Source organism: Phalacrocorax carbo, chromosome 12 (assembly GCF_963921805.1).
Source record: "Phalacrocorax carbo chromosome 12, bPhaCar2.1, whole genome shotgun sequence".
NCBI lineage: Eukaryota > Metazoa > Chordata > Aves > Suliformes > Phalacrocoracidae > Phalacrocorax > Phalacrocorax carbo.
The window spans coordinates 18,305,592-18,366,539 of NC_087524.1; the positions used below are offsets into that span (position 1 = coordinate 18,305,592).

Consider the following 60,948-nt stretch of genomic DNA (forward strand, 5'->3'; position numbering starts at 1 on the left):
TAGCTTTGGTTTTGTCTAGATTAGTTCAACTTCAAGTTTTGAATGTGCCAGTCGTGCATGGTAATTCAGTGTGTAAAGACAACTTGTGTGTCCTTCTTTGAAGGAATTTGGATGTCCTGTGCAAATATCCAGTAGGTTGCTGGCTAAGATATTTTGGGCTGGCACACTTGGTCTCTTCTTGTTGAAGTCACTTCAAATTTACTATATTAACATTAGGGGTGAAAGGACATTATAAATGAAAATGTCTTAGGTGGCCAGTTAGTGCATTTCTCAGGTTGCAGATGTTTACTACTTGCACAAACTCAGAAATCTGAGTAAACTTTAGATCAAAACACTTATTGGGGAAATTAAATTCCCATGGTGTTTCAATTGCTTTAGTTCCACATTTGAGTGAATTATTTAATATTTAATGATAGTTAGAAGTAGGTATTCAGGGTCATTTTGGACAGAATTTAGCAATATATGTAGGATTCATGGAGGCAGTACACACAGTCTTCATGCCAAGTATTGAAATGCAAGTGTGAATGTCATACTGGTCAGGCATCCTATTTGACAAGTCTCAGTGCTGTAGCCCTGTGTTCATGGCCTTAGTGTGCCAGCTGTGTAGGAACTGGGGCACCCCAGTCTAAAGCACTTATTACTAAAACTGAAAGCAAGTGAAAAATAACAAACCAGTTCTTGACAAATATGCAGTGCTTTTTGAAGATCAAGTATAGCACTTATGGCAAAGCTGGGAACTGATTTTTAGGTTTCAGGGGACCTGGTGGAATGTCTTCAATGGCACCAGTTTTCTTCTGAGAACCAAAGCGTAGCCGTTGCAACAAATTTTCATGTGAGCTATTTCTAGCCTTTTACAATTAGAGAATGCTTGTTAAATCCCACTGAGGACAAGTTAAAGATTCTTGAGAAATAACAAGGGCTTTTTTAGGTCTTCATAAAACTTAGTTAATTATCATATTCTGCTTTCAGGTACCAAAGCAGTCAGATCCTCTCTGTCAAATGGATAATGCAAATCGTCAAGCTGAAAGCCCAGGTGGAAAGAAGCAAGTCTCTTACAGGACAGAAATTGTTGGTGGTGTTCCTATCATTACACCTACCCAGGTAACACCCTTAGAACAAGTGAGCTATTATTTGATAGCTGAAGCTTTGTTTGACAGGTGTGAGTAAGTTGATATATCAAGATATAGCTGTCAGCTTCTTGCCGTGCTCAGAGGACTTATACTTTGATGTGCACCTTTTATTGACACTGACTGGGTGTCTTGATGATTTCATTCCCTTTATACAAGTTTATAGATAATTATACGAGAGACTAAAGAATTACTTGAGTATTGATTTTTGCTCACAGATATCAGTTAGTATGCTGAAAACATCTTTTTGTGTGTGTGAAATGAATTGTCGGTGTTAACAGTGCCGAAGTTCTGTCTTTTTAACTGCTAGAAGCGTGCAAAAAAAAGGGGTGATTAAGTCAGCTGTTTGTATATATGCTATGTTATTAGAGGTAGTAAGAAGGACAGCAGATTAAACTCTTGCAGAAGGGCCTTACGAAGTGGCATGTGTGGACAAACAAGATAACAAGTGAAAGTGAAAATCAATCTGTTGTAAAGGATTCTGGGAAAAAAAATCCAAGCTTTTATAGAAAATACTAGATTGTGAAATAACAATTTCCACTTGAGTGAGAGGTAAGAGTTAGTCACACCATGAAAACATCATCTCGGTGTTCAGTAACAGTGGTGGAAAAACCCGACATATATTAGAAGTTACTAGAAAAAGAATTACGAGCAAAACAGAAAACATCCTTGTTGCTGTAAAAATCCTGTCTTTGACCAGACCTTGATTACTGTGCCCAGTTTTGTTCTCATCTTAAAAATTAGAACTGGAAAAGTTCAGAGAGATTTTTCAAGGATGATTGGTCCATGTGGAATGATCTCCATATGAGGAACAATTGAGTAAGCTAGTACTCTTCCGTGTGAAAAAGAATAACTAAAGGAGGATGTAAGAGCTCTACAAAATCAGGATTGGCAGGAGTGGATGGTGTGAACTGTCTTTTCCACTATGGGAGCTATGGGCTTTTAAACAAAGCTAATGGTGTAACCAGATGAAACAAAGGGAAGGGGTTCTTCTTTCAGTAAGTAGCAAAGCATAAGGTATTCCTTGCCAAAAGGTGGATGCAAGAAACCTTCCAGAGTCTGAGAGAATGAATGGACAAGTTTGTGGAAGCAGAATCTATGCAGCGTTAAAGATATAGACCTGTATCTGCTTCTGGAAGTTCCTTGAGCTGAAAATAGTTACAGATTGGAATTAATATCATGTAAATGACATGCATAGACATGAACTGCATTTAAAAAGCTGGTGAATTCTGATGTGTCTTACGGTCCTAGAAATAGCTTTTTCTTTGCTGTGGCCACTTCTAGTGTTTTGCCCTCAAAGCCATATTATGAGTTTGCATTAAATACATGCATATATCTTGGGTTTAGGTCTGTAACATTCTTCGCTGAGTGTCTGTCAATATTGTTGGGGAATACTCATCACTTTAGTTTCTAAATGGAGCTTGCAAGTACTCAGCCAGGGCCCTTGGAGAGTCTCAGTCATTGTCTCTAGAAATCAGTTGAAATAGCTTATCCTTTCAAACAAATTGGAAATGGGATTTGTGAGTGTGGAATGATACAACTATTTCCTACTATAATGAGTATAGTTCTTTGACCTTTAGAAAAGATGGAGAGTATTCTGAACTTCCCTGCTTCTTTCTAGAAAGAAGAAACCAATGAGTGTGGTGAAGGGGGTGATAGGAATTATTTGAAACGGTCACAGAGTCACCTTCCTTATTTTACTGCTAAGCATCCCCCAGATAATGCTGTTATCAAAGCTGGCTACTGTGTAAAACAAGGAGCAGTGGTAAGTATTTGAGATGTGTTTCATTAATCAAGAACAAAGGTCCTAAGGTGGTAGTTGTACTTACCACATAGATGATTTAAAAAAAACCAAACACAAGAAAACACCCCCAAAACCCCTAAACATAATCACCAGTAACTTTAGCATTAATATTACGGATGGCTAAAGATAAAACTTATCCTCCAGTAACATGTAACTTACGTCTGTATTACTACTTTCCATTTCTTTCTTCAGTGTTATGTTGTTGATGTTTTGGAGAGAAGTTGTGTGCGCAGAGACTCACATTATGGTTAGCACATGCAACTAGGAATTCTTCTACAGTTTGGTAGAGGCCCTTATTTTGCTTACTAGGAGCATCTAAAGGCAGAAGTTCAATATTTGCGTGCTTTTTAAATCACTAAAATGTTTAGAAAAAGCTAATTTTTCAGTCCAGAGGAAGAATTGTACAACTTAGACTGATTAACACAAGTGAAATGATTCACGTGATGCCTGGCTAAAAGAGGGAATAGATAGTTCAGATTAAGCAAGATAAGCACGCTTCGTGAGTTCTCAGAGTCGTTTTATTTTGGATTATGAAGCTGCTTTTTGTGACATTCCATTTCTAACTAAAAATAAACTAGAAACCTTTAATGCACTGTCTTTTAACATTTCTTATGTGGTATTTGTGCTGCTGAGTTGCTACAATTTCAGTGGAGACTGAAAAATTCTCATAGAAGAAAACAGTAGCTTCCAGAATTTTTTACTTTTGCAGTTAAAAAAAAAAATAATTGGGCAGGGTCCTGCAGAATTATTTTGGGGGCACTATATACATACACACAACACACATCAATAAATATGTGTAACATATAGAAAGTATAATTATTCGTCTATAATATTTATAAACATGAATTATACAATATTGTAATTATAAATATAAACTAGAATTATAAATACATTAATAACAACATGCAAGTATGTTTGTGTTTTATATTTTTATAAAATTATAGATAAATATTTATTTTCCTTTAACAGATGAAGAACTGGAAGAGAAGATACTTTCAGTTAGATGAAAACACAATAGGGTATTTCAAGTCTGAACTGGTAAGTTTCCAAATGTGTGTTATTTTCCAGTTATATTTGCAGGAAAATACAAAAATATGCTTGTATTTAAAAAATCCGCTGCACTGCTCCTGCAACTCTTAGCTCTGTACTGTAATAACTTTTCATGATTGGGAAGAATAAAAAATTAATAGGGTGGCTGTTAACATGTGCTACAGTCTTCTGTTTGAGAACCTGTCTGTAGGGCACTGAAGAACGATAATAGAATATATTCTACAAACACCCTGATTTTTGTATTAGTATCTTATGTCACTTTGTAGTCACATAAAATTAATTGTGTTCCTGAAACAGCTGATCTTTATGGAGAGAGACAAAACTGTAATCCTGCAATTCTTAATTTAAAGTTTGAATTCTGGGGTGTTTTATCATACAAATTATGGGATCTTTTCCCACACACGTGTTTTGCCAGGGTAGCCAAGACAGGCAAAGAACTCTGCTGTTCAGAATCAACACTTCTAGAGTATGTTTTGGTTTCATGATCTTCTCCACTCATCATTCTTAAACCTTTTGACCAGTTTTGACCAAATGTTAAGTGCCTTCAGGCTTTGCTTAAAAATGAAGTGCCTGGTACTGGAGACAGTCTGCTTTCCTCAAAAAGGAATCCCACACTTAGGTACAGATTTTTCTCATGTTTATTAAGGAATGAAGTCTGAGTTGTATTGTGTTATAAGGGAAAATTGAGTTTACAGGCCGACTGTAAGATGTAAAATGTCAAGAACCCAAATTTCAGGCTGTTTCTGAATAGAACTTTTGCTTTACTTTTAAGGAGCAGGAGTTTAATAGCAGGAGTTTGATCTTGCATCATTTTTGTTAAAGTGTCAGCATAACACAGTTCTGACTCATTGGCTATAATAAACCCTCTATTAAAAAAATCTGAGCGCAGATTGCGCACGAGCAAATTCTAACTCAGTGAGGAATTGTACTGTGTGAGAGTATACTTGAAAGATGGTAAAATGCACACTTCTAGTGTTTCATCGTGCTCCTTTCCAGTTTAACTATTTTGAAAAATATGAAGTACTGTAGTGCCCTCTATTCTTCAGGCTCATGTTCCCTTGCTGCAGCTGCAGGAAGGTACTGGACTGACCAGCTGGCAGACAACTGGGAAGTAGCTCCTACTTCTTCACAATTTTTAGTGAAATTAGGTTTTTTCCATTTTAAGAGGGTCATCCCTCTTATTTTCAGGGAAATAAGTACTGAGTAGAGAATATAGTGTCCTTTTATTGGACTATAGTGGTTAATCAAAGAATTGCATAGTTAGAAACCTAGTCATGATAATCTTGTTTCATGTAGTTTTTTTAAGCAGTTAGGGTCTGCCTTGTCTGAAATGTACATGTTGGAGAGACACTTAATCTAAACTGAAAAGGGCAAAACTTTCAGAGTGCAGCCCACCAAAAAGAAAACAGCTACAACCATATGTCCATCAGACTTTTTTTTGTCTCCTACAAACCCAAAAAGTGTAAAGTGCTCCATTCTGAAGACTTCAAGTGGTGAATGATTTCTTTCAGCAATGTGTGGGATCTCCATTTCCTTAATAATCTCCTGTTCCTAATGAGAGTAATACAAAGATAGGAAAAGAAGTCCAATAGCGATTGTCATGCCTTTGTGGTTAAGAAGGCTATGGCATGGAAGTTGTATTCAGCTATTGTAGCACCAGACTTCTAATTCTGGAAAACTGCTTTCTATTGGACTTCAGTTCCCAATAGCTACAGTCAAGTATGGCTCTTCCTTGAAGTTAGTTTGTCTTGGCAGCTAGCCTGCTCACCAGTACTTCAAATGACTCTTACTGGATATCTTTGTGTTGTTGCATCTGTAGAAATATACCTGAGTTCTCTGCGCTCCAATGTTAAAAAAAAAAAAAATTTTTTTTAAATTGAAAAATGTATAGATTCTAGGGATTTTTTTTTTGTGGTTTGCTGTTGTGTTGTCATCCCTGCCTCCCCCCAGTGACCTCCCCTTTCCAGTTTGAGGAAGAGCCCACGTCAATCTTCAGATGGAACATAGTAGAATACAGGCAATATCAGACTTGGAAAATTACTATTTCTGAGCTGAGGTTCTCCCCGCAACAGGTGTCTGTTCCAGGGATGATCCTGCAGTTCACATTTGATGTATTACTTTGAAAGCTCTGTTGTAATAGATAAGTGAACCTAGGGAGAGCGGGGGGGAAGAGGGGTAAAATAACTGAAAACATTGAGTTTTAAACTCTACATTTTATTTGCTATAGAGACAAGTAATCTAATGAAAACTGACATTTGAGCGTTGTTATATTTGGGTGACATTTCCTGTTTGCCATGACAACATAAATCTCTTCAGTTTCTATTACATATACTGTAGAGAAAGTAGCCATTCCAGAGCTGACAGCTTTTGTTTTGTCTGTAAGCTGAAGCCAGCTGAAGTAGTCCTTTGCAGCATTATTTAAAGAAAATGCACTAGGAGGTAAAAGAAGTTGTTGTTTGTTTGTGTTCTACTGCAACAACCACAGGAAAATAATGTGTGACATTACGTTGTTATGGCAAAAGTAAAAGTATTTCTGTTTGAATGTTCTCACTTTTTTCCTGTTCTGTGAAACTTAGAACTATAACACTTAGTTTTGTTATGGTAACAGAATTTTCATATGCTTTAAGAATACTTGTGCTTTTACAGGTTCTAGTATGATTGACTGCTTTGGATTATTTTTAACTGTATTGAGTATAGGATACAATTAATCTTATTTAAAGCCAAGTCATGCAGTACCATTAACAAAGCATCTTGTATTGTAGCATTTCATAGCAAATTAATATAATCATGGTTTTACTGAAATAAGCTGCTTGAGGCCAGATTCAGTCTTCTGATCTAGTTAGGGGAAGGGAATGGGGTGGTTCTCTCCATTACGGTATGGTAAATGAATGGTTTGGGGGTTTTTTGCTTCCTGATTTTTGATGCCTCTTCATTGTAAGTGCCATGGTTGGTTTAACACTTACAAAAGCAAATTAAAGTTTGGTTGACATCACCTTTAGTATAAGTGATTGCCTTAAGTCTCATTTACATAAGTCTGCTGCTGTCAGCTGTCCTGACCTCTGGCTTTTTGAATATGTTCTAGTTGTTAGATATATTCTACTTGAATATTTTTGCTTTTTTTTTTTTCAGGAAAAGGAGCCTCTCAGGGTTATACCACTTAAGGAGGTCCATAAAGTTCAGGAATGCAAACAAAGGTGAGAAGAGAAGCACTGATGTGGTTACATGGGATGTAGTTCATTGCTTCGTCATGGCTAGACTGCTCACTGGAAACAATGGAGAACTTCATTAATAAACTTCGGTTATGTATGTGTGATACTACTTACAGGACAGCAAGTAGTTTGGTGCATAGAAGTGGTTTTGAGTGTTCGGCATTAGTGTGCATTTCAAACTAGTAGCATTCAGTAGAATGTAAGTGCATTGGAAAAGGGTGCAACAAAGGAGTATCATGCAGTCATGTGTTAGAGATGCATGGGTGCAGTCTGAAGCAGCAATTTTAGGAGTCTCTATTCTGCTTATATAATCTCTATACCTTTAGAGGGCATCACCTCCTGCTAAATGTCTGGATTTAGATGAGAACACACTTCCTCCTGCTGTTTCCCTCCCACCAGATGGCAATCTACAAAAGAACTAATTGCCTTGGTAGTAGTTGGGGTTTTTTTAGCAGGCTACTACTTAGGAGGAATACTTTGCAAAGATATAATAAAATATAAATGTGAAATTTTACACAAATTTGACCAGAAGGATAAATATTTTTAAACTTAATATGATTTGGTTTACAATGTGCCAATTAAATACGTACATAGTAGTGCGCATGCCAGTGGTAAACTAAAGAGTCTTAAGGTAAGTAAGAGATGCTGATTTTCCTTTTCTACTTGGTATTTACCAGAAAAAAGTAGACTGTTAAAGAAATGCAAAGGTCTTAAGACAACAAATGCTCTGGTTCTCTGCACATCCTACAGTCTTTTTTAAATGTACATGCTGTTGAAGTATTTTTGTGTTTCACTTCCAGTGATATAATGATGAGAGACAATCTCTTTGAAATTGTAACAACTTCTCGAACCTTTTATGTACAGGTAATTTCTTCTTTAAACTTTGGGCAAAATGAGGAGACTGCCATAGTCAAAGCAAAGAAGCATTGCTGGTCTGAAGTTGTATTTATCTATGCCATGATTTTCAGAAGGAGTGTGATCTTTGTTATGTTTCAGAGATGTATATAAGAAATATTCCTCAACAGCAACTGTTATGTTGGTGGTGTATGAAAGCAATAAACAATAAATCCTTGTGATTTTTTTGCATTTGGGTCTTAAAAATATGTAGGATTACCTCAATACTTTAAATCTTTTCTTTTGAAGTACTGAATTTTTATGTATTGAGTTCTTAGATTCAAGTTAGCTGCCACATTAAAATAGTTACTGAAGTATAGCAACACTTTGATTTCAGTACCTATTTGGTGATATGTATCCATATGCACTTTACTTGCTGCATCCTCACCATGTTATCTTTTAAATGTTTGGATATAATGCAAATCAAAGGCTTGTTTTTCCTGTCTCTGTGAGAATGTGATGCTTCTAGTACTGGAAATAATTTTTAGTTTCTCTTGTAAGATTAGAAAAGCCTGTATAGTCTAATACCAGCAGTGGTGCCAGATGCTGAGTTATGAGCTAGCCTATAGCTGAACAGAATTAAGTGACATGTTGCAGATGTTTATTAAACTAGTACATCCACCCAGCAAGAAAGGTGCAACCTAGTTAGGAGATAGCTTTAGCTTTTTATCTCTCTTTATCCCAGATATGTACACCCTTGGTATTTGTTGTTAATCTATTGCATCTTTGTTGGATTGTTCTACATAAATGTACAGCCGACCCCCACTAGACTGATTTTTATTTTACTGTAACTCTTCAGTAAACACCTCCATAGAAGTAAAGTGCAACAGTGACTGAAAAATACAGAAGTTATGTCATTGGCCACAGTCTGCTAAGAGGGGTCAGCAGATCTCCTGTAAGAATTTGTCGGTGCTTTAATTTTTTGTTTGTTGGAAGTAAAAATTTGAGACTAGAGGATGCAAATAGTATAAAAATACTTATTTCTTGCATATTATATAACTACATGCATATAATAGTAAATTCAGGGTAAGATTTTAAGAAATGTCTGGGTTAAGAACTGGAAAGTTCTTAAGTTTGCGAAGAACTATGGCTTTAAATAACAAACTGCTAAAGTCGGGTAAGGCTGTCATTTTAATGTAGGTGGTCAGGACACTGGGAAAGTTGAGACGTGATTATGTTAAATATAATGTGTATTGTTTGATCCAGGCGGACAGTCCAGAAGACATGCACAGTTGGATAAAAGCAATTTCTGGGGCCATTGTAGCACAGCGGGGACCTGGAAGATCAGCAGCTTCCGTATGTTGTTCTGAACCTCAGAGAAAATGTGATTAGTTGATGTTCACTTGTGCACCTGAACTTGTAGTTTTTCCCATTTCGCCTGTCCTCTATCCTGTCCTGTAGTAACGTGGCATCTTTGCATGAACTTTCATAGACCGGCATAAAATATTTTGCATTTTTAATTGAGCACTTATCTTAGTCTTACATGTGTGTAACTTTATGTGCATTGTATTGTCTTGAACACATAGATACTGCAAGTGCTAACCTAGAAAAGCTCTTCTGAGTTCAGTATGATCTCTGTCACTGTGCTGCTAGTAGTTTGGAAGTAAAATTTAAACACTTTAATTCCTGCGAGGTGTTTCTGCTAATTGCTGAATTTTTGCAATCAAATTACGATATCCTAATTTGTTTTTAACAACTCTCACAAGTAAATTGTCATTCTCTATTTTTGATAGCTTATGGTATATGCAGATACGGATTCAAATTTAAAGTAACTTTTCCAAGAGATCTCTGCTCGCATGAATTAGTTTTTGCTGTTGGAAAGGTAGTGTGACACCATCTAGCATTACTGAACTGAGGCACTGTGACAAATCTTAATATTTGTGAAGCCATGTGGATGCCAAGATTTTGTACATACTTGCATTTAAAAGGTATTAAATGTTCAGTATGAGGTACGTAACTTGCAAATAGTGAAGGCTACTGTAGTGTCGCAGTGTCACCAAGTATGTCCAGATTTAACAAATGGAATACTTCACAGTTCAGGTGTTGCAAGCTATGGTTTTCACCTTCTGACTACAGGATGTTTTGTAATAAGCTGAATATATCATTGCCCCTGTAATCTGAAATCTAGTTTAAATCTGGCTTTTGACTACACATTTGCATTGTGTTTCTGTTAACTCAATCTGAGCTCTCTATTTTTTGCAGCTGGGAGCTGCTTCATGCTTTTAAGTAGAACTTCCTACTACAAATGTTGTTTCTTTTTGGGGGAATGAAAATATGCAGATAACTTTTTTCTTTGTGTATGCTTTTTGTTTTTTTGTGGGGCTAACTGAGCAATCTAGCTATTACTGTCTGCATCACTTCTTTCTTTTTCCCTCTTTTCTCTTCTTTCCCCAAGTATAGGTTACTCTAATCTTAGCTTTGCACTGTGTTCCAGATGCGGCAGGCCAGAAGGCTGTCGAATCCTTGTATACAGAGGTATACATCAAGAACTGGTGAATGCAGCACGTATGTGGGCTCTCATGTAAACCCTGCCCTCTTAACAGAGGGCTAGCACTAGAGACTAATTTGCACTATACAAAACTAAAAATAATGCTACCTCTTGTCATTACCGTTACTGAAAACTAACTCAAACTACATCATTCACTTACAGGTTTGCACTGTTTTTTCTTACATTTAAAATAATTGGAAACTAAAAATGGCAAAAACATGTATTTATACTTCAAAGCGTACTATGTATCTAAACGTAAGTTATGTGATGTTTTAATAGGAAAGTATTAAAACTAATTTGCATGAGAGTTCATATTTCCACTGTACTTTACACTTTTTGAAACTGCAAAGGCAAAATTAAATTTAAGCTACCCACGAACTAATACAGATGCGTGCACACAAAAAATGCACATCATAACTCTAGTAATTGGAAGGATTATGTAGCCTGATTTGCATGGCTTCTAAGTCTCTGCATGGAATTAATATTTCAATGTAGAAGCATTATGTACAATCAGTATACTGTCAAAGCAGTACACCTTAGGAGTGATTCAGCAGCATAGCCTCTTAACTGTGAAATTACAGTCAGTGTGGGTAGTAAAATCTGAGTATCTTTCAGTTTAATTTAGCAAAAAGTTTGTTGTAGAGATCTTGTCCTAATATCCCTTACGTTTGTCCTAGTTGTTGAACTAAAATTACTAATAAAAATAGTAGGTAAACCGCTGAATCATATGTTCTCCTAAAGCAAATATTTTTCTTACAGTGGAGTATCAAGTCCGTTATGAAATAGGCAGTGTAAATAATGTGAAATACTTCACTGAAATTGAACACAAAACTGAACTCCAAAAAGTTGCACAGCTCCTTCACCCAATAATATTAGCGAATACGTAAAAAGTAATACAGTAGTACTTGGTGGAATCTGATATGACATGAATTCATAAATTTAATCATAACATTCTAAAAGAAACTTGGAAAACCGCGATGAAAAAAGTATTTCATTTAGGATGTATATTTGCATCTTGGACACACATCTGTGATGTTTTTTTGCTAACAAATGTGCTCGAAAAGTGACTTGATTCATGTACATGTGCATTCGCAGGTTTCCTTAGTTCATGTACTAACACTGGTGATGGCAGAAGTGGCAGCAGCTGCAGCTCCTAATGCACGCAGAGTGAAGTATTCGCTGCATCATCGCACACTATTTTGGTCATACCATTTGACACTGTATCCAGTGCTGTTTTAGATATCTCTAGGCATTTGAGCTGTCCTTACAGAACTGATAGATAGGATGCAGAACCTGAGGAGTGTTTTGGTCTGAAGATACAGCTGTAAGTCAGGCAGGATATCCCAGGGCATCTGAAATGGCACTCTGTGCCTATGGTTTAGACACCTAAATCATTCCTAGGTAGTCTGGGAACATGCGTCTATCAGTAAGTAAATGGTGGAAGACTGTTTTCACAGTATCAATTTAATAAAGTTATGTAAAGGTCAATGGAATGGCAGTTTACAATAATAAACACAAAATAACTTGACAGTTAGAAGGAATAGCCTAAAGATCGTTTCTTTCCTAGGTCTGTTAACCTTGGAAACAGTCTTGATAGCATGAAATAGTTACTGGTTTTGCTTGGTCCCTGGAACAAAATGGGGAGATTGGTACCCCAAGAAGTGGGAACAGTAAAATGTGCATTACTTCAGGATTTAGGATATGAGTGCCTGATCCGTATGAATACATTTGAACACATCTTTCGTTTGGAAAGATGTCACTTTCAATGGCCTTTAAAGCGTGAATCTTCAAAAGGTTACTTAGCATCTTAGGAAAATAAGAAGCTTCAATTTGCTGGACTATACTATAAAGTCTAAAGAGCTGCTGAGCTTGATTTGAGAAATTTAATTTCCTCAAATGAAGAAACTGATGTTGCTGTCACATACTGCTGTAAGGTCACACTTAATACACTGCCTTGAGAAAAGCAACTGCCTCCTGCTGCTGTGGCTGATGCTTTGCTTTGTGTATTTTCTGTCTTGATTATTTTTTTTTTTTCTGAGAGCGAAATCTGAACTGCATCTTTCCAACATGATGTCAGTGACTTCATCTGACACGTGATCTTCTTTTCCAGGAGCATACCGAGTCTTCTTCCGAACCCAACCATGCTCTCCGTTCTGCCATCCCAGCCCCAGCCACCTCACATTCCGCAGCCGCTCACGGCAGCACTGTGGTCCCAAACCCTCATGCCAAATACCCTGCCTTGGAGAAGCGAGGATTTCACGAATCTTTTACCAAGGCCAAGCCAGGGAGCTACAAGATCCAGGTTGTCGCTCCAAGAGAATCAACTTCCAAAGTGACTGAACGGAGCCTCTCGGAACTCCAAAGTAAAAATGACACTCAGGAACAGGATCCTGGCCTTGTGGATCTGGATGATGCAAGCCTTCCAGTTAGTGATGTGTAGTGATGGAAGTGTTTGGAGAATGATCCATTTGTTCGGTCCTCTAATTTCCTTGCTTGGACTTTTAACCAAAGAAAATTACAGGAAATGAGAACAAAAATCTGGAACACTGATTTTTATATATATGTGTGTGTTTCTGTGCACACATGTGTATATATACTGTGTTTGTACATTGCCTTTTAGCTGAGGGTCAGAAACGGACCTTAGGCACTTTCTCAAAGCCTGATAGTAAATCACTTGCTAGGGAGGGGCCAAACTGCACAATTCAGAAGAAAAACAAAAAGACAAAACCAAAAAGGTACTTCTGCAAGTAAGCAAAGTACTAGCAACCTTTTCATTCCTAATCTGGCAAATTCAGTAAATTTACAACTAATGCTATGTTGTGGAGAACTTACTGCCAACAAATGTGATTATTTAATTTTATTTTGAACTACAGTAAGATTTTAGGCATAGATGAGAATTGTTTCTCTCCATGACTTTCAGATACCAGGAAATGCACAAAATGTCTCTTCTGTTCCTTAGGATCAACAGTGTTAACTGATTCGTTACCAGAACAAGAGTTCTGAACGCCCTTGAAATTCTAATCATGGTGCTGTAAAATTCCCACTCAAATACTATTTTGACTAGTCAGCCTATTTGTGACGTGCTCCTAAAGGTGGGTCATAACTTTTTGCACATCTGGATATTAACGGACTGCATGTAATGGTGTTTTGGAGGGGGAAGAAGAGAAATTGGACTTTTGAATTTGAACACTTCAGATCTGTTGACCTACGTAAGGTTTATTTTGTGTTACATTGGGCTTTGCAGCAATCATTTTTCTTAAATGTCTAAACATATCACTCAATTACTGTTTTTTGAGAATGGTTTTCTTATCAGTGTTTTGCGAACAGTTCTCATTTCTATATCAATCAGTGGAAGACCTCCTTGTTCAGTTTTGTCGTTATTGGTACTGAACTGTACATAGTCATGCAATAGTGGCCTTTAACTTTTGGTGCACTAATAATCTTAAGTGCCTGTGGTTTTTTCATGTTGTTGAAACACTTTTGGGTTAGTTATGTACACAAACCATTCTTAATGGTTTTGAACATTGGCTTGGGGTTGCTCTGAATAGCATAGTTTGAAGCAGCTATTTAAAATAGAAAACTTGTGCTAGGGGTACCAGACTTCTGGTATTGTACCTACTAGCTGTGCAATATATGTTTTGAAAAAAATGGGTGTGTGTAGTTTGTGTACACTGTGTTATGTGGCTTCAGTGATGCCAATGAAAAGAACCTTTACATTTCAAATATTGGATTACGTTATGTACTTTTCATTGGTTTTGAAAAACGCTTGCTTTAATCAAAACCCCACAAAATCTCATGCTGCTGTGTATTGTGATTCAAGCTGTCCAGCTTTGATACCTTTTTTGTCTACTGTAACCTAAGATACATATCAAACAAGTCAATTTTCTCTCCAGCTTCCAAACTGACTTCCTATTTGAGAGATATGGACGGCTTTACCACAATAATTTGTTGATCCAAGGATAGAATAATTGGTCTCATACAAGAATGAAATATAGTCTAATTTCAGAACCTGAAAGTATATCAGCACCTTCTTTTTTCTTATAATCCATAAGCTAACTAAACACTGTCTTAAGACAGTGGTGTTTGTAAATGACTGGTTTTGTTTGAGTGTTTAGATTATATGTGAAAACTAGCACAGAATTGGAAGTTACTGTAAATGTCTGAACTAGTATTGTAGGTTTTAACTCCTATAAAGATTAAACAGTAGCTCTTTAAAAGCTTATTTTTTCACAAGTACATTTTGTGTGGAAGACACTTTGCATTGAAATATTTTTACTGTTGTCTAATATCTTTTCACTTCTGGTACAGCTTTCACACTGCATGTTCATTTTATTACATTTTATTATTGGCAATTTTACATGTTGGGTGGAGGTAAAGCAGCTCCAGTATGAGACTTACAAAAAGGGGGGGGTGGGGGGAGAGAAAGAACTACTGTTGTAGTTCGCTAGCATAGGGAAGTATTTGTGGTTGGTCATTGTCATGGTCTCCTATTTATCAGTGCTTTTATAAATCTATGAAAATCGTTAAATTATTTTCAAAAATGCTGTAAATATGTCACATTTAAACTGTCAGTAAACAGTTTGAGTAACTTGAAATAACACCTGACTGAGTTTCCTTTGTGTGTTAAATATTTTATCATAATAATATTCCCTTTTTAGCATATAAGAGGTCAGATTATCTCTTATCCAGCTTAATTCTTCAAATCTGATGAGGTTGTGTTCCCTAAGAAAGAAATCGAGCAGAATGAGCTGGTTTCTCTTTTACTGTTCTTGGTTTCTTATGTGGAATTTTTAGACGTTCTTCAGGGGAAGTCGATCAGGCTTCTTTTTAATCAATGGAAGGCAAGAGATTATGCATAGTAAAGTTAACCACTTGGAAACACTCAGGCACTGTATGAAAGGGGAAAAAAAACACAACAAAATGTAACACTTTTTTTTCCTCGCATTATACTGTTGCATATCAAAGTTTCTCTCTCAAGTGCTTTCCTGAATTGACAGCACCTCTATGACATCTGGAAGCACCTCACTCTGTACAGCAGACAGGATGGTCACACTTAAGTGCCTACATTTCTCAAGTCCATTTTTCCCTCTTGTAAAGCAGCACGGTTAATCTGTCTGTCTCACCAGCATGCAAGCTTCAGATAAAGAATGGTAACTGAATAAAGTATTTTATATAGGCTGTACAGTTTCCCAAATTCCAGTTTGACTGTGACATCTGACTGTGAATAATTCCAGGTATGTACACATCTGCAGTGACACTACTATCAAAATGTGCATGCGGTTGCCCCCAACATTTTACTCTAACATATGACTTCTAGAGGAGTCACTGCACTGAGTGTCTTGAAGCTTCCATTTTAACCAGTTGCACCACAGGCCAGGGTTGGTATGAAATGTCAATATAATTGTACCTTTGGTTAGCCCATCTCCATTTAACTGGACATTTTCGGCTTTATCGTAACATCACCAAGTTCCAAAAGCAGCTTGATTGCAGCAGTATGGAGTTGATGTTGCAGTACGGTTGTTGGTATACCAAGTTAGATACTAAACAGATGTGCCCAGTCTAATATGTGGCTCCATGGCTGGTGTCACCACCTCAATTTTTTTTTTTTGATAATGGGATGGCATATGTGGCACCATGCTTGCTGGTATCTGATGGGATTCACCTTTTTCTAAGGGGGAAGAGGGTCTTTGCTTGTGAGCTAATGGGACTCATTGACACAGCTTTAAACTAGGCTCAAAGGGGGAGTGGGGTAATATCATGCTTGCTCGTGACAAGCTGTGGGATGATGTTAGAGGGATGGGGTGGTAGCAAGGGCTCTCAGCCTGTTGCTCTGAGATGTGCTGGGTACTCTGCAGGATGTTTGGAGTCTTTCGGAGATGAGCCAGGATCTCCTGAAGTGATAGGAGCCAACAGGGAAACACCAGTGAAATACCTTGGAGGAGTTAAGGGTGTTTCCCTAAGAAGGTGACACAGCCCAGCTGAAGTGCCTCTACACAAATGCACACAGTGTGGGCAGCAAACAGGAGGAGCTGGAAGCCACTGTGCTGCTAGAAAGTTACGACCTAGTTGCCGTTACTGAGACTTGGTGGGACAAATCCCATGACTGGAGTGCGGCTATCGATGGCTACAGGCTGTTCAGAAAGGACAGGTGAGGAAGGAGGGGCAGAGGCCTTGCTCTCTACATCCAGAAATGAGTAGAGTGTGAAGAGTGCTCTCTGAAGAATAGCCATAGCTGTGAGCAGATTGAAAGCTTATGGGTAACAATCAGATACTGAGGCAACAAAGGGAACCTTGTGGTTGGTGTCTTCTACAGGCCACCCGATCAAGGGGAACCTATTGACGGAGCCTTCTTATTTGAGCTACAGGAGGCATTGTGCTTGCAGGCTCTCGGCCTGCTGGGGCACTTCAACCACCTTGACATCTGCTGGGAAAGTAGCACGGCAAGCTGTAGGCAATCCAGGAGACTCCTGGAGTGCATTGAGGATAACTTCTCAAGCCAGGTAATAGGTAGCCCTACCAGAGGGCATGTGATATTGGACCTGATGGTTACCAATGCAAATGAGCTAATTGGTGATGTCAAGATTGGAGGCAGCCTGGGCTGCAGGGTTCATGCACTGATGGAGTTCACAGTCCTGAGGGATAGGGGTCAGGCAAAGAGTAAAGTCAGGACCCTGAATTTTAGGAAAGCAAAATTCTGGCTATTCAAGGAAGTAATCGACTGGATCCCCTGGGAAACTGCACAGAAGGGATGAGGGAGCAGAACAGAGCTGGAAGGTCTTTAAGACCTTGGAAGAACTTTCCATAGAGCACAAGAGCTCTTGATCCCCAGGTGTAAGAAGTCAGGAAAGGAAGACAGGAAACGGACATGGCTGAGTTGAAACCTGTTGGACAAACTAAAGGGCAAGAAGGAACTCCACAGGCAGTGGAAGCAGGGACAGGTATCCTGGGAAGAGGATAGGGACAGTTGCCCAGTTGTGTAGGGATGGGGTCAGGAGGGCCAAGGTGTGGCTGGAGCTGAACGTGGCAAGAGATGCAAGGAGTAATAAGAAGGGCTTCTACAGGTATGTGAGACAGAAAGGGAAGGCTGAAGAAAGCTGAGAGCAGCCTCATGGAGAAGGGCTTGGGGGCACTGGTGGACAAAAAGCTGGATATGAGCCAGCAATGTGCACTTGCAACCCAGAAGGCCAACTGTATCCTGGGCTGCATCCCCAGCAGCATTGGCAGCACAGTGAGGGAGGGGATTATGCCCCCCTGCTCCGCTCTGGTGAGACCCCCCTGCAGCGCTGTGTCCAGCTCTGGAGCCCTCAGCACAGGATGGACATGGAGCTGTTGGAGCGAGTCCAGAGGAGGGAACAACAATGCTCCAAGGGCTGATGTCCCTCTGCTGTGAGGCCGGGCTGGGAGAGCTGGGGTTGTTCAGCCTGTGAACAACCTGTTCAGGCTGTGAGGAGACCCTATTGCTAAAGGGGGCTTATAAGAAAGATAAGAACTGTTTAGCAGGGCATGTTGTGATAGGACAGGGGCTAATGGTTTTAAACTAAATAAAGGTTATTTTAAACTAGATACAAGGAAGAAATTTTTTACAATGAGGTGGTGAAACACTGGCCCAGGTTTGCCCAGAGAGGTGGCAGATGCCCCATCCCTGGAAACATTCAAGGTCAGGTTGGACGGGGCTCTGAGCAACCTGATCTAGTTGAAGGTATCCCTGCTTGTGGCAGGGGGGCTGGACTAGATGACCCCTAAAGGTTCCTTCCAACCCAAACCATTCTGTGATTCTAATCCACGTGCAGCAATACAGTTTATTTTCCCTAGTAACAAATGTCAGAATAAAATGCATTTAACTGTCTGCAACTCAAACTCATTAAAGGAGCTGAAAGAACCATTTCTAGTTCATCTATCTTATCGCATGCATCTCTGCTGTTTAGCTTTCAACTTTTTTTACCCTCTAATTTTTTTCACAAAAATATTAAGTTATTTTTCACAGCCTGGTGAGACCTGAACTGTGGTCACTGAAATTACTTGGATGCTCTCCCTTACTACATGCTGCCTTGCATATTTTCATTGGCGTGTACTTGCTGTTGCCCCGTTAGTGAAAAGGGAGTTGAATTATTCTTTATGTTTAGAGAGTTAAAGCCACCATATTACAATAAGAAATTTACAGAAGCTTAACTGCTAAACCTTCAATTCATGTGCCCAAAGGTAACCAAAGGGTAACGGTCCAGAGTATAGTTTAATAAACTGGCATAGACCTTCACCTCATGAACTAACAGGATGTCGGCACCACCTAGAGGTCATGCTCTGGCTTTAAAAATGAGCTGAGTCAGGCATTTACTTTTTAAGTATATTTCTGGATCTTATAAATTAATTTTGAAACTCCAGTTTTTGTCACTGGACTACTCCAAAGTTTTTTAAAATTCTTGCTACTTGTAAGCTTTGAATAGCAATGGCAGTGAGTTGGTGACAGAACAAAATAGCCTGTTCTCCCTGCTGTTCTTGTTTATCATACCAGTTTACTCCTGAGGAAGCTAGGATGTTATAGGAAAAAAGTGAATAATGAAAGTGTGAGGCTTCTCATGATGTTACTGACTATGGAAAGCAATTACAGGCAATCAGAATAGAGTAAAAAAAAAAAGATGAAAAAGAAGAAATTGAAGTACTGACTCTGGGGAATCTGCTTTTTCATTCTAAAAAGTAACAAAACTCAAACCACAACACTATTGAAATATATTGGTGATAAAGAACTGATGTCTTCTTCTGATAAACCAGTACAAGAGAAACCCATTGCGAATAGCCCGATATTCAGTCTGGTAAGAGTACCCATTTTTGAATGACAAGCAAGTATATGTTAGATGATTGTATAATATATGCATGCTCAAAACATTAATTATTGCTTGACAGACTTGCATATGTCTAGAATCATAAAATGTCCTGAGCTGGAAGTGACCCACAAGGATCATTGAGTCCAACACCTGTCCCTGCACAGGACAATCCCAAATTCACACCATATCTCTGAGGGCCTTGGCCAAGTGCTGCTTGAATATTGCCAGGATGGTGCCGTGACGCCTCCCTGGGGAGCCTGTTCCAGGGCTCCACCACCCTCTGGGGGAAGAACCTTTCCCTTAATACCCAGCCTAACTCTCCCCTGGCACATCTCCCTGCCGTTCCCTCGGGGCCTGGCGTTGGTCACCAGAGAGCAGAGATCAGTGCCTGCCCCTCCTCCTGCCCTTGTGAGGAGGCTGCAGAGCGCCATGAGGGCTGCCCTCGGCCTCCTCTGCTCCAGGCTGGACAAACCCAGTGGCTTTAGCCGCTCTTTGTACAGTTTCTCCTCTAAACCCTTCACCAACTTTATGGGCGCCTCTGGACGCTCTCCAGTAGCTTTATACCCTTCATGTCCTGCGGTGCCCAACGCTGCCCACAGCACTCGAGGTGAGGCGTCACCAGCGAGGAGCAGAGCAGGACAATCCCCTCCCTCGCCCAGCTGCGATGCAGGGCTTGATGCACCCCAGGGCACACTGTTGGCTCATGTTCAACTTGCTGTTGACCAGAACCTCCAGGTCCCTCTCTGGGGAGCTGCCCTCCAGCCTCTCATCCCCCAGCCTATCTTTACAGCCAGGACTGCCATGCTCCTGCTGTCTGGCAGTGTAAGGCAATAACTTTCTGTACTAGGAAGCCTTGAGCTGAGCTTGATGACTTTCAGTTACTGCAGCTTAAAAACTCTGGAACATACCTAGGAAACTGGTTTTCCAGAACGATGCAGCTGGTCAGAAGGACCTTTAAAAAGTCTTGTCTGAGTACAACCTCTCCAACTACTGGACTGGAAAGGAAGCATCTCTGCTGCTTTTGGTGGACAAAGTAATGTGAGCCAAAGATATGAGTTTGGAAGTAGACCAGAGAAATGGGGGCTGCAGTTTGAAGAGGGGGACCTAACCAGTTTGAAACCTTATTCTTTACTGAGCTGCCATTTTAATAATTTAACTTTTTGTTATTGAGGTTTTGGAATTGCAAATGTAGGTTCAGAAGTTGAAATTCTATACAGAAATGAGTTAAAAGCACATATGGCATCACAAAGTATCTCCCATCATAAAAATAGCTGTATTAGTAGAAAATGTTGACATTCAAAGGCTAATTTTTTTAGGCTCGATAGGAGGTCTAAACTATAATGGATGGAGAAATTAGTGAGCACACCAACAAGGTGGGTTCTGAAGGTGTGGGGCAGAAATTCCTGTTCTCATAAAGATTTTATATTAATTTGAGGTGGGAGAGAGGGAAGAAATGAAGGAAGGGTAAATTTGGACACGGTATTTTTAGTCTAAAAGTTAAACCGAAATTAAAAAAATGAAGCCCTCTGTGCTATGTTTTATCAGTTTTATTTAATGTCTTAATATCTATCTGTATGTTAGAGCACAACCTATTTATTATAGGTTTTTGCTAGTAAGCTGCTAAAGTACTTCTGACATCTTCCACTGAAGTAATGAAGGCCGCTCTCTGGAAAAGGTAAGTGTGAGCCCGACCCTGTGACTGAATCATGTCCCACACGTCTGCCTTGTTTTTTCGAGTCAGATTTTCTGTGCAACCTCTCTGAGAAAAAGAAACTGGTACTCATTTGTAAAGGCACTATGTAATGGTGTAGTAGTGGTTGAACATTGCTCTTCAAAGTGGTACCTTTGACACTGTAATTAGGGATTTGCATTTAAAACCACCAGCACTGTCATTTTGCATATCAATACGCCTAGTGAACACATCTTTTAAGAATTTAAACCACTCTGATGCACAACATTCCTATTGTCTCCATTCTCCTAATGATAACTGAGCACATCAGGGCACCTGAGCAATGTCTGTTCTCAATAGATGGGTGTTAACTGCTTGTTTTCATAGCAGCGTGTTGTTTTCTCTAAGTTAAGTTAATTATGAAGGTTCGAGGCTTGTTTTAGAGTCCCTGCCTGTAGTGTAGTGCCTGGGTTTTTGCGGGGTGGGGGTAGGGGTGTTACATCCTGGCCAAAAGTATGCAGGACAGTGTACCTTTTTTTTCCCACCATAGAAAATCTGGGAGAAAGCCATTAACAAATGAAGCAAAATGATAATGCAGTCATAATAAACCTAGAAAAGCTTTCTGCAAAGTCCAAGCCGTTTAAGTTTGCTCAGAATATAGGCATTCTGGCCACCTCAAACTTCCCCCAGCCTCTTTTCTGGCCAGGATCCTTCTAGTTCCAGACTTTAATGTTAAGCCCTTTTTCTCCTGCCAAGTGTACTCTTTTTTTTCATCCTTTACTTGCTTCTTGCTTCCCACCCTTTCCATGTGTGCCCAGATCCTTACTCCAAAGCACCTGGGTCCTCCTTGGCCCCACGTGCAGTAGCAATGCAAGAAGAATCCTGTGGCCAGTGCTGCTGGCTTCTCTTGCTCCCTCCTTTCTCCAGTAAGCCACTGGAGGTACCACAGGGCTTCTTGCTGCTTTCCGAAACTGAGATTTCAAAGGCAGCAAATGATAAGTCTTTGGTAACGTGGCAACATCTTCATGGGCATCCAGGAAAACTTACTTTCCTAATAGGCAATATAAAGCATACCATCATACTGCAGGAAAGGCCGACCTCTTCTGTCCTGGCCCCTGCTGTGAGCAGGGCTGAGGCTGGATGTTGGGCAAATTCTGGATCCCTGACAGCAATATCAAAACTTTCATTCCTTTAGAAGAATTTGCAGTATGTGATCTCTGGATGGAGCCTCCTGTCATCGAGTTCCATTTGAAAAGTAGGAGATGAAATGTTTTACCAGTGAAGTCTCTCAAGTGCAAGTATTTTTCAGACCAGGTTTTCAGCTTCTGTGAGTATTGGTCAGTATCTTCTGGCTTGAATTGCTGTTTTGTGTGAAAATGTTCTGATGGAGGAGAAATAATAATTTCTGGGTTTATAGCACCTTTTGGTGTAAAGCACTTCTGCACAGATTAGATAGGTATTTAACAAATACTTTTTTTCAGTAAACTAAGTTATTAAATCCCCCAAAGACTTATCTCAGCTATTCGGGAAAGCAAGATGGGTTTTTTTTCAGGTTTTTTGTGTGCACCCACGTGAAATCTATAAAATTAATGTTACAAAAAATTTATATTTTAATATTCCGAGCAAGGTTCACATCCTTACTTGGTTTAAGAACCAAAAAAACACAACACCAGAAGGTCCTCAATACTAGTCCATATATTTGGAAGTAAATGGCGAATTAATGGTTTCACATATGACCTTGGGATTATTTCCTTTGCAGTGTGTAACCCTTAACTGTCTAACAACAAATGTACGTCCCTTCTCTGTGCTATTTATTTAAGAAAACACCTTGGCTAGTGTACTACAGGTCTTCAGTAATCTGTAACAGCCTGCAGCTGACAGTGCTGGCTGAACTGTGCAAAAGAAGAATGATACCTCACGGAAAATATAAATATACTCAACCGGTGTTTCAAACTTCTGTGTGAGAGCACTATAAGCTTGCAGTAGTTCTTGAAGTAGTTAAATATTTAGCTTAAGTTTGCAAACTTTATAAGATGAACAGTTAAGTAAACACTTTATATTTTCATTGATTGATTACTCCTTTCCTGAGGTAAGGATGCGCTCACTTTACTTAGGTTTGAACTAAGGTATTGACTTACTGAATTACTACCGTACCAAGCGGGTTTCTATCAAACAGTGCTGTTGTTTATGTATTTTGAGCCTCTCCTAATGCCTCGCCTTTGCTCCTTAGAATGACCAGTATCAAAGGATACTAAGCTAAACCAGAGACAAACGTCCCTGGAGAGAGGACGACTGAACAAGGAGTTTTCCCACTGCCTGCGGAGGTAAGGCTCCAATGGCTTCTCACAGTAATCTATCTGACAAAGGCAAAGTGATAGAAAAGCAGATAGCCCTTCTGGGCGGGGTAGGACTAAACCCTGTGGTAATTCACTGGTCTTTGAATATTTTGTTCTAGGAATTTATAAGATCTTGTCTGAACCTCTATTTCTTTTTTTTTAAACTGAAAACTGTTCGTCTTTCCTTGAAGACTTGTCATTACTTAAAAGTAAAAGGAAAAACAAAACAAAACCCAGAACAAACCCTAAAGCTTATTAAAAGTAGCAAATAAGTAATGAATAAACAAATAATCATTTGGAAACACTTTACCATGGTATCTATCCATAATATATATGAGTGTGTGTGTATATATACATACATTTAAAAATATTTAAACTTATAAAGATTTTCAAACTTTTTCTTAGACTTTTTAACAATGTAATGATTTTAACACTATGGAAGTTTTGCTGTGAATTGTTCTAGATTACTACTTTACTGCTTTGGTCACTTCTGAAATCAAGTAATTCTCCAGAAATCTCTTGCCTTGCACAGCGTTGAAGTTACTAGAAAACAGCCAGTGTAAGGGGTTCATACTGGAGCTTTTATTGGGAGTGTTGGATTCTACATGGTTTTCCACCTTCAGGTATGAACCACACAGCTTTGCACATCTGTGGTTTTGTGGTCACAGTTTATAATGTTCCCTGGAATAATTAGATTTGAATTCTGACACTTGGGATTGCTGCTTCCACCTGCTTAGCTGGCTGATTGTTAAAGATTATTCCACTTTTTGTAGGAGAAAAGACTCCGTGTTCTTCTGCCTTGTCTCAGTTGCTGGCGTTCCCCATTTCTTAGTCACAGCTCATCCAACAGCACTTCGTCTTGCTTAATGGTTTGAATAGTTTGCTTGGGTATTGGGTGCCTGATAAAGATACACTTAAGTAATTACATATCGGTAGTCTGTCCAAAAGTTTAATCGCCTCGTAATTAAAAAAATTGGCTGTGCTCAATTTCCAGCTATTAGTTCTTGTTATACCTTTCTCTACCTGCTTTGGAAACGATGCCTTTTCCCTTGGAAGGTGCTTGTGTGTAATCAAACTGCCTTTCAAACCACCTTGTGAGCGCTAAAAGAGCATGTGTCGAGAAAGGGCCTGTGTCCGGGGTTGTACAGGTGCCAGATGGGCTCAGCTGGCTGGTAGGGTGATGGAAGGCTGGGGTGGGGTGGGGTTGAGGAGGTTTTGTTTTGTTTTTTTTTTTTTTTTAATTTCGGTGGATTAACCTTCTGCTAATTGCTGGTGTCCACCTTGCCCTGAGGCTCTGAGAACTCCCGGTGAAGCGGGGCGGGGGGAGAGGAGGCGACCCGGGAGCAGCCTCCATCCCCCCTCCCCCATCCCTTCCTTCCTGCCTCCCTCCGCCCCCGGAGGCTCCGGGTACCGGCGGCGCGCCTCGGCGCCGGCATCGCCTCCCAGCTCCTTCCAGAGCGGGGATTTCTCAGGACGCCGCCTGCGGGAGTCCCTGGCATTCCGGGCGGGGACGCCTTGCATTTGCATGCATCGCTTCACTCTCTTTCTCCCAGGGGGCCGGCTGGCGGCCCTGCCCTCCGCGGCTGCTCTGCCACCCATCTTCTTATCAGATAGCAATGTTATCAATCGGATAACATTAGTTCGGATCGCCTTTCCCGTAATTCCTCAAGTGGGGAAGAGTATTCAGCTCCGCCCGTCTTCTGAATCCGTCTGGCGGGGATGGTTTGGGGGCGGGGGCTGCAGCGCGGCCTAGCCTTTCAACGCCAAGTTTAACAGATCCGTGCGGTAACGAACTGCGCGGGTTTGCCCCAAAAAGACAAGGCCGGGGGGGGGGGGGGGGGGAAAGGGGGGTGTCACGGCGCCGGGGGAGGCGGAGGGGGAGGCCGTCCCCGCCCCGCCCCCCTCCGCCGCCGCTTAAAGCCGGCCGCCCGCCCCGCCGCGCTCAGCGCCCCACGCCTCGCCTCGCCTCGCCTCGCCGCGATGCCGCTGTGGGGCTGGAGCCTGCTGCTGGCGGGGCTGCTGCTGCTGCTCCCCGCCGCCGCCCCCGCCGCCCCGCCGCCGCCCGCGTGCCCGGAGCGCTGCGATCGGTCGCGCTGCCCGCCGCTGCCCGCCACCTCCTGCCCCGGCGGGGCCGTGCTGGACGCCTGCGGCTGCTGCCGCGTCTGCGGGGCGGAGGAGGGCGAGCCTTGCGGCGGAGGAGGGGGAGGAGGCGGCGGCCCGCCCTGCGGTGAGGGGCTCCAGTGCGTGGTGCCGCCCGGCAGCGGCGTGCCCGCCTCGGCCACCGTGCGCAAGCGGGCGGCCGCCGGGCGCTGCCAGTGCTCCAGCAACGAGCCCGTGTGCGGCAGCGACGCCGTCACTTATGCCAGCCCCTGCCAGCTGCGGGCCGCCAGCCGCCGCGCCGAGCGGCTCCGCCAGCCGCCCCTCATCGCCATCCAGCGCGGAGCCTGCGGGCAGGGTAAGGGGCGGCACCCCGGGGCGGGGGGGGGGGGCGCCCTCGCGGGTGCTGCGGGGCCAGGACAGTGCGGGGACCAGGGCTCGGCCCCATCGCCCTCTGCCCCCGCCGGGCAGGGGACCCGCATCCCTGGGGGTCTTGGGCGAGGGGGGCTCCGGAGCCAGCGGCTGCGCAGCGGGAGGGCGGCCCGGCCCGGTGGGGGCTGCCGTCGGGAGGAGGGGGCCAAAGAAAAGGGCTGGCCTTGGCTCCGGTCCGGTAGTCGAGGTCAGTCAGAAACTCGAGCAAGAATGCAGCGTTTGCCTCCGTCCGCCGAGTGTCGGGGGACAAAAAACCAAAACCCACCCTATATCCAACATTAAAGCTTAACATCTTCCTTCCTCCAGAGAAGCTACCTTCTGGGGGCTCCCTGGAAGCTCAAAGGGCTCAAAACTGGGAAACTGGTTGCAAAACTCCGGAGGCCGGCGCGGGTGAGGACCCGGCTTCGACAAAGTTTAGGGGAACCCTTGGGCGCCCCTCGGGCGCCGGCCGCGGGGAAATGCCCGGGGAAATAAAGGCGAGAATGTAGAAGTTGTTAAAAATCTGATGGCGGCGAATAAATGCGGCGTGTCGGTGTGGGCAGAGCAGGTAGCTGGCTGCCTTCGCCCCTTCCGCCAGATGTGCCCTGATTTATTAATCATAGATTTGCTAGAGAAGGGGATGGTCGTAAGTGAGCAGCGTGTGAAGCTGACCTTAGGGTTTGGTGGTTTTTGGAGGATGGGAGTGGCGTCGAGACGTAACAATATTAGTATTTTTACTTCGGCTTTATTATAATTTAGTTGTTATTTTAGTTGAATCGGATCTAACTCGAGCATGGGGAGCTGCAGGAGGGATGCTCATTATTTGTAAGCTGTATAAAGAGGCGTTGCTGCGTTCTGACGCTGTGGCTCCGCAGGTGGAATTGCTGGACTGAAGAGCCAGGTGAAATGTTCAGTCTTGCAGGAACATTGAGCACAGGATGTGACACGGCGTGACAAAACCACGCTGGGGATAAACGCGGGGTGATCTTTACGAGCTGCAACCCCTAATCCAGGCTGCTTGAACCTTGTAGGCTAAGGCTGCCTCTTCCTTCTAAGCCATTCAGCAGGATTGGGGGGTAATAGGTAAAAATGAGTATGCATTAAGCCTCTATTTCTGAAGAGTTGCCTTTTCATAAGTCAGCACCGTTCCACTGAGGATTGATTCTTTTAGTATAGGTTGTACCATTTCTGCATTTCTTCCTCTAAAAACAAATTTCTTTCTGTATTTCTCCAGTAGAAGGATATTCTGATGTACAGTGGCTCTGTGTTCGGCTTGAGCAAAACACTGGTCCTGCATTACAGATCAAACTTACAACTTTACTATCGATACAATCAATTTTTTGTACCACTGGTTTCCCCCCGGTTTCAAAGCTGCGTTGTGCTTGGTGGAACATTGCTGGCGTTTACTGACATTGGAGACAATTCAGGCTTTCACGCTATGGTTTCCTGATCTCCAGTATAATATCATGCCTTGTGATTTTTGTTCTCAATTCATGAAACCATCATTGTTTTCTCAGTCTCTTCTGCTGAACGTTTGTGGAATTCGGGCCGTGTATGAGCGGGAGAGCAATACGTGCCTCCGGTAGGTTGTGCAGAAAATGCACAGGCTGCATATAGGCCTTGTATAGGAAAACTCTGCTGCAGTAGGTATCTCATGTGTGTGTCCAGACAATCATTTTGCCCTGTTGCACCTTTGGTTGGAGCGAGGCTTATTTTCTGTATCACTAGGGACAAAAGGAAGGTGCTAGAGAAGCTGACCAGTAGCATGCAGTTTATCCCTAGACCAGAGCGAACATTGCTGCAAACAAAGCTTTTTTGATATGTAAAAAACTAAAATAAAAATAAATGGAGAGGAGGCAGTAAAGCCCTGTTCCCTGGGGGCAGATTGGCCCACTGTTTTGAAAAGCCGTTGCCTAATACGTGGCTCCTTAGAGTTGTTAACTTTATTTCATTTTCAGGAGAGCTTTTGCTCCCTAGAGATGGAGTTATCTTTGGGAAAATATTTTTATGCTTTCATAGTAACATACCTGTATAAATAATTAGGTGAATACAGTGCAATGGCCCAGGGAAATGAGAGAAAGGGGGTGTAGAGAAAGTGTTTGGAAAACACTTTTACATTGTTTCTAAGTTTCACATCACTTTAGTAGCTGGTCAGGTACAACATTGTGTATGTTGCATAAAATAAAGTAAAACTTTGTCTTTTTCAGTTTTCATCTACTGCAGTCCACTCCTGGTGCTGCTTTTGTCTGTCAGTGATTCTCAGTGCTGCTGATCCAATACCGGACGTGTTTAGGAGAGGATGCGGCAGAGGCAGGGGAAGCTTGTGCTGGGTCTGTGTGTGAAAGGGGGATTTTTCCTATGCAAAATGGGGATCGTGAGTCTTAAAAAACTCAAGAAAAATTTCACAAGCCTCTGAGCTTACTGTAGCCTTGGCCTTAAACACTGCTGAGACGATGGGTGGTGGCAGGGTGCAGCAAAGTGGCACCGAGATGCTGAGCACTGCTGTGGTGTTGTGCTCTGGGGTGCAGGATCAGCCCGCAGCTCGGGCCAGGCACACAGAAAGGACAGAACAGGCTCTATTGGGAGAAACACCAGGAGCGGAGAGGAGAGAGGGGAAAGCCCGGCTGTGGCTTTTAGCCAGGAGATGCATCGGTTGAACTAGTACAGTGAGTGCACGGCCTGGGTGCAGGGCTGAAGCGTGCCCTGCCGGGGCTCGCCTCGGTTAAAGGCAGGTGAGGCTGGTGATGAGCAGGGTGACGCACCGTGCAGTGGCCAGTTGACCCCTTTCATTAGTGCTGTGTCCCTGCCTGGGGCATGCGCCCTTTCCAGCTCTCCGCTCCGGCGGTATGGCCGGAGGCAGGGTGACTGGCGGTACCTGTCCTGCCGGAGGTGGGCAGCCTCCCCAGGGCACCCTGCGCACCTCTTCCCTCCACCTTCAGCGGATGATGTAGCCCTGCTTTTCGTATCGGAACTGCTGGCAGGCCAGTGCCTGCAGCACCAGCAAGCCGTTTCTGCACCAGCCTGGGCAGGGCTGCTGAGCTGCAGCATCCATGAAAGAGATCTTCGCTTTCTGTGAAGGACAGGAGGGGTGTTGGTAGAGGGTGTTCAGGCCTGCAAAGCATGTGCTGGTGCAGCGCAGTGTGGGTTGGTACCAATGAAAATACAAATGCGCAGAAAGGAGGTGAATGTCCTTTGAGCCTAAACCATGACTCTGTAAAGACCATCCCACGCCCGGGAGCGAGGTCAGTGCAACAAGACCTCAATATTCGGTGTGATGAGGTTCAATGTGCTGGGAGGATGTTTTCTTTTTCTTAAGCAAATATGGTTTTGGTGCTCTTAAATCCCTCCTGCTGACCAAGGAAAGAAGGCATGGGATGTTCAACACACAACTTAAACCAGTCTTCCTTCCCCTCCTCACTTCTCCTGGCAAATGCTGCCAGACGTTTTAGGACAGTGCCCTTCTCTCCATGTTGTGCTCATCACACTGTAAAATACAAACTAACCTGGATTTGTCCTTTCACCTTTAACCAGAATGAGAACGTTCCTTGTGGTTGCTCTCAGTTCCTAACTTTCCTCTGCCCCTTTTTGAACCGGATTTTTTTGTTTTCATGTTTCATATTACTGAGTCTGATGTGGTACCCCAGTAACCTCGGTGGTCCCCAGCATGCTAGCATCTGTCACAGGCAGATCATGCTTCTCTGTCACAGGCGTGCTCGCACAATGATGTCACATCTGGAGCTTGATGTGAGCTCTTCTGGTTTAGACTAACCAGTTTGTTATTATTGCTTGCTTTAGAAAGGTGTGTTACTAACAGATGCAGGTTTCACTATTTGTCATCATCACATTATCATTTCATAGTTCCAGAGATGGAGGGAGGAGAAGAAAAATCCATCACTCAAACTCAATTTCTCACAAAGTGGCTGACCTTGTATTTTGAAATGCACAGGGGGAAATTGCATCCAAGAGACTCTGTGTAATTCCCTGGCAGAAGAAAAGGACCTCTGTGGTCAATAAACTGTTAGTCATTAATTGAGTCCTTTAAAAAAGGCATAAGAATGTGATCTGTGCAGCAGAGGATGGGAAAGAGCAGTAGATGGACCTGCCTGAATTCCTTCGCCTGTAGTACGGAGAGGGCTAACGGGCTGGCAGTGCTGAGCCTTGCAGGAATGAATAATCAGGGCAGGAAGAGAAACTCAGCTAGGAAATCTGGGAAGGTCAGGAACTAAGCCTGATATTTATTGAGAGGAAAGTTGATGTTGTTATGAACTAGGCTTTCAGCTGTTTCCCGAAAGATAACAACAGGCACGCGATGGTTAGTGTGGTGAAGAAATGTTGGGAGACCTTTGCAGGTTACTTGGCACGTGTTGAGTCTATTAAAAATGAGCTGGGAGGAGCAGGTGTTACAGAACTGGATGCACAAATGAGCGCCCCAGTGCCATTAATATTTTTTAGCTGCCTTCATTTCCCTCAGTTGCTGTGTTTGGGTGGTCTGAAAGTCATTATCCTTCTGACTTTCCTCAGTCTCTTTTGCAGCAGCAGGAGAAGGGGAGGGAGGGAAGAGGCAGCTGAAGGCAATGGAAACAAATAGCAACATATTTACAGAAGAGAACAAATTCCCAAGTGTGGGATTAAACAGCTTTGGAAAACCAAAGCCAAGTATTCAGCTCTGAGAGGAGGGAACACTAAGAAGTGGTTTGTCTGAAGAAGCTCACCTTTTCCCCTCTCCACATCTAGATTTCTTCCCGGGGAGCCGGCAGTAATTCTGTAGTCTCTAGACTTCAAACAGGTCGGTAAATACAGATTTGGAACAAGGAACGATTCAATCCTTTCATCTTCTGGGCTTTGAAATTTAAAGGTACCTGTTGACTGGACAGGACTACTTAAAGCCATGAGTAAGCAGCAGGAATCTTATTAAGTAGAGTTTAGCTGTGATGGGGACAGCGTATCCTGAGCAGTTAAAGGAAAGACTCTGCTGTCCAAGAAATAGGAGAAGCTGGAAAATATTTTTCAAATGTGAATTTACGTGTGCTTGGAGTGAAAGAAAGCAACATTAGAAATAGAAACTGGGGTACTGTGGAACTTTACTTTTGTTGTAAATAAAGTCATTCCTCACTCCCATAAACTGCTGGGGCCTCTAGGATCCCTGGCTGGACTTGGCAGTAAGTCCCACAGTGTTTGTAACCAGGCCCAAGCAAATATCTAGTATTATTTTGGAGGCTGTGTTCAGGATGTAGAAAAAAAGGCAGCCTTTATTTTGCCTTCTGGGTACAGGTCATTGTGATTCCCAGATTGGTTCACCTGCCTCAAAGAGAAGAATATAACTAACAAATAAGTTTCAGCTCCCCTATATTGAAGAGCTATAAAATAAGGCATTGATCTTATACTAACTGATGATGTTGACCTCGTATCTGTAGGTAACAGGAGAGAGACTTACAATGTCTTAAACCTCTATGACAGGACACAGTTGACTAGTTATTTTATTTTAAAGTTTAGGGAATTGAGAAGATCTTGGCTACCATATTTTAGTGACTGGAGATGAGTCAGGCAGCCAGATAGAGTAGCTCTTAAATTTCTGTGTTAATATCAGATACCCTGGTGCACTGATAAGACGAAGCACAAAGCTGGAAGCCAGATGGGTTGTGCAATTCGTTGTGAGCCCTCTGCCAGGAGCTTGTTTCTGGAGACAAAAATGTGTGCATGCATATGCACACACACTGCAAAAGAAACACATACATGTGTGTAAGGTGTGAGCAGAGCCATTAGCCTCTGCTTTTATTGCACATGAACTCCATGGGCTGTACCAGGGCAGGAGCTGGTCCTGTTGGTGCGAGCTGCAGCGTGTTGATGCACCAGTGCTGGGGCTGTGCCGAGTGTCATGGTGTAGCCATGCTATAGGCACCCCGTTAAAATTTTCTGTGTTACAAGTTAACGAAACTTCGTTCTTGTGTCTGTCATTTTTTCCCATCAAATTCTACGAGGGTTTCTCAGTCTTTCCATCTCCCTGCCTCTTGTAAAGCTGCCTTTTTGGTGACATGGGAGAGGTTGGATATGCAGTGGATTGTTCCTATATCCAGTTTTACAGGCTTGCTACCAGAAATATTGATGAGATGGAGCTCACCAAATTAAAAAAACACTTCATGTTTCTGATGGCAATTGGATTTGCATGTATTTTTCCTGACAAACAACTGACAGATAAAATAATGCATATTAAATCTAGTAACCATATGTAGAAGCTATCCAATGGTCTAAAATTTGAAATAGTTCATGTAGCAGAGCATTAGAAGACGCTCACAAGGTTTTTCCAGAGGCCAATGTCATTACGCCACTTTATAGATCGTGAATCTAGGGCAGGGGAAGATAAAGAGCTTTGCTCAAGGTCAGCCAGTATTCCAGTAGCAGAGCTGAGAGCAAACTGAGGTTTTATGAGTCCCCGCTCATTTTTCTGCCCCTTGCCAGCATTGCCGCTCCATTTTCCATTACTTTTCTTTTCCATTACTCTATTTCTTAAACTTGCAGACTGCAGTTTTGGCTTTGTTCTGCAAACGGCATCGATGATCTGTCAATCTGCATCTGCAGAAAGTAATTTTGGAGAAGGAAAGAAGTGGGTGGACTGAGCACTAATAAGGAAAAGAAACCCAAATGGCTCTCTCCCCTCCCACCATCCCACCTCCAAAATAAACACAACCCCCCAGGAATCTCATATGTCAACATTTGTGGTGGTAAAGGGTTGATTCATTCCTTTTTTTCCAGGACAGCATATACAGTTTGGCATGTCTGCCTATTCTGTATCAGAGATCTGTATGTAGCCCTCTATCTATAAAGGTAAAGCTTGGCTAACCCTTGTTTTCTTTTGTATTCAGACAGTAAAAGTGGGCAAGCAGAGACCACTTATAAATAAAATACAGAAAATATTCACATGATCCATAAAATAAAGCAGAATAGGTGGGTGGATAAGAAAGCCATTCTGTAAATATTTACTGTTGATGGGGAGCAGTGAATATAATTAGCACTCTAAATATTGTAAAAATATGCATATTCAAGAGAGTGAAATAGAAACCTGCTCTTCCTTTAACCTTTAAGGAGAAACTATACGTGCAGTGGAACGGGGTGCTGTGTGACGGTGGCTCTCACACCAGTGGCAGTGCCACCTCCTTTCTGTAGTTCTCAAAACAGGATGGCAGAAGGACCCTCTGCATTACTCCAGGTTTGTTCCCCAAACGCTCATTGATTTCTGATGTCTACATTAAAACAAATCTGGACGGTCTTAGAGTGGTTCTTAAGACAGGTGTAGAAAATACTGCCAGAGGCTGTAGATATTGTGGCTTTTGTGATATGGTTATGCTGGGTTTATGTATTACACAATTACGAAGTCCCCTGGGGGTGTGAGTTGTGTGTGTGTATGTTTTATTACTGTTTTGAAGTTTTTCTATATATTTGGTCCTTCTCTGTATCACCTCGGTGACACTGTAAGTCTTGCCAAGCGAAGTGGTGAAATCAATGCCTTTTCCACCTGCAGAGAAGCAGCATCTCGGGAGGCTTTTTTCAGGCTTCCATCTAAGAGGCTTTTTTTAGGTTTCTCCTTAGAGGAAAAAAAATGTTTAAAAAGCATGAAAACAAGAACTTGTTTTTATTCCCTGGTGTCTTCGTACTAGGGTTCCTGGAAGTTGAAACCAAGTTACTCTTAAGCAGGGATTTGTTCTAAAGATGCAGTGCAAAAGTTTCTCATGTACTTAAAATGAGACCTTAATGCCTTTATAATGTTAAGAGGAATTTTCAGGATCAGACAACTGTTGGTTACACATAGGATATAGGAACTAACGTGTCTTTGTTACCGTACGGGCATCTGGGGGATGTTTTGTTGGTTCTCTGCCTGCGATGAGTGGGGCTGGGAGGTAGATCAGGGTGATGACCTGATTTGGAAGGGACGTAAACTGAGCAGGGCTGGAAAAGGAGGAGAGAAATTATTCCTGACTCATCTGTTATATTTTCAAACCTCTCCAGAGAAGAGAATACCACGTCTGCTTAAACCTGTTGACTGAAATATTTTTTTCATCTGTCTGTAGGAAATCAGGCAGACTCTTTTCCGTAACTACCTGATTTACATTTCTTAATGTTTCCAGTTCAGACAGGACTACCGTTAATGATGTTTTCAAGCTCAGCACTCTTTGCCCTTGTCTTGAATTACTCTTCACCCTTTTTTTTTTTTTTTTTTTTTTTGTGTCTGAGCATGTGCTGGTGCCCTGCTTTCTCTCCTCATCCCCCGGACAGAGCGGGGCACCCGTGCAGGGCATTGCAACCGCAGCGAGTGTTGCTGCGTAGCAACCCAGGAGCCATGCATCCTTGTCAGAGGGCTGCTGAGTTGCGAGTAATTTGTCATCATCTCTGATGAGCCTGGGCTCGGCGTTGTATTAATATGGCAATGCTGCTCAGGGAACAGCATGTTCCTCCTTGCAGGGCTGCGTTCCTCCGGCCCGGGGCTCTGGCCTGGCTGTTTATGCAGAAGTTGGGTTTCCTCCCACCTCACCGCTCGTGTTTACAGAAGGAATCGCAGTTTCCTGTTGTGTTAGATGGAGCTGTCGCTCTGCTCTGGATGCCTCCCTGCTCTGGATGCCTGCCCTCCCTGTGTTGCTCCCCTCAGATTGCTTTTTAGCCTCGTCAGCTTGAAAGTCTACTGGTTTTGCTTGCTACTACTTTAATTGTGAGACTGGCTTTTTGCAGGGACAGCCAGTGTACTTAGTTTATAGAAGAATTTCTGGCATTTCTTGGGAGTTTTTATATACATGTTTTCTCCCTGTGAGGTTCTGCAAGGGTTCCTAAAGTCTGAGTCTATTCCTGTAAGATAAAATAGGGGTTATGCCCATTTTAAAGCTAAATCTAAGACACTGAAGATTCAAATCACTTTTCATGAGTAATAACACAGCCTAGACCAAGATGTGCACACATCCCGGGTGTTCCTCCTCCTGCACAATGTTCCAACCATTTAATGTCTATCCAGCAGTTCAGTAGTTGAGCTGCAACAGAAGATACTCTGTATCTAGCTCATTTACTACGTATTCTGCCTTGTAGACAAGTGGTAGGAACAGATCCTGTTCAGCTGGAATTTTAAGTTTTATATCTGAAGTTATATAGGAGCTTCCTCCAAGAAACATGTAGGCACATTGCCCAAGGACATTCCCCGCTGACCATTTTCAGTGGCAAGAAAATCTTGAATCACCTTGAGACTGGATGCAAGAGAGGTCTGTTTCATACTAAGAAAGAAGCTAGACCAAAGAGGTTGGACCAAAGTTCTTTGAAGACTCTGTGCTTTACAATTTAATTCTCTTCAAGTATGTTTTTCTCTGTTTGTTTTTCTTGTTTTATAAATGCAGAAGAGCTCTGTATGTGTCATCCTCTTTGTGTAGCCTGGACGTTCATACATTACCAATATCTGCTCTTACTTATTCATATATTTGCACTTTCAGTAACTCACCCTCTAATATATGCATTAATTTCTGGCCAGTAGTTGGGAATAGGATGCACGCAGAGACCCAGCAACATCCTGCTGCTTGGTGGGCTTCGCATACTCCTTCACACCCTTCTCCCTGAAAATCCATGAAGTCTGCTTTTGATCTTGAGAACATAAATTAAAATGTGCGATTTATTCACCTTCATTTTTGTGCTCAACAGTTCTATGTTACACGAGTGACCACACGCTGTTCTGAAAACTGTTTTGTGTTATTAATTTGAGAGCTGTTTTGTTCTACAAACTTTGTATAGATTCCCTATTCTGTTTTGCTTGAGAGCTTTTTAAATTTTTTTGGTTTATTTAAAACCAGTGATTAAAATTAATGGTTTCAGGCTTTTGGATTAGCAGGGAAAATAGACATTTCAAAGCTTGTTACTTGCAAGATCTCTGGTGAATTTGTCAGAGTCCTTGCTAAAGGTTGCCAAGAAAGAATTGATCATCTAAATATTATGATGATGAAAATGGACTTTGTTTTCCTTTTGCAAGTTTGCATTTGTGCCAAAAAGCAATTTTACTTTAAATGCTCACTTTAATCTTGCAGTGGTTCTTGCTGCAGGACATATTTTAAGTGAATACCAGATTTGTGCAGTTTACTATTTGGTAGAATAAAATGCTTGAAATCTCTCCGTTATTTAGCACTGTGAAAATATTTTTGCTTTTAGGGTTGTCACAGTGTAATACAGATTTTATTCTCAGAAATCTGCAAAGTGTCTCTAGTTTCTCCTTGGATTACACAGGGAAAAAACAACTGATGTAATAGTAGCTTTATTAGCAAGGTGCTGTGGTTTAGACCTCTCAAAATTCCCTCCGCTGATCTGAATGTTGTTCTTAAGCAAATCGTCTATGATGCGTAGCATGTTGTTTCTTATTTTCTTAGTATTTTTATTGTGTAATATCCTTTTCTGGTGTATTACACAATTTATCCTTGAATAGGAAGTGGAATATTTAGGCTTGCAGTTTTATGTAATTTTTTTTTTTAAAAAAACAGTGGCAACAGATCCCCATACATCACTTTTTCCTTGTGTCTCTCCAGCAGAGCTTGCCGATACCACCATTTTCGGTGTGAGCTAAGCACATTTGCTGGAGTTTTTGTTTCCATAGTAGCGTCAGAGGTTTTAACGTTTTCCTATATGACATGAATGGGAATTTGTACAAACACCAGTGGTTGGAGTTTTATTTGGGAGGGTGGAAGTTCTCTAAGTAAAACTTTACGGTCTTGTGGTTTGTGTTAGTAGTCACTGATTCTGCCAGCCCAGAGGTTTCGTGAGTGCTTAAGCCCTTCTGGTTTTGTTCTGCAGAGAAACCCAAGCTGTGCTTTCAGACCCTGGTGTGCATATGCACCTGGGATCGTGTGTCTGAATATAACGTTAAGCAAGCAGCGAGCTCAGGAGGAAGTAACCATCTATTTTCAGCAACTTGGGTAGCTTTAAATACATTTAGTCAGTCCATAAACTTCAGCAGGTTGTGATGGCTCTGCTCGTACTCTGTCTCACTGGGCAAGGGCTTCGTAGAATCATTATGGAGTTAACTGGCAAGGGATAGATTAACCACAGATCCCTGGATCTGAGCCCCATTTTCTTCGGCTGGCCCCAGCCTGGTGTTAGCAGACTGCACACCCCACCAGCTGAGGTGGTAATGCTGGGCCTGATGAACAGGGCAGGGACGAAACAGGCCCCCAGGCTGAGCGTGCAGCTGCTCAGGTGCAGGCATGGAGCAAACTCAAAGGATATTTTAATTTGGTTCCCCTGGAAGGACAGGGGTGTTGCACTTTTCCAATATGAAGCATCTTTGATGGTGAACCTGGAGATAGTGCTCCACTGCTCCACCGCTCCACCCTCCCTGCAATTTGCATATAAGCATCCTCTTTACCAGTTATAAAATTACAGATACTGACAGTTGCAGCTGTCTTGGATGATTACTGTTTCATGGGAAGTTGTGGGCTTTTTTAAATCTTAATGGGATTGAAAGTTTCTTGCTGGTTTTAAAGAAAGGCTCCAGATTCCAGACTGAATCTGACCTTTTTGACTTAGGACATGAGGATATCTGATGTGATCACATCAAGTGAGGGTGGGAGGGAGAGTTTTGCTGGGGTGTGCCTTACCACTCCCTGTGTCTAGAATAAAAAGTCCCATTGAATGAGGTAATTGTATTGGTTCTGAATTCAGACAGTGGAAGGGACACATGGGAGCATTGAGGATGCCTTAGCACAGGCTAGCCGCAGAGGATGCGGATAGGAACAGGCAGCGAGCTGAGCTGGTCCTGATGGATGAGAGCAGAAACCCCTTGTTTGAAAGGGGGAAAACACATGAAAACTGAATGGGAAAACATCAGTTTCTGACTGTGAGGTGCCTAAAGCTTTATGCAAAGAGCTGTTCCAATCAGAGGTGGACCTTACGCCGAGAGGAGACCTTCAAGAACAGCAGATACAGTTCTCACAACTGAAGGGGAAAGGTTACTTTTGAGATTTATATCTCCAAAGCATCCTTTCAGTTCAGCTCAAAATATTACCAAAAGCAGCATGTAGGAGGTGCAAGCATTAAAGCCTCAGTGCCACTTTGAGTAATGACCTAATCAGAACACAGATCTTAATATGATTTTTGGCTCATCTTTATAAAACCAAATTATTTCAGTTGTTTACAGCTGGGTGTGCTTTTTCAACGTGGCTTGGTATTCTGTCTTGCCTCCTTGTGGTTTGTTTACTGATATTAGCCCTATTAATGTGAGCTGGCAGAGATTTTCCTTTTCATTTGAGGGCGGACAGCCAGCACACCTGTGAAGTCCTTGAATTAGTTGCCTTGGGAATTTTTCATGCTGTAACCTATTTATGTTTTTTTAAGCCAGTTTTTGATCATTAACTGAATTTGCAGCAATCATCTTCATAATGTCATTAATAAAGGTTTCTTAACCATGCTTATGGGCACTTCGGACATTGTGCAATAGTCCAATAAAAACATTACGAAACACAAATAATCACAGTATATAAATAGAAAGAGGGACAGTCTGCAAAGATCTGAACATCAAAGCCTGAAGGTATTTAGGAATTAGAGCTTTATTCAAGACCACCTTTCATTGTTTAGAAATTTTTTTTTAAAAAAACCCCAACCAAACAAAAAAAAACCCCAAACACAAAACAAAAGAAAATAATGAAAAGATACTACTAGGAACAAAACTCCAGAGGGTGTGGTTTAAAGAAAAAGGCCAAAAAATTGGGGTAACTTTATTCTCAGGAATTCAACACTGGCTATACCAAAAAAGCAGTTTTTTAACAGCGGAAATCTACATTTGGGGGACCAATTTAAGTATAGAATTAAAGAGCTACCCACCTGCTTGTAGGGTACCTATAAGTCAGGGTGGATGTTGTGGTTAGATGTACATATCAGAATACACAGGCAGCGGGGATTAAATAGTCAAAACCATATAATCAATCAAAACTTAAAGCTATTGCTCTTTCTGTTGCTTAATAGCCAAGCATGGACAGCTAAAACAGCTGCAGTGTCCAGCTCTTAAAACCTGAAAACCTGGAGGATGTTGCATATCCCCATTCCACACCTAAAACTGTATTTTCTACTAAAACCCTGAACTATCAGTACAGCTGGAAAAATATGTGTGTGTTAGAGGGCAGAGGAAAGTGACTCCTGAGAAGTTTTGAATTTCACTGCTGTGTTCTACCATGACTGGTGATGGCTGGAAACTACTGTATGGTGGTTGAAGAATGAGCATCTGCTCATATTAAGTTTGCATTACTGCTGTTTTTATGGCAATTTAGCCTTCCACATAGAAACCTGGGCCCACTGGTGATTAAAATATAAGATAAAATTTTACATGGTGCTGGTCGCTTGGAGGAAAGATAAGTGCACCTCTCAGCTCTCACGCGCATTGCGCAGTAGTCCCGAAAAGGAATTAGCTATGGAGAGCACTAGGTATGTAAGTAATGGGCAAATGGTATGCATGTACACGTGTCCATTTTGGTCTCATTTCCCCCCCCGATATTTTTTCTCAGTGATAGAAGAAACTTTCAACATACTAATACTTTCACGATAGCCTTCAGATGCTCTGTTGTTACATGAGGGTGAAGACCAGCTGATAGGAATGCTTTTTATTTGCATTCATCAATTAATTAATCTGAATGGTACTTTGACTTTTGTTTATTTGCTTTAAAAAGGTATGTTTTCCATTTAAGCGGGCAGTTATTCAAGAGTTGTTGCAAAACTGTGTTACACAATGCAAGAATTCCTAATGCATAAGCAATAGGCAGGCGTGGCAAGCTTTTTAGGTCAGTATGCCATGAATCAGTATTTATTATCTAACTTTTTCAAAGTATGAAAATTTGACCTTTCAATGGCACAGCTTTGTTTGGGACTGTGCGAGGAGGTGGATTATATGTAAAATACTGTCAATTCTGAAATCTTGGCATTCGTACCCTCCGACTCAAAGTGAAGGCAGCTCAGAGGTGAAGTATTAGTAGTCTCATCATGTACAGCCTAGGCATCCTTTCTCTTCTTGAATAGCTAAATGCAAAAAAGATTGAAGGCATAAAAAAAGCTGTGTTTTCCTGTGCAGTTCCCTCAACCGTGGGAGCTATCTTTTTCAAGGGCAGGATGTGACCTTTGAATGTCTACAGCATTGTAATTGGGATGAAATCATTTTATAAGCAGTGATCAAAAAGCATATTGATGGATGCAGTAGTGCCCTGTGGCATTTTATCCCAACGTCACATTAATCCAGTCTGATAATCTGTCAAAGTTTCTCTTTAATGTGAGTGAATACTTACAAACTGCAGTTCTCATTCTTCTACCAGTTTTCCAGAACACTCCCGTATTTGTCAGCTTTATAGTGATGACATGGTTCATTTGATACCGAATAGTTCTAATAAAGAGAACATAAATCCTTTGGTAAATTGATGTTTGTCAGTCAGCAAGCCCTTATGCCTTTGTGGCATTAAAGTCCAAGGAAAACAGTTTATACGTAAAGCAGAGAAAGCACGGGATACTTTTGAGGAAAACAATAGGTGAGGACACAAGTTTCCTGACCAACGTTCCTGCTTCATAAAGCAGATTAACTTCTCCGAACTGTGATCTGAAACAGCATAATGGATTATGTGGTTACTGCTGTGGCTGCTGCTCATGATTAATTGCATTTAAAAGCCCTTGAGATGTTCCACATGGAATAAATGGGAAAAAACCCCAACACATTACTGAGTGATTGCATAGTGTTTGGGTTGACCATCCACCCCTCTCATGAGGGCAGTACGTGCTAGTAGGCATTGGTAAGTCACCTGAAACCTGTTGTTCATCCCTGAATCAAACCAGTATCTGGTTAGTATTAAAAGCAGCAATGTTTTGTTCCCAAATCATTCCTCTGAATCTCCTGCTGTGGGTTTTTGCCTCCAGTATGTACTTAAAATTTTGCCTAGTTTTCCAGTCTGGTTTTCAGATAATGAAGGTCATTCAGGTTTCAGTATTGGGATGATTTCACAGGATAGTCCTGTGTCTCCTTCTACAACTCTACAAATAAATCCTCCTGTTACGCCATCACAGCCACTTACAGCATCTACAAGCTGCTTACTGCTTTAATCTCTAGACAGATTTAGAAGCCAAATGGCAAGGATGGATGGGAGCAGCACAGCACATTAATACCCATCTGAAAGTCAATTGCAGATTTGGCTTGTGTCTTTATAAGATGGATGCATTAGATAAAATGGGAAAACTAAAGAAAACAAAGCGTGTTTCTTGCCTCTTGGGAAATACAAAATAACTCTTTGGGATGTTCCAGTTGCTTAGTTGCTCCCAATTTAAAGAAAAAAAACCCAAACCACCAACTTTTGCCCCTGAACTACTTGAGAAGGGGAAGCTGGGTCAGAATTGTGATTTTTTTTTTTTTTTTTTCCAGCGCTCTTTTAGACATCTGGTGGTGCGGACAGGTTTTCTGGTGGCCACAATAGGAGTTTGGTATCCAGCTGCTTTTGAAAATCACACTGACCTCTCTTGAATGCTCCGTGACCATAAGCTTTTGTGTTACAGCACTGCCCAGGAATGCAGAGCTTTGTGGTCCCATTGTTTTCATGTGCATATCTATTTTGTAGCCTTGAGGATGGTTCAGTAACCCCAAAGTACACGGGATCCACTCCTCTGTGTAGTTGGTGGACCACAGGTGGCTGCGGTGGAAAAGGTGCCTTGAGCATGGCTGTGTAGAGCATATGTATGAATCCATGCTGAGGTGACAGGCAGGGGCTGGTGGTTCAAGCTGTGTGGGGACACTGGTGGGAGAGGCAGCACAAACCTCGCACCCAAGTTAAGCTTCCGCAGCAGCTGCTGTAGGCTTACACTGGGTTTAGGACCTTCTTGTCCTCGGCATTTTACAAATGCAGCAGCAAGTGACTTCAAAAACCAAGAGGAAGGCGTATTTTGGCAGAGGAACAGAGCCATTTGTTTAATCTGAGAAGACCATACAAGCTAAACAGACCATCCAGAACAGAGGTGAGAGCAGAAATGGAGGCATCTGAGTACAAAATCCCTTTTACAAAGGAAGAGTGGGGCAGTGCAGACATGGACTAAACCCTGTGCTCCCCCAGTGCCTCATTCCTAGGAGCCGCCAGTGGTGGGGCATGCTGCGCCCACAGCTACCCTTGGAGCAGCAGATCAGCTGCCCCACGACCCACTTACATGCACTTGAAACAAGAAGGTTTCATAGATCCATTTGTCCTAACAATAAAGCATGCTGCTTCTCATGTGCAAAGAGGCAGAAGGGAAGTCTGAGGACAAGGGTTATGCTGCAGATAACTTTTAAGAAGGGGGAAGATGTCTACTTGGAGCTTTTTTTAGATTCAGGTGTTTTGCAATGACCCGTCTCCTGTCACTTGAAGAACTCACGACATGTTTTCTGTTTCTATTTCAGGCCAAGAACATCCTAATAGCCTGCGACACAAATACAACTTTATTGCAGATGTGGTGGAGAAGATAGCTCCTGCTGTGGTTCACATTGAATTATTTCGCAAGTAAACAAGATGCCCAGTTTTGATTTTTGTATTCTTGAAAACAGCTGCCAGTGTGCCAGAAATGTTGATTGATGTTGTGTAATAACAAAGAGGTTTTTAAGATCGTAAATATTTGTCATGCCTTAAGGATTAAAGATAATTTAAGAGTCCTGGGAAAAAAAAAACAACCGAAACTAATGCACGTGCGTTATCTTCTTAATGATAGTAAGTAGCAGCACATATCTTAAAGCATTAAAAACCACCAAACTCTTTTTGGCTGTGTGTTATTTGGAATGATTTGTGAACTTTGAACTTCTTGCAGTGGTAAATGTTTGTTTCCCATGTCTTCTAGACTTCCTTATTTAGTATTTGTTTCCCGTGTCTTCTAGACTTCCTTATTCGAAGAGGGAGATCCCTGTTGCCAGTGGTTCAGGGTTCATTGTCTCAGAAGATGGACTGATAGTGACAAACGCTCATGTCGTCACCAACAAAAACCGGGTGAAGGTGGAACTGAAGAATGGTGAAACGTATGAAGCTAAAATTAAAGATGTTGATGAAAAAGCTGACATTGCGCTAATTAAAATAGATTCTCAGGTGAGACGTTAAAGCAAGATTTGTTTTATTCCTCTTAATTTAGTATCCTCCTTTCCAAAAGCCATTGCTTATTTTCATGTTTGAAGGAAAGGCTAGTAGTTTAGTGGTCTGAGTTACAGAGAATCTTTGAGCTAGGTGGATACATGTTTTTAAAAGCCAAGTTTGCGGTTGGGAGTGGTCAATTTTATCACCTCTTGGTGTAGCACAAACAAGTACATCGCGCTTCTGCATGTATCCTCAAAATAAAAACCAACACCATTTACTGGCTGGTTTACACATACGTTGGCTAATGTAACTCTCTCCCTTTGAGAAGAAATGGGGGTTGTTCCCTTGGGGTTGGAAGAGGGACGTGAGTCTTTCTTGTGTGCCTGTACAGGTGTCACAAATTGCTTTTAGATTATATCTTTGTGCCTGTGAAGGGCTGTACCACACTGATGTAGGTATTAAAATGGGAGAGTGTCTCAGGAAGCATCTTGAATATGCAAATTAAAGCTGCCTTGGAAATATGCTCTTACACTGCAAGTGATTTTCTGAACAAACACGAATGCAACTTCTCATCCATAGTCTTCCTCCGTGTCAAACATAAGGCTGTCAGCATTATTCTGCCTCCTGCAGCAGCAGAAAAGCTGTCGCGGTTCTGCACACGTCAACAGCATAGTGCAAGTAGAATATTGTGTCAAAATACTGTAATGTAGATGCAGTTAGATGCGTGTGATTGCTTGGGTTGCTGCTCGTATTTGTGTCCCTTGTCTGGACTGTTAGTTAATGATGTCCAGATTCAACGGGCAAGAACATTTCATTTGAAACACGACTCGAAAATGTGTAGATCTTGCAGTGTTGTTTTAGTTGAGACCTATTCCCCAACGAGGTCAAAAAGTGTTTGTGCCAGAGTTCATGACTAAATCAGATGTCTAATGCAGGACCCTTGGATGACCCAAGATACGACGTGCTCCTGCTGCTCCCTTGCCACCTTTGTCATTTAAAAGCTCTTTTTTCTTATTTAAAAGTTTCTTAGCAGTATCATGGCAGAAAACCTTAACAATACCAAGAATTTTTTAAAATGTTTTTTCCTCTGTTTTCCTGAGGTAACCTATTTACACATTTGCCAATTGTTTATTTTCTCAATTTTATATTAAAGTAAGCAAAAGCAGATCTGCGGTAACAAAGCAAAGGAAAAGATCCCTGGGATGAGAACTGGCAGCATTAGGCTAAGTAGGATATGGCAGGGAATGAGGGGCAGCTGGAAAAGGGATTTAAAATTGGAAGCACAGCATGGTGGAGAAAGTAGACCAGAAAATGCTGGTGAGAAGAAAAAGACCTAAGGCAATAGGAAGGTGAGCTTCAGAGAAGGAAGACAACTGGTGTGACAGATTGTTTTGAGGACTTAAGAAGGAACAGACATAAAGGGTTTGTGTTATTTTTGGAGCCTAAAGAAATGGCTCCAAAATTTCTCTGGTGTAAGCTGCTTGCAGGAAGGGAGAACTGGAAGACTGGAAGCAGCTTGGAAAAAAGAGAATGCAGCCAGATGAGTTGCCTGTAGTGGAAACCACTGGTAAACAGGACTGGAATTGGTGATTCTAGTTATGACTTGCAAGATGGCAGAGACTCTTCTTTTTTAAAAATTACTGCTGTGTAATTAAATGATAGTTGTAATCTTTTTCCATCAGTTTAATTTCTAAACGTAGTTGTGACCCTGTTCTGCAAACAGCACATCAGCATTGCAACCTAATTAATGTGTATAAATATCTGCAAATTCTTCAAGGCAGGAACTTTTTCCATCTTAGAGCTATCTAGAGCCAAATCAGGTATGTTTTTGGTTTTGGGGGTGGAGAGGGGAGCATTCGATCCATTAATATTCAGTTGTCTATGAGAAAAAGGGTTGGTTCTAATGAAACTTTGGGAAGTGTCTCAGCACCTGGGGCTGAGCTCTTGCAGAAGAAGGTGAGTGGGCCCCCACTGCCTTCCTCGCCGGATGTCAGCTTAGCACATCCGTCTGGGTAGCAGGAGATCAAATTTCCTGTCTCTGCTCTAAATTAGGTAGAATATGGGTATAAACCTGGGTCCGACATATGCTTGGTAAGTGTCCTATTGGATGTACAGTGCAGTACCTTGTGTGTTCTTCCCCCCGGCCCCTGCCTATTGCATCCCAGGATAATTTTGAGAAGACTTGGGGAAAACTTCTTGTATTGCTTGTTTTTTTTTCTGGGATGAGGGTCCAGTTTTCCAGCTAGCTCTAGTGACAAGGCACTGGGAAATCCCAATCCAAGGTGAGGCCTGAGGCACCTTTATTTGCAGAACAGATGATGCTTTGCACTTGGAGGATTAGAAATGCAACATTTGAAGTGTCCACAAAAAGTTAAAATGGAAATGTGGTCAGCTGAGGGGTTGATTTTCAGACTGAATAGTCATGTCACAATTTTATATAACCATTCAGGTTCAGTGTTTGAGCTTTCCTTTTTGTACTGAAATGCCTTGCAATCATTCAGATTCATAAAAGGCTTTTTAAAATCACAGAGTTAATAATTTGTTGGAAGTTAAAATGTATTTGATGAATAAAGCAGCTAATGTGATGGTGGAAATAACCCTTTAAAAATCTGGATATAGCAGGAAAACCAGGAAATTCAGAAAATTTTTCTGAAGAAAGAGGTGAATTTCTTCCTTTGAATAAGTTATTTGAAGGTGACATCAAAGATGCAGACATTTTTTTTTCTTCTGTTTCTTTTTTTGTGGCACGTTAAGGCAGGCTATGAAGGATGAAGAATGCCTCTGTGGTTAGGAACAGAGCTGAGCTTGAAGTATGGATTTAGGCTGTCAGCTGCTATTCCTAAAACTGTTAAGATTTTGCAGCAGCCTGCATGCTGTTTTTCTTTAAGCTGTGAACATCTGGCCAAAGACATTACTAGAACTAATTTGACTTTGCTGAGTGCAAATGAGGAAATGAAGGAGGGTGGTAAAACCTGGGCACCAGTAAGTATGAACCATTTCCCTAATTAAAATCTTCTCCTTGGAAAAACATATTGCAGTCAGTGAGGAACAGCAATCTGGAGTTCTTCTAATCCTGAAATACATTTATTTTTACAGTCTATAAGAGAGAGAAACTGTATTTCTTGTGTCTGTAGTGAGACACAGCAGTTTGCTGAAGCGTTGATAGTAGGAAGTAAGATTGGAGTCATGTGGGAAATGTGAAGGCAACATGACTGTTCTTCCAAATGCAAACAGCTTTGAGGAGACAGCAATACTAGAAAGAAATTATTGCAGACAATGTGGATACAAACGTAAAATTTATAAAACTTTCCTAGAAAAGTTTGGACTTTGGCAGCATAGGTAGAAGCTGGTGAAATAATCCACCTTGTGTGGCACGTGTGATGCTGCAGTGAGCCTAAACCCCATCAGAAATATTGCACAACACCCCAAAGCTAGCAGATGCTTTTGAGCTGGCAAAGCTTGATTATGAAATTCATCTCAAGGCAAATAACTACCTTGTTAAATGAGAATGTGCGATACAGCTGCTGAAAACTGCAAACACCAGAAGGAGGAAAGAAAATTTTAGGGGTGGTTTAATGGGCAATGTCAGAGTTAATGGAGGGTAGAGTGTGCCCTCACCCAAATCGAAGCTGGAAGCCAAATGCAGTGGAAGATGGAGGTAGCTTCTTACCTGGAGTTCCCTTTTAACCCTGGAAATTGGACTCTGCCCTGCAGAAATTTCTCTGTGGCAGGTGCCTATGGTTTGGCAGCAAGTACAGAAGGGGGGAACATGGTGAATGGCTTTATTTTGAGGTGTATCTTCTTCCCACATGCTTAAAATCCAGCCGTGAGACACTTGCCACTGGCTCTGAAATAGAACCTATGCCATGGAAAATATGCCAGGATCAGAAGATTTTTGTTCCTCCGTGTGACCGGTTACTGGCTGCTGTACCCCAGGCAGGATTTGGCATCTAAGTGATACAGCAGTAGTGGCTTTGTGACTGATCCCTAATTTGCGGTGGTATTTCAGCCCTTTTGCTTAAGGTTTTTCCTGCATTTTACTAATAACCACTTAGTTTGACACTTTTAAATCAACAAGACCTGCTGCCCTCATTCCTTTGGTGGTTTCATGAGGCAACACAGCATCTGTATCTTTGCGGTCAGAGGGGATTTGCTTTTTTCCCTGTGTGTACAAACTGGAGGAAGCAGGAAAGCAAACATTCCTGTTTATGTATCAATATTTTAATAGCCTGCATTTCAAAAAAAGCAAACTACTTGAATACCAGCTGTAAGTGGCTTTTCTAAAATGCTATTTTACTTTGAAATCTGTTGCTGGATATTACATTGCTTCCTCTAGAGAGACTGGGGAAGCCCACGTATTGGTTCCAGAAGTCTTCAGGACCTATAAAAATGAACAGCTTGTAAAAAGCTTGCACGTTAACTCCTGTTTACTCACCAGTTTAGGCTGCAGTTTTTCCTGCCATCTTCAGCTCCCAGTAGCCCTCACTGTGGGGATGATGTGCTGGTCCAGCTCCCCGCACAGGGAAATGCTCGCAGACTTCCAGTGTGGGCCTGCCAGCACCAGGGTATTTTATTTTATTTTAAGGGAGAACAGCAATGTCTTGTGAGGTAATTGAAATCCTGGTGACATAGCAAAACAATGCTTCATCCTTTTTTCTTTTTTTTTTTCTACAAGCTTCCCATGCTCCGTATTTAGATGGAGAGACTCAGTTTTGTTTTTCTAACTATAGATGAAATACTTTTGGAGTCTTGTAATGCATTTAGCTTGGGTTTTTAATTTTCTTTGGCATTTTGTCAAGCAGTTTCTAGGTTGTAGATGATACTCTACATTTTTATATGCTCATGGCCTGTGTTTTTATTTTGCCATAACCTATTCTGAAAGTTAAATAGTTTCATTAATGAGAACAGAAATGTAATTCCCAGGGAAGTTACATGTTTTGCCAGAGTTACTTACAGCTGAATTATCATACCATACAAGTATCTGCTTTCTTCCCACCTAAAAATAAAAAGCTTGAAGGAAATGTCACTATTTAAAACAAATTGAACTCTGAAAATTTGTCTTCTCTTCATCAGTTTATTGAACTACTTCCTGCAAATTCATGATCTGCCTCCCACAAATGAAGGGGATTACAGAGCAGAGAAGGGATTTACTTGCTTTCTGTGCCAACATAAAGACAGATTCACTTATTTCATGGATGAAAGTTTTCCAACCGAAACACCTACTGGTTACGGTCATCTATCTCTTGGTTTTTATTCCTCTGTGGCACAGGCTGTGCCCAGTGGTGGTTACGTGCTGCCTCTTTGTTTAGTTTCTGAGCTGATTTGTCAAGGCTCCACTTACATTACCTGACTCGAGCTACATTGCTAATGTACATCAGGTGAACATCTGGCTCCTGGCTGATGATGTTCTTCCTCTATACTTGTCCGAATCCCTTGTGCCACGATAGCCGTGTCTTATTGTTGGATGAAGCCGTTTCTTGTGGTAGTGCACAGCTCTCCATTTCGTGGGAGTTATGTTTATCCAGGGTTTGAGTCAAATCCATATCTAAAAATGCCTGAAACCCTTTGGGATGAGAAAGGCTTAAAATATTAACACTAATTAATGGCTCCTTCTCTGGCTGGTTGTAAACAGTGAGTCATGTGCCACTTACGGTTTTGCATGTTTAGTCCTATTTCTGTGTACTTGCAGAATGCCTGCTTGCAGATTTGTTTTATTGAGTAAACATGGATCCCAGCAGAGCCCTGAGGCTTCATCAAATCGGAAACGGAGGGATGAGGGAAAGAAATGTATATGTTGCCCAAGGTCATGCAGTGAGTCACTGGGAAAGCTGGGTTTAGGTGCTGGGTGTTTCTGGCTCCCTGTTCGTTGTGCTGCAAGGCATGCTCATTTCCCTGGGACTTTAATTAACTGTTGTGGCAAATCTATAGTTAACTGAAGAGAATCACGAGTTGTAACAGGAGTTATGTCATTCTGATGACCGTCAGACATTATATAAAAATTGAAGAGGGTCTGTTTATTAAGTATAGTTATTAAGGGCCCTTTACCCAAGCACGGACCTGGTTTACAAGGACTGCCTTGACATCCTAGGCAAGAACTTGCCCGTGGAAGGATGTGAGGGCAGAGGCAGGGTGTTCTGATATGATTCTGGTTACAGCCTCTGTTATAAGTGCTTGCCCTGCATTTCCAGCGCTCCTCTTATGGACTGCAGAAGGACATACCTCCCACTCGATCACTTGGTGCCCAGGGGTTTTGACTGGTTTTATACTGAGATAACTTCAAAACCACCTCTACAATTTAAATAAATACTTGGGGTTTTTTAATAATGGAAAGTTCGTTCTGAATGTGGCGATGTTATAATAGAATCATAAAATGTCCTGAGCTGGAGGGGACCCACAAGGACCATTAAGCCCCACTCCTGTCCCTGCACAGAACAATCCCAAATTCACACCGTGTCTCTGAGGGCCTTGGCCAAGTGCTGCTTGAATATTGCCAGGATGGTGCTGTGACCTTCCCCTAATGCCCAGCCTAACCCTCCCCTGGCACGTCTCCCTGCCATCCCCTCGGGCGCTGGCGTTGGGCACCAGAGAGCAGAGATCAGTGCCTGCCCCTCCTCCTCCCCTCGGCAGGGAGCTGCAGAGGCCATGAGGGCTGCCCTCGGCCTCCTCTGCTCCAGCTGAACAAACCCAGGGACTTCAGCTGCTCCTCGTACGGTTTCTCCTCTAAACCCTTCACTAACTTTGTGGCCCTTCTCTGGACACTCTCCAGTAACTTTATACCCTTAATGTCCTATGGCTTTTAAAAAATTTTTACTTAATATTATATATTACAATTATTTTAGGTATTATAATATGTAAACATATTTATATTATTTTTTAAGCTTTTTAAGAGAAAAACCACCCAAATTTAAAGCCACTACAGTACATATATTAATTATAACCAATTCTTCATGGCATTTACTCGTAGAGGCTCTAAGGAGAGTATTTACATGTAGTGCTGTGAGTGCGCTCTGCACCACACTGCAAAATCATAAGGAATAGCATTTCAAGTAGTACACAAACCCTGCTGACTTTCATTTACCCCATAGACACCCAGACTTTGGAGCTCTTTTCCAACTGTTCTCATCATCCTTGTTCTTTAAGTGTGTCAGATACCCACACAGGGTGGTCCTCCTGTCCCCTCCCCATGGCACAGGGCAATATGATTCTGATATAACAGATAAAAATTAATTCTCTTGGTTAACAGAATATGACAAATCAAATGCATTAGTTACATTTGTAATTATCTTGAGAGAGCGTATTTTTACATAAGGTTATATCTCTTCTAGAAATGTACTGCATAGAGAACACGTTTTCCAAAGCTATGTTTTTCATATGTGCAGGGCAAGGCAATTTTTTGCAATAGATTTTTGTTCCTAGCAAAGGAAAGGTTAGCCAGACTCTTTCCAGAGGCTGTGTTGAATCACACGGATGACCCACAGCCAATCCATACAGACTTTGAACTGAAGCCTAGCTAGTATAGGCACAGGCTTGAAAACTCAGCACTATCAAAAGTAATTGTATTAGTCAGAGGTTGTTCATGGTTTTCCTTTCTGCTGCCAAATGCGATTTTGGCTTTGTGACTGTTTTTATAACTCAGGAACATTGTATAAATTTTTAACTTTGTACATGACCAATCTTTCATTTTTTTCTATTAATGAAGAAAAAAATCTGTTTTCTTTTGCTCATCTATGTTTCATTTGCTGATAAATGTCCTCTTTCTCTAGAAAGTATCTGTTTTCAGTGCATTGGGATACAAACAAAAGTCACTTTTGTGGTGGTGTTTAGTGGTTGTTTTTTTTTTTAATAAGGAAAAGCAGTGCCAAAATGCAATGCTCTTCTTGACCAGTGACATATTGAAAGCATGTGCTACGTAAGCTTAATAGCATCTGTTGAGAAAAGGAAGGGCCAGGGTGCTCCCTCTATCCAAAAAATACCCATATGGGGCTGTTTGTGTTGCATATACTGCGTGTTTCCCAGCACAGCTAACTGTAGCTGCCTCTTCCCCGCTATGCTGGAGAGGTCCCGTGGAGTCAAGGCTGTGGCCTGAGATTATGAACTACTCAGCAGTGTAGCCCTGGGATGCTGCTGCTTGTTTGTCGTGCTGCAAACATGATGGGGATACTAGGTATCGCTATTGAATCCTTCTCAGAATTAACCCACAGCCTTGGTTGTATTTATCTGTGTCTGTGACACTGACAGGGACCACGGGTAACTGTTATTAACAGTAGGGCATTGTTGGTTGTAAAAACTTTCTTCTGAAAGATCATTAGAAAGGTAAATGTTTGTCTCCTTACTGTGTTGCCTATTCTGTTGCTCTTCCAACTGATTCTGTTTAACAAGCAGTTGGTTAATTACTTTCTTGCTGTCTGGAGACTGAAAGATAAGTTTCCATCAAGCATCTTATCCTGGCTGGGATTTGGCAGTGAGTTTTATTGAAACAATCTGTTCATCTGAGTAAAATTTTGCTGGTGGAATTGTAACAAAGTTGGATAAAGGATACACAGGACCAGGCTTGTCAAATATTAAAACCATAACTTCTGTATTTGCAGCAGCATATAGTGATGACCGATCCTTTTATTCTGTACTTTCTATTTTACAGACATTGTGTATCTCCTGGGACATTTGAAAAAAACCTGTAGGTGAAAAATACAAAGTGATGGGCTTTTGGGTTAGTTTATATTGGTGGATTTTTGTCTCTAAGAGTGACTTTTCAATACAGGCTTTCAAACTGCTGGTGACAGAAGACCCCAAAAGACCTAGCTCTCGATTTCCAATTTAAACATCTAATGTTTTCCCTTTTGCCAAAATTTAGTAGTGATTCAGCTTCTATTAACTTCTGAAACAAAATTGTCACTACCCTGGGAATCTGTACAAATAATGAGGGCATACTAAATATTAACTTGTTTATCTGCTACGTGAGAACACAGTATATACCTTTTGGATCCTATCAAGTATAGGTGCATACATCTGTGTACTTCGGAACACATATGGGATGAAAAGGCACCTTCCGGAAGTTTTCCAGAAGGACTGAATTACAAGAAGGGCTATTAGGCAAATATGTACCTCCATTTTCGGTACACAGCTCAAGAATACCTTGAAGGTACCCTGGTTTAATAAAGTGACTATGTTACCCACTCCTTGGAAATTGGTTTAAGTTAGTCTCTAGGTGGGGCTTCCACTGCATCTAGAATCACTGACGTGTTTTGAAAGTTTGTATTAATGCTTTTTTCCATTTGGGGGATGGGTTTGTTGAGCAAAGGAAAGAATTTTGAAGGGGGGCGAGCTTGGAGGAAAGCTATGTTAAAGTCAGATTTGCCAAGCGAAAGATACATCCCTTCAGACGACTTCTGTTTTGATTTCAGGTTCAGTAACCTTCTAATCCTCCAAACCCTTGAGTCGAAACCTGAATTCATACACGTCCATGTCTACTGATGCTAAAAGAAATAGGCTAGTGCCATGATTAAATATGTAGTTAAGTAGCTGGGGTGGGTCAGGATCATTTGGGCAACAGATTAGATATTAAAGGAGTAAAATGTGTAACATCACTGAAAGGGTAAAGACTGATTTTTAAAAATACAAAGCAAAGGAAAAATGGAGCTCAACGTACATTTCACAGGCGGGTGATAAATAAAGGCAAAGTATTTATTTGAAATATGATCTGTTTCAGACAACACTTAATTACTTGGTGAGTAGGAGGCCTTAAGAACTTCTCAACTGTTTTCTGATTGCTGCGGGGGGGTTATTGGTCCAGTTTGAATCATCTGTTATCCAGCCAGTTCAGTTCCTGTGCAGATACAACACATATTGGAGAAACCGTAGTCTGTTCCCTTGATGCATTGCATTGGCAAAGGTCTGTGGATCCAACCTTCCCTCCGCCCCCTTTTGTTTTTTTTATTGCTGTAAATTGCAAGGATCTCTATAGATGCTGGATTTTAAGAATGTTTTGTGTCTTAGTGGGAATGTCTTCAATAGCATGATAGTTAATATATTCAGAGGTAAGATCTTGAAAGGAAAATATAATGGTATCCCCTACTCTCATAACAGAATAATCCCATAAAGTCTTTAAATCCTAGCATCTTCAGAAGAAGATATCAGAGTATGTGGGAGGCAATATAATTCTTTAGAAGAGATATTCCATCGAATAAAGATGAAACATTAGCTGGTGTCTTATGAGAATATAAAATGTTTTTAACTATACATATGCATGTTTGATACTTTGTCCGTTGCTTTCGTGACTCTTTAGTGCTCACTCTTAAACAATATATTATTTTTACTTCAGCAGCTGTTGACTAATTATTTCAAGAAGCTGTCAGAAACAATTCATTCCTAGTATCAACAGATGTTTGCTTTGTACTTCCTTTGGTCTTTTAATTTTTTTTAATGTGTACCTGTTGTGGAAAAAGTACCCCTACAGTCTAAAGAGCCCACTCTTTAGAGCAGAAGTTGATTGAGATTTTCTGTACAAAGCCACATGAAATATTCAAAGAAAACAGAGCAAGCAAAATCCCAAGGGATAAAAGCCTCTCGTTTTTTGCTCTGCCTAGTAATGTATTCATGTTTCTATAGAATTTTTTCTACCTGTGTAGTGGGTGGTGTCTTAACGTTTGATTTTTTTAAATCAAATTTAATTTTATTTTATTTGTAGGGTAAATTGCCAGTTCTTCTGCTTGGTCAGTCTGCAGACTTGAGGCCAGGAGAATTTGTGGTCGCGATTGGAAGTCCATTTTCTCTTCAAAACACAGTGACAACAGGGATCGTTAGTACCACTCAGCGTGGAGGGAAGGAGCTGGGGCTCCGCAACTCTGATATGGACTATATTCAGACCGATGCCATCATCAACGTATGTCCCACTCTGAGCCTTGTCCCCTGGAGCTCTTAAATTTCTTGAACAGTTGCTTTGAAAATTTCACCAGTGTTACAGTTCTTAAGAACAGCAAATGTAGTTGGCTTTTCTTTTATCCATGTAAATATGGACATCTGCGCTGCAGCAGCACTTGATTGTTGTTTAAAAATCCCCCAAGGAACCACACCAAGTACAATATCTGCCTTCACTTTGAAATTCTTACGAATTACAGGGGAGGAGGCAATATTCTCTGCAAATAAGTGTCTTTTCAAAGTCTATCATGTTTTCTGAAAAAGAAGCTAAGCTTAGTTTAAGGATTCAAGTTTGTTTCTGCACTTAAGGCAAAACAATAGTTTTTGTACTTCTACTGCTGACCTTTAAGAAATCTTCACTAACAGCTTCCAGAACTGCCCTAAAATCTTCTAGTGTGGTACTATTAAAACAAAAGAAAAACCTAGTGTGGTACAATTAAAAGAAAAACCTTTGCTTTCTTAACTTATTCTGGCAAGAGAAGAAGGACTAAGCATTTGCAAAATTCAGCTGAAAGGGATGATGTTAAGTGTTAATGGGTTTGGATGTTAAGATAGTTCTCTATTGCACATATTTAATGGACAATGAAAAAATTGCTACAGAAATATTAAAAAAATTTCTTTTATGTTTTGCTTGCCATGAATTAAGAGGTACATATTATAACATGTTCTTGCCATATGTTTTTTTTTCAGTACGGAAACTCCGGAGGACCTCTAGTAAATCTGGTAAGAGTTTCTTTAAGTTTGTTTGCTTCCTGTTAAGCTTTTTAATTTTTCCTTTTTAGTTTATAAACCAAAACCAAAAAACCCCACCCAAACAAACAACCAAACAACACCCCACACCAGAAATGTAATTCAGAGCATTCAATATCTGGCTGTGACTGCACAAAGTTCACATGGTTCTTAATAATCACTTGTCTGTGTTTATGTTGGCAAATCACAAGATACGCTTGGATTTCAATATTTAAGGTGTTTATGGTTTGCATAGTTTTGAGCAAGTGTAATGCCTAATTATTTTTGCCCATGCCTTGCAAAAAGCAGAAAGCACATTTTAAAGTTGAGGTGTTTGCCTTCACTGTATACCACACAGCCAGCAATAATTTTTTTTTTTTGCATCCTGAAACTCAGCTTAACAGTTCAAAAACATATCTACCCCTTTATTTTGAATCACACTGAGGGGATTGAAAAGCCCACGCATTTATCAGAGGATTAGGATTTATTTGCTGATATTGTAGAATGCAGTCAGAGCTGACCTTGCAGCAGCTGTGGAGAAGCCCAAGAGAGAACAACCGAAGCAGGTTGCAAAACCCAGCTGCTGTGTGAGCTCTCGGGGTCGAGCAGAGGAGAGGCAGTGGTCTGCAATGAGGGACAGCACAAGTTGGAAGAAAGTGCTAGTCAGATTTGCTGCCTTGGAGATTTGGCAATTGTTTTTTTCACCTGACTCACAGTACAATTTCAGCATCAGTAACATCCATTTTAAAATTTGTAGTTGGATAGTTTTTACCTGGGGTAGATCAAGGAAGGAAGCTGCTGAGATTTCAGAACTGTTCGAAACATCAGGTGTCAGCAGAGGTGTTTAATCCAAAATTCTCTCTTGGAGTCACACTACCAGGAAAGGCTTTTGATTTTGTTGTTTTTCTTTATATTATTATGCGATATTTGCTCTGCACCTCACCTGCAGGTCGGTGCTATGCTTCATGAGGTGCCTCCTGAAAAAAAACAGAGTGAAATTGGCTGTAGAATATGCTGCTTGTCTGCTGCAAGCTGGAGAGCTGCCCAGTTCTGATTTCCCTTCCGCTAGCGGCATTATGAATATCGACATTGGTTTTCTAGAATTGTGGGATAGTTTTTTTAAATCAATAGAGGATTCAGGGAAATCAGTCTTACAGAATCCATTTGGAAAATTGAAAAGCAGCTACGGAATGTGTTGTATGAATTTGTCTTTATGATTGCATGGAAGAAATAATCCATTCTCTTCAAGATGTTTCACGTTTGCTAATAACAATTTCTTATTTCTTCAGGATGGTGAAGTCATAGGAATTAACACATTAAAAGTTACAGCAGGGATCTCATTTGCTATCCCATCAGATAAAATAAAAAAGTTCCTAACTGAATCCCATGACAGACAAGCTAAAGGTACTGTAATTTATCTCTTTGAAAGAGAAAAACATGCAAATAATAAAACAGAATAAAACAGAAGTCAACAGCCTTTGAGGCTCTATTTTTGGTAAGAGCAATTTATCAAGACCTGTTTTCCTTTTTTTTTTTTTGTAGGAAAAGCTATAACCAAAAAGAAATACATTGGCATTCGAATGATGTCTCTAACTCCTAGGTAAGTAAAAGGATGGCTCCTCATCTTTCTGAAGTGTGGTCACTGCATGCATTTGAATCAAGCTCATGAGCTGCAGAAACAACCAGGAGGTTCGAACCAGCAGCGTGTGCCTCCTCCGTAGGCGCTGGTGGCAACTCGCAGCCGATTTGTGCTACCTTTTTCTCTGCATCTGCTGCATGGTTGAGCTCTCCTGTAGATTCTATGACCTAGTTTTTAAACAACTCCTTGGCTTTTTCTTTTCCTTAATGCTTCCGAAGAGAATAGTTAGTGATCCTTAATTTGTCCTGGGGCTCTATTAGTGTTGTTACTGTCTGTCCTGGGTTGTCAGGAGGGTTGAGGAGAAAACAAGACAGTATGTTTTCAAGAATTACAGCAGCCACATACATATTTCCATTCATACAAAATTATTTTCATTAAACAATTCACTTAATGTAAAATGAAACTTTTGTGTGGACTTGCTTATTCGTACTCAAACCAGAAAAGACTCATGAGCAGATGGTGCTACACCCTGTAGAAATAACTACAAGTTTTTTTACATATGCGTTGAAAAGTGAAGGTTTTTTTCAGCTGTTCAGGATCTTCGTAGTTCTCAAATAATGACCAAGTTTTGAAATGTTTTAACTCAGATCCTCTGTATCTATTAAAATTATTGTCTTTACCAGAAATAGGCATTAAAGAACTGTATGCCTGCAAAAAGTGTAATAATTCTTGAAATACTTTTAAGGGTTAAAATGAATTGTAAAGTGTCACATCAACATGTGTAAAATACCTCAGCTAGTGAATGATAGGTCAGTTAACTAAGTAAAAATGCGTGATTTCCCCCCCCCCCCCCCATCTTGTCAAAATATTTTTGTTGCATTTTCTTCATTTTCCAGCAAAGCTAGAGAGCTGAAGGATCGCCATAAAGACTTTCCTGATGTTGTCTCTGGGGCCTATGTTATTGAAGTAATTCCAGAAACACCAGCTGAAGCGTAAGTTGAACTACTTTTTTCTCAAAACCACTGCCACTGACTTAAGGGGGTAATGATGGAGAATGTTCACTGCTTAACTGGCTATCTTGATTATGCTAAATTAACAAAATTACAACCATCTGATAGCTATTAGGTTGTCTGCTGGAAACTGGTTTGTGGTTTCAGTCTAGTCCCCTATGGGCAATACTGTGAACATATCAGGGTATTGCAGTGAAGCCCTGTCAGCGTTCCTGGCCAAAAGGGCAAGGATGCAGTGGGCGTGAAAACTCAATTTTCATTTTTCTCAGCGATTGCTTCCAAGACATCTGTTGTACCGATGCCAGTGCTGATTGCTTGTGCATGTTAGGGCCCTGCTGGCCACTCCTGTAGGAAAGCAAGGGAGAAGCTTTGCTTCCACCTTGTGAAGACATGTCTACCTCAGCGTTGGGCAAACCCACCAGCTCTCCTGGCATGCTTCTGTCAGGGGTGAAATCCTCTCTTGGTATGAGATACTCTTCAATGTGAGAGCTTTGTCAGGAGTCACGTTACTGGGAAGGCCTTTTTTGGTTTGGCCAACTGGTCTTTTTTTTTCATGTTATTCAGCATTTGCTCTGAACCTCACCTGCTGTTTGGTACCACGCTTCATGAGATGTCTGGCTGAAGTACAGCATGTGGTCTGTGGTCACAGTCACTGGTCTGTCTGACTTTTGGTGGAGACAGTTTCCCTCTAGAGTTCGGTTAATACAAAACCATGTAGTAATCCAGGGTAGGAAATAGGAAACTTCACTAATTTTCTGAAACTGGAGATCATTTAAGAGAAGGGTAAATCTTTGTGGCAAGAAAGAGGTGTATGTAGCACCAAAGCCAAGTAGGCAGAAAGCTGCTCAGAGCAGTCATATGTTATCTCTTAGGGACACTGCGAGGATGGTTGGACGATATCTTTTTGTTACAGTTTGGATGCCACTGTAAGACATACAGTGTTAGCTCTCTGGCTTGCTTTCTAAATTATTGCTGCTTTGTGTAGGTAATTCTTGTTGGCAGCACTGTTTGTGCAGAATACTGGTGTCTGTAATGTGACATTAAACTGCAGTTAGCGTAGGAGTAATGTGGCTGCTCTGTTGTGGCAGTGAACTTTCTGCCTTGACACGCAGGTCCAGTCTGAAGGCAGAGAAAAAACCTTATAGAAGCACAGGTAATATTAGCAGAGAATGGGAGAAAGACGTTAGAGAGGTAGAAGAAATGTGAGGCAACATAGCCCCATAACTTGAAGGCAAACTCAAATCAGGACGCTGCTTCTGAAGGCTGGCCTGGCAGTTAAAATGCAGCCCATGTTTGCTCTGTCTCCCCCACTCCTAGTCCCCCTGCCTACAGCTTTCCCCGTTCTGCTGATTTCCTCTCCAACGCGCGTTGTGTAGATCTGCTGGGTAGATCAGAGAAGTTCTGCAGCGACGTGTCCTGGGTATGAGTTGAGAGGAGAGGCTGCACAGGAGACCAAGATAATCTGGAATGGTTTGTCCCATGAAAATGCTTTAAGCCATGCCTTCAGTAGGCAACCAGATTTGTTGCAAATGTTGGCCAAGGCCTCCTGCTTGCAGGAGACACTCGTGTAAGGCATTTTCTGTGGGCGGAAGAGGTTGATGAAAATGATGACTGCTCTGTGGTTTTGTAAAGAAGGATTATGCTGAAGGGCTGAATCATGTCTGATCTGGTTACTTGGTTAATATTTCCATAACTTGGAGCCAGATACTTGTGCAAGACTAGGCAAGACGTGGTCGACGGTATTCCTCACCACCCTGTTTCTCAGTCGTGGCAACAGTCTCAGCCAGCTGGGGGAGAGACCCATGGCCCTGGGCAGGGGGAGCCTTGCAGTGCAGCTCTGGTTCTGTCCTGTCTTGCTTTGGCTTGGGAGGGTTTTGTTTTGGGTTTGTGTATGGTGCTGAGGTCAGGAGAAGGGATTCTGGGGGCTACAGGCAGGCGGACAAGGGGAAGGACATGCATGCATCTTTGGTGGCTGGCCTAGATTGCTGCATGTGTTATTCTGCTTAAGTTTAAAACACAAAGGTAAGGTGAAGTGGCTGCCAAAAAGCTATATGTGGAGAAAAGCATGGATCCAGGACTGAAATTCCTCATGTGTTAACACACAGTGCCACTCAGATTGCTTTGCTATGTATAGATGAATAAAAGCTTGGAAAATTTCCCCTCTAAAATAGGTCCCTTCTTGCAATTATTTTAAAAGAAAAATATGCCTTTGTCTCTTCTACTGAATCAGCATTTAGGATGCTTATTGCAGAATTACCACACTATTCGCAGTAGTGAATTCCACTGAAGAGAGTGAACTACGGGATACATCGAACTTGTACCTCCATCCAATTTATGAGGTTTCTGCATTGTATTGTAATTTTTACCACTTTATGAATTCTGATTGCCTTTTGCGTGCCTGCTATGTCTCTATGCAACTGTCATTGGGTGGGAAACAGGAAAAATCTAGCAATATTTTTTTTAAACACTATTGTAAAGACAATAAAATGGCAATTATAATAATACATTGCTGCTTTGTGTTTTCAGTGGTGGCCTGAAGGACAACGATGTGATTATAAGCATCAATGGACAGTCAATAAGTTCAGCCAGTGATGTCAGTGACATTATTAAAAAGGACAGTACGTTGAACATGGTTGTACGCAGGGGCAATGAAGATGTTATGTTAACAATAGTTCCTGAAGAAATCGATCCCTAACCAGAAACATGAGCTGGATTTCATGTTTTCTTTTAACAGCATTGGACTGCTTATATTCTCTCTGTGCTGGTACAGGAAACGTTAGACTTCTGACCAACATTCTGCTTCTTCAGTGGATTAGTATTGGCCAACAGAGTAACTTCTAATAGGTTTAAGGTGCAAAATCAGTGTAATTTCACATACTCCAGATGATAATTTTTTTTCCTTCTGTATTATGTATGCAATGTATTCTTTACTGGCTGTTACATTCCCTGCTTAACAAATCGACGTTTGCTTCCCTGTGTTGAATAGATTTACCATTATTTCCGCTAAGATTTAAACAAAACCCACGCACACAATGTGTGTTGTGGTATTCAGGTATTTATAGGTTAGCTGTGTTTTAACTGGAAATACCATTGTAAAGGGGTAGTTGGTTTAAAAGAAAACACAATTGGAAAAAAGTTTTGTTTATAAACACAAAGAAATCCCAACCAAAATAACCTTTTGAGGATCCCATGCAGGATTTTAATACTATGATATTTTCCTAGTGTTATTAAAATAATTCAACAGTACTTCTTGTGAGTGATTCATTTTACTTCCTTTGTGGAGTATTTTTCTCTGAGCAGCACATCTGCCTGAAAGGATGTCCTGATGGTCTCCTTTTTATCATCATAAACCAAAACACTTATTTTTTTCAGTATTTTCATATTTTCAGTATGTGCTTTTATTTGCACTCTTGTGCATCTGCTTTTCTTAGTGTGGCTGGCTCGAATGTCATATTGACCCGTCTTCCAGATGTTAATATACTTTCCTTATTTTTTAATTACAACTTCACCAATGCCTGCCATCTCTTTGCCCTCTATAGAAATTGTCATATGGTGGATGACAGATCTTACACCATTCTAGCTCAGTTATTAGGATGTTTGTAGCTGTTGTAGATCTGGCCTTAAGCTCTTTCAGGCAGGCTGATTTATTCAAAATCTTGAGTGCTGGTATGTGTATGATAGGACCTGGTTTTGACTAGGATATTGGGCATTCCTCTAACATAGAGATTAACCTTTATACATATATCTGTGGATGC

General features: G+C 41.4%; 2 protein-coding genes across 8 annotated transcripts in view; both read left to right on the forward strand.

Annotated features, from left to right (window-relative positions):
- PLEKHA1 (pleckstrin homology domain containing A1) overlaps positions 1-15,177 on the forward strand; it is a 37,673-nt gene extending 22,496 nt beyond the window's left edge. For 2 of the 7 annotated variants that reach the window (XM_064464327.1, XM_064464328.1), the window contains 8 exons: positions 970-1,101; positions 2,749-2,892; positions 3,901-3,969; positions 7,111-7,175; positions 7,991-8,054; positions 9,291-9,408; positions 10,519-10,559; positions 12,683-15,177. In XM_064464327.1, the coding sequence (XP_064320397.1) occupies positions 970-1,101; positions 2,749-2,892; positions 3,901-3,969; positions 7,111-7,175; positions 7,991-8,054; positions 9,291-9,408; positions 10,519-10,559; positions 12,683-13,012 (963 nt within the window). In that variant the 3' untranslated portion in view covers positions 13,013-15,177. Of the gene's footprint in view, positions 1-969; positions 1,102-2,748; positions 2,893-3,900; positions 3,970-7,110; positions 7,176-7,990; positions 8,055-9,290; positions 9,409-10,518; positions 10,590-12,682 lie in introns of all 7 variants that reach the window. The other 5 variants (XM_064464333.1, XM_064464329.1, XM_064464330.1 and 2 more) reach the window with 4 other exon arrangements.
- A 10,121-nt stretch (positions 15,178-25,298) lies between these two features.
- On the forward strand, positions 25,299-60,439 carry HTRA1 (HtrA serine peptidase 1). The gene is made up of 9 exons (XM_064464334.1): positions 25,299-25,851; positions 42,304-42,403; positions 42,772-42,976; positions 53,646-53,840; positions 54,566-54,598; positions 55,894-56,008; positions 56,147-56,204; positions 57,080-57,175; positions 59,720-60,439. Exons 1-9 carry the CDS (start codon positions 25,377-25,379, stop codon positions 59,886-59,888), a joined length of 1,446 nt encoding a protein of 481 aa, XP_064320404.1. The 5' UTR covers positions 25,299-25,376; the 3' UTR covers positions 59,889-60,439.
- Positions 60,440-60,948: the final 509 nt, after the last annotated feature.

Excerpts from the sequence above, each read along its gene's own strand:
- HTRA1 (XM_064464334.1), top strand. The coding sequence starts at position 25,377 with ATGCCGCTGTGGGGCTGGAGCCTGCTGCTGGCGGGGCTGCTGCTGCTG. Across the intron at positions 25,852-42,303 it reads GCGCGGAGCCTGCGGGCAGG|GCCAAGAACATCCTAATAGC; the intron begins GTAAGGGGCGGC and ends TTTCTATTTCAG. Across the intron at positions 56,009-56,146 it reads CCATGACAGACAAGCTAAAG|GAAAAGCTATAACCAAAAAG; the intron begins GTACTGTAATTT and ends TTTTTTTTGTAG.